General features: G+C 43.0%; 2 protein-coding genes across 2 annotated transcripts; both read right to left on the bottom strand.

The window, feature by feature from the left end:
• Positions 1-17,356: 17,356 nt before the first annotated feature.
• MAL2 (mal, T cell differentiation protein 2) lies at positions 17,357-29,428 on the bottom strand. Its single transcript, XM_068933162.1, has 4 exons — positions 29,156-29,428; positions 26,868-27,038; positions 21,737-21,895; positions 17,357-19,291 (listed from the first exon to the last, which is right to left on the bottom strand). The coding sequence occupies exons 1-4, from the start codon at positions 29,288-29,290 to the stop codon at positions 19,220-19,222; spliced, it is 537 nt and encodes a 178-aa protein (XP_068789263.1). The 5' UTR covers positions 29,291-29,428; the 3' UTR covers positions 17,357-19,219.
• Positions 29,429-45,744: 16,316 nt separating this feature from the next.
• Positions 45,745-69,494, bottom strand: COLEC10 (collectin subfamily member 10). The gene is made up of 6 exons (XM_009682928.2): positions 68,981-69,494; positions 56,504-56,575; positions 54,228-54,299; positions 52,177-52,230; positions 50,866-50,961; positions 45,745-49,394 (listed from the first exon to the last, which is right to left on the bottom strand). Exons 1-6 carry the CDS (start codon positions 69,126-69,128, stop codon positions 49,003-49,005), a joined length of 834 nt encoding a protein of 277 aa, XP_009681223.2. The 5' UTR covers positions 69,129-69,494; the 3' UTR covers positions 45,745-49,002.
• Between the last annotated feature and the right edge of the window lie 2,101 nt (positions 69,495-71,595).

Genomic DNA, 71,595 nt, shown 5'->3' with positions numbered 1-71,595 from the left:
AGCCAGATTCTGTCTTTGGGCATAGATCAGGCTAGGAGATGGTCTATAACTTCACATTCCCAAAGCATCACAAAACAGGAGCCATTTTCTCAAGCTCTTATCAGTAGGTAGAGAGCTTTTGCTGCTGGGGTGCCGACTTATCTCTATAGAGAAAGCCCTAGAAGCAGCGTTGAGACTGCATCTATTGCTACAGATCTTTGATCAGCAAACAAGGAGCTGAGAGGAAGGAAAGTACTGGTTATGTCTCCCCAGCTCTCTCCTCCTTCACTGCATGCTCTTGAGGTTTGGAGGTACAGTACAAGAAAGTATTTGTGTGGCTTATGCCCCTTTATGTCCATGCAGCCTCTCAAAAGGGGGAGCCACAATATAATTCCCAGTTAAAATGTCATCTTAGAGATATTTGAGATCAGAGAGAAATCTGTTTAGAGAAAGTTCTTGGGTGCTGCTGAGATGCTTGACTTACCTCTGCCACCAGTTGAAATAGAGTGTGGAGCTGATTTCCTGCCTCTATTTGGGTTTTAAATCCTTTCTGGATCCTGGTAAAATAATGTCTGCCAGAGACAACTTATCTCTAGGTATTACTGTAATACTCCCAAACAGCACATTTTTTTTCTTTCTTATTCTTGGCCTAGACCAGGTTGCAAAAAATGGGAGGAATTTTAAAGAAAATTCCCATAAGTGGATGCCAAGAATACTCTACTTTTTGCCCCAAAGCCTCTTCTTCCCCAGCTTCAGGGTGAACAAACCAAGCATAGTTTTGCTTCACCCATATCCTTGCTTTCTTGTTCAGGAACAAAACATGCAGTGATATGCTGCGTGTAGGTAAGTGCTTGGCAGGTAAGGCCACCTCCTTGGTTGCGCGCAGTAGTGAGACATTGTTTGGATGACATGGAAGGCTGAACAGATACCCAAGGTAAAACCAGGTGGCTTCTTACTGGCAATTCCCTTGTTTAAGATATCGGCAGTAGGATTCTGCAGTGTTTTTTAACAAATATATATATTTATATATATATATATATATATATATATATATAAGCTTTCTACCTGCTACATTTTTTAAAGACTTTCCTGTAACTCGTTCCACCTCCTCCACAGCAAGGCCATGGCCAGACAACCTACGTGAGACATGCATTTAAGTGGTTCTCCATAGATGCCTCTCCCAGTGGTCCTTGACAGCTCTGTCTGTCCATCAGAGCTATCCTCCCAGGGCCGAAGCCCAGGGACGCTTGGTGATGGCTCCACCACAGATTGAAATCAATTCTACCTCAGACTGAAATCCTTGCCATGGGACAGATGTCCCTGCATCCATGGGCAGGAGCAGTTCAGTTCCTCTTCCAGCCTTGTCAAGCACCTGGCTTGTTGCTTGGAATTTATGTACTGAGCACTTAAGCAGAAACCAGGACAAAGTATGAAATATTTGTGATGCACGGAGAATGAATAAAGTGACTGTTAAAGAAACCTTCCTCTGGACCACTGGAAAGAAAATGGCAAGAATGAGTGGAGGATTTTCCTACAGCCAGTACCAAAAAGTCAGCAAATGTTTGAAGAAATTAGTGATAAAGGGCTCATTATAGATATTGGAGGAGTTTTAAGAAAACGAACTTGGAAAATTCCAACTCTTTAATTTTTAGAGTTCACTCCTGCAGGAAGGAACTCCTTTTTATCTCCTTCAGTATTTCAGCAGGATATATTGTAGTTTGTGTTCCTTATAAAGTGAAAAGTGTTTAATTTGTTGAGAGAAATTGTTCTCAGTAAAATAACTATGTATGTGGGTTAAAAAAAAAAAGGATGATGTTTTTCTTTACACATAGTAAATCAGATTCATTAGGAAGAGCTAACATGTCCTCTTTTCCCAACATGTTTTTCAGTTCTCGAGGCTCCAGGTTTCGATGCTATGATGGAGGGGAAAAAACATGCCAGACTTACAATGCTTGAGATACCGGCTGATCTTTCTCTGTGCCTGGAGCCAAACTGCCAGCCTGGAGAAGCCGAGGATCCAGTCCCCAGGCTCGATCTTTGCAGAGAGGCTCCCAGGCCCGTCCAGAGCTCCCTGGAACGCAGTGGGACCCTCTGTGGTTGCAAGGTTTGTCATCAGCTCTGATTTGGATCTCAGACTAGCATTTCAGGCAGTTTAAAACTGCACAAGGCTGTTGTTTATGAGACCAGCACAGATCTACCCAAGCAACTGAAAGCAGTCCGTTCAAAGCAGCAGGGAAAGAAAAGGAGTCGCTAGCTATTTTTAAGAAATTTAACATGAAAAATATCACATCCGTGATTATTCGGTGGATTTTCTATTCTTCCCCAATAAATACGCTAAGGCTTAATCCACATAAAATGTATTTTACCAGAATGCGAGAATGCATGGGAAAATATAAAACATTTATTGAAGGAAACTTGAACTTCCTGTGAAATGGAAGCAATCTGAGAGTAGAACATTAAGATCTTTCATTGATTATATTCATTGGCCTTAAACTTCTTATTTATGGACAGTCAGAAAAGATGGGAGAGGTGCTAGACATAACCCAGCCACAGTATATAAATTTCCATTATTGATGCTAAACCCAAGTTATTTTAAAGAGGATTGGTGCCTTTAGCTCACCTTCTGCTTTTAATAAAAATGGAATTTTCTTAGAAAAAGTAATAATGACCTCCCTTCATTCCTCCAGATTTTAGATTTTGATGTACACTTCAGTATTGGAGTAGACACAAGATACAAGGTAAGACTTCCTGATGATTACTTTTATTCCTAGCCGTGGCAGTAAAATCATGCTCCTTTGACATACATGTGTGTGTATATACATATATACACACACACACACACACACACACATATATATATGTATATATGTATATATATGTGTGTGTGTGTGTGTGTGTGTGTGTATGTGTGTGTGTGTGTATAAAGTTTTCCATATACTCTTTAAAGTCTGGGAGAACATTCTGTGAGTTATTCATGTGCTGGAGATGCACTGCCTACCCTGTATATGTGACCCAGACATATGAAAGTCAGTGGAAAGACTATGCTGTTCCTCAGCAGGGAATGGATCAGGCTTCACATCAATAAAGAAGTAGGTTAAAAATTGCTGTTGCCTTAATTTATTGGATGTCAGGAATAAAGAAAATGTAGCCCACTGTTTTTCATCATTTAAGTTTCATCTCTTTATTGGACGCCTGACACAAAGGCTCTGAATACTTTGTAGTTACTGCAAGAGATTAAACACTTACACCTAAAGAAAAGCCATCTGATCAAATACAAGGGAAGGCAAATAATAGTATCAGCAGTCCAAACCCAACTCGACAAAAAAAGGAGGAAAAACCTTCCACAGTAGAGACCGGAAAAACAAAGAAATAGTCAAAGACAAATCGGTTGAAATGAAAAGTAGTCTGAGTGCAACAGTAGGAAATAAAGGTGGGAGTTCTCTGTGGGGAATTCAGCTCGCAGACCTAAAGCTGCCTCAAACAACTCCTGGGCCTTGCACAGAAGGATCTTGCTGCGGCGAGTGAGACAAGTCTCACTGCCCAGCAATGCGTATACAGTATATGATAAATGGCAGACTGGCTGCATGCGTGCCAAGAGGAGAGGTTTAAGGCTTCTTTAGTAGGTATGAAACTGCTGGACTGTAGCACCAAGTGGCTGCTCCCTCCAACTGCGCCTCCCTGGAGACAGTGCTATGTACTCTGCTGTTAAGGAGATCTTCTGCTGAAGACCATCTGCACTGACAAACGCTGTGCTCTGTGACCAATCTTATATCATGCTCCCGCTGCTTAACTGTGTGAATGCAATCCCTCTAGGTGTAGGTCAGGTCTCATTCAAACTTTTCCACTCATGAGGCTTACTTTGCCTGTGTTGCCAAAGTCCTAGAACCACTGAGGTGGGAAGGCACCTCTGGAGGTCTGTGGTCCATCCCCGCTGCTGAGAGCATGGTCAACTACAGCAGGTTGCTCAGGGTGGTGTCCTGTTGGGTTTGGAATATCTGCAAGGATTGAGAGCAGGCCCTGGGTGCTGTCAGAGGAACTCTTGAAGATGTTGCACTTTCAGGCCAGTAAAAATGTAGCTAGTATGTCAAAATCCAGTCACTGGGACACTGAAAGTAAAGGGAGGGAGAGAAGCAGGGGCACAGGCTTTTGAACCCAGAGCTTGCCAGAGGGTGTATTTTGGTGGGAGGTAGCCAGCTACTGCTGTTTATTTCAATTGCAAATTAGGTGCAAATAAACATTGCCTATTAATTGTTATAAATGCAGACATTTCTTTTTCTGAGCACATCCTTGACTCGCACTAATAGTTTCTCATTGTAAGGGAAATGACCCTTCACAGCTCAAACTATTGGCTAAGCACTCCAGGCCAAAAGGAGAAAAAAGTGGTTTAAACTGTTTAGGAAAATGAATAGGATGGAGGACGAAAACTTACTGAAAATGTAACTATTTGCAATAGCGTCTTGCCATAAACATACTTCACCAGATGATTTTCTTCACAGTATCCTACAAGGATACTAGCAAGTTCCAAGGACTTCATTGGTAATTACTAGCTAATGCGTCCCGCTACCCCATGTCTCCTGGGAGTCCTCTACCACCCTGTCCAGGTGGGAAGCAAGTTACCTGATGCTTTTCTCCAGGCCCCTTGGGAATAGTGTTGCTGCCAGAATAGCAGATCCTGACTTGCATTTCGCAGCAGCTGGGAGAGCTTTAGCTCTTTCAGTCCTGGTCTCAGAGCCACATGGCCCAAAGCGTAGCAAGGGAGGAACCATTTGTGCTTTAGTGATGTGATGGGCAGTCACCACTTCTCTTCAGTAATGGCTCAGTTCAAGTAACACTCTTCTGGTCGGTTAGCTTATGGCCTTTATAAATCTTAGGTCTTGTTAGCTGTGCTGAGTAACCACTGTGCTCAATAGTAAGGGACTGTAAAAAGCAAGGTGACTTTAAAACTTGCCATGCAGGAATAGAAAACCGTTGGAACATGGACTCTGTTTTGTTCTGATTTGTATGCATGTATGGAAATAAATACACTTTTCTATCCCTCTTTCCCTCTCATGGTTTCTGATTAACCTAGGTTGGAAGATGTTTTGGAAAAGTCAAAGCATATTAATGAATGAATGGATTTGCATGCCTACTTGCATGCCCTAATAATGTTTTATCTGTCCTCTGAGGAGCTCACCCTTCAGTAATGGGGTAAACTCATTTTACATCACATACATGCTTTTAAAAATACGCCCCTGAAATAACTAACATGGCATGCTGCTACCGCTGATGCACTAGATTTTCTTAGATATGCAATGTTTTCTGTTCCTCTGTGGGTAGAATTGTGAAGGACTAATTGGAGGATGAACTAGAGTCTGGGCTATTAGTAGTAATGTAGCTTTCCTACAGCACCCTAGAAAAAATGACAGTAAATCTCTGATCAAGTGTCATATAAGGCAAGAGAGTCTATCTGACATAACTTCTTTCTTAGAAACTATCAATGCCGAAATTCTTTAAACTTGGGCACTTTGCCAAAATCCACAATCCCCACCACAAAATTAGAAAACATCTAAAAAATAAGTCCCTTTCCAGGAATGACACAAACAGAAATGAACACCGTGAGAGGGAAAAATGTCCCAGGAGAAGTGTTCAAGATAGATTAGACAGAACATTTCCCTTTTAACTTTAAGGACACTGGATATTGGCCATACATCTCAGTGAGCCTGGGGATTTGGCCACGCATCTCAGTGAGCCTTAGAGAAATTATTATTTTCCAATTACAGTCCTCAGACCTGGATTCTGCTCTTTCCACAACTGCTTGTTTCCCAGAACTTATATTTTTCCTGTTTCAGTTCGGTTTCTTTGCTATTGAGTTAGCTGAAACTTCAAGTCTAAACAAAAAAACCCTAAGATACGTAGCTTTGGGAAAGTCTATTTCCCTATTATGCAGTTACCAAAATTTATTAATTGCCAGCACTTCTGGTAAATACAACTTTTCTACCTGGGCAGATCAAGGCAAATTCCAATGAGGTTGACCGTTATTCTATTTCACTGAATTTTACGGTATCATTTTAGGCCACTTAATATAAAAGAATCTGCTGCTGCTGCTGCAAAAAAAAAAAAAAAAAAAACACAGGAGAGTTTCAATTCATGTGTCCAGTACATTTGTTTGTTGCTCTCAAGGAGACGAGCTGTTTTTCTTTTCTTTGGTGAAGTTTATTGCACTGTGGGCAGAACATCACAGAAGACAGCTGGACTGAACTGCAGAGCGAGCCGCAAGGGGCACGCTCTTGCACTGGAACAGTCAATATTTTCAAATGCTAAAGATAGGAAATATTGAAATCCTTTTTTTTGCCCTTTTTGCTGGACGTGCTGCTGAGCATAGCCTGCCCGTGTCCGCCAAGAGAGCTGCCAGCTCGCTTGAGGAAGTGTGTGCTCCACAGGGCCGGTAGCCCGGGACAGGGCATGCCGTGGTGTCCTTGCCACAGGGGAGCAGCCAGTGTGGAGTGTGTGTGTGTGTGTGTGTGTGTGTTTGGGTGTGTGTGTGCGCGTGTGTGCGCGTGTGTGCGCGCGTGTGTGCGCGTGAGTCTTTGCAGCCTGGTGAGTGAGTGGTGTTTAAGGCTCTCTTTTGACAGTGGGAGAGGTGAGTTTAAACCCCTTAGGTGAAAGGAGGACTAAAACACAAGTCATTCACTTGGGTGAAAGCTAAAATTAACAAAGTCACAAGACTTATGAGAAGGTAAAAAGGAAAGGACTTCTCTGTAGACCCTATTTTTTGGTTAAATTCCTTGGCCTCTAGCTACAGCCTTTGTTTATGTGTGTTACCAGCACAATAGCTTGAGCTAGAAGGTCACTCATCTCCCTTTGGATTTACATGACATTACTGATAAAGCCAGCAGGCTGGAAAATGGAAAGCTTTCCAGGCCAGTCGTGTCTCCTATTAGAGACAATCCAGGAAGCTGGGCAGCCTCTTTACTGAGTCATTATACTGAATCCAGAGGCAGCTCGCTACCCTTTAATGCATATCTGAATAAAAGATACTCTCAGAGGAGTTGTGTTGTTGTGAGCCCCTCTGAAACCCTGGCACTGGAGGTGCCCCTCTACCTAACACAACTGGATAGGGTCCTGGGCAATGTGCTCTAGCTGACCCTGCTTGAGCAGGGAGGTTGGACTAGATGATCTCCAGAGGTGTCTGCCAACCTCAACCATTCTGTGATTCTGGGACTCTGTGAGAGCAGAGCAGGGCTTTGAGACCCCGGTAGCCTCTGAACTGTTTGTTCCCCACGCTGCTGCAGTGGTTATCCCCCCATCTTTGCCAGGATGGTGCTGCATGTAGCCCCCGCACTCGTGTCTCGCATGGAGAACCAGTGATGGCTGCCAATAGACGACATCAGAGATGTCACTTTTGTGCTGGCTGCTGCGTAAAGAAAAAGAGAGCATAAACTTTAAAAAGGCCTTCACTGAAAAAGATCCGATGTGATGTAGACTGGCATAGCACTACCAAAGTTAGGAGCTGCCTCGCATCAGCAGGAGGGACATCCTCAGCTTCAGACCTCAAAGCAAGCAGCATATAGTCTCCAGAGAAGGAACAGATTTTAAAACAGTGGCAAATACTTCTGTCACTCATTCTGAACAGCAAACCGCACTCTCATTTACTTCAGGAAAATGCCATTTAGACTATAATTGAGAAATTTTGGTCTTAACAAGCAAGCATTTTCAGGGATGATCATGCAGCTGAAATTTTGTCCAAAAAAGGCAGTATTCCTTTTGTGTCAAGGAGACGCGTTTAGGTTGAGGGATTAAAGAGGTGACAGCTGCAGCAGAAAGCACTGCCTGTAATTAAGGTAATGCAACATTTTGAAAGATTTTTTCAATTGCTTAAAATTTGCCAGTTTTTAAACCATTTAGGCTGAAGTTCCCCATGCTGGGTGCTTATTTTTGACTGAACTATCTGGGAAAGGTTTAATCAAAAGTGGTTCAATTATTTCTAAAAGAGTAATTAGGAAAAGCCGCATTCATTTGCCCAAGGTGAAAAAATAATCCAACTCTATTACTGAGCAGCTCTGAGGTTTGTAGGGGAAAGGAAGGGTCCTATCTGCCTCCTAGACTCCTAATTTAACACTAGCACTACTGGCATTCACAGAAGCAGGGTGACTCTGGTTGCCTGAATTCAGTCCTTCAAAAGCTGATGGTCACAGAATCGTTTAGGTTGGAAGGGACCTCTGGAGATCATCTAGTCCAACCTCCCTGCTCAGGCAGGGTCCTCTAGAGCATATTGCCCAGGATCACATCCAGACGGGTTTTGAATATCTCCAGCGAAGGAGACTCCACCACCTCTCTGGGCAACCTGGTCCAATGCTCTGTCACCCTCACAGTCAAGAAGTTTTTTTCTCAGGTTTAGGTGGAACTTCCTGTGGTTCAGTTTCTGCCCGTTGCCTCTTGTCCTGCTGCTGGGCACCACGGAGAAGAGACTGGCCTCATCCTCTTGACACTCCCCCTTCAGATACTTGTACACGTTGATGAGATCCCCTCTCAGTCTTCTCTTCTCCAGACTGAACAGGCCCAGCTCTTGCAATCTTTCTTCATAGGAGAGATGCTCCAGCCCTCTAATCATCTTGGTAGCCCTCCGCTGGACTCTCTCCAGGAGTGCCATGTCTCTCCTGTACTGGGGAGCCCAAAAGTGGGCACAGTACTCCAGGTGAGGCCTCCCCAGGGCTGAGTAGAGGGGCAGGATCACCTCCCTCCACCTGCTGGCAACACTCTGCCTAATGCAGCCCAGGAGACCATTGGCCTTCTTGGCCACAAGGGCACACTGCTGGCTCCTGTTTGACTTGTTGTCCACCAGCACTCCCAGGTCCTTCTCGGCAGTGCTACTTTCCAGCAGGTCAGCCCCCAGCCTGTCCTGGTGCATGGGGTTATTCCTCCCCAGGTGCAGGACCCTGCACTTGCCTTTGTTGAACTTCATGAGGTTCCTCTCCACCCAGCTCTCCAGCCTGTCCAGGTCCCTCTGAATGGCAGCACAGTCTTCTGGTGTGTCAGCCACTCCCCCCAGTTTAGTATCATCAGCAAACTTGCTGAGGGTGCACTCTGTCCCTTCCTCCAGGTCACTGATGAATACGTTGAACAAGACTGGACCCAGGACTGACCCCTGGGGGACACCGCTAGCCACAGGCCTCCAACTAGATTCTGAACCACTGACCACAACCCTCTGAGCTTGGCCATCCAGCCAGTTCTCAATCCACCAGTGGTCAGGTCACTCAGATGACATGTCTGCACGTGGGTACATGCACAAAGCACCGGCCTCAGTGCCCAGCTAGCTGCCAAACTCCTGTAGCTCTGAGTGGAGTCCCAGAATAGGTTTGGTGCTTATCTCCGCAACTTTGGAGCAAGTCTTACCCCCAGAATAAATTCTCAGCTCCCCAAGCTGGCTTACTGCATAGACGCCCAAGTGCAAGCACACAAAGGACAAGGACCATTGAAGAAGGGTTGAGGGGGCGGCAAGTTGGACTTAATTGGTGTGACATCTTGTGAAATTGGGGTGCAACTACCCTCACCTCTCGGTTGTGAAGTCCCACCACCATCCACATATATTACCCAAGTAATATTAATTATTCAATGCAAATGTGACAGCTAGCAGAGCAGAAAACACAGGTTCGCCTATGCAAGAGTATCTCTCTGTCTTATATATAAAAAAAGTGATGAGTTTGTCAGGGCTGACAAGAGGGAAGAACAAAGATGAGGTGAGGAAGAGGAGGAGAAGCAGGGATGAAACATCAGTGCAGCACACTGGGACTGAAAGCTCTACGCAGGGGAGTCTGGGACTGTACAAAAAACAAAAGTGCAGCAGAGGGAACGGCTGGATGACTTGAATTAGGATCCTATGGGAGACTAGGACTTAGCGAGTGGGACATGGACATGTGTATATTTGCATGTATAAGTATATGTGTATACAGGCAGCTGAGCCCTCACATAATTGCAGAAGAAAAGGTAATAAAGGGGGGGAAAAGACAGCGCAGGAAGTGCAGCAAGACAAGGAAATTCACAGATGGGTAAAAAACTTCCTATCTGTGAATTTTCTTTTTCAATAGCCTTGCATTTTTATTTAGTTTAGTGTTTGTCACTGCTGAAAAATTTGGTTTGGGAAAGTCTGAAGAGAATTCATTAAAGGAGAAGATAGAACTTTCTCAGCTGACTTGGGCAGTTTACATTGTATTCATTTACTGTTCCCAAAATTGTGTATAAGAACATGACCTGATTTTACCTTCTGTTCCTCCATTGCCATGTGAAGGACCAGGAGCCAGCGCTGTTATTCATATGTACCAAATCAAGAAGCTCTGTTTACGCGGGGACACACAAGTTGTACCTTTCCCTAAAAATACTAATTTGTCTGGCTGGATCTTAAACTATTGGTTGGCTTTAGGCCTCAGCCTATGGACTGCATGCAGCATGTTGGTAAAGTAGTGATGGAGCACATAGAGCAGGCTGTATGGTAGGTCAGTGCTGCAGGTCAGGATATATTCCACGGGGGAAGAAGTCATAAGGTGCTTTGCTCGATGTAAGAAATGCCTGGTGGCCCCTTGGGTGGGGTCATCCAGCTGACATGTGGCAAGAGGAGATGCTGTTTAGGAAGAACAGGTGAGGTTGGTTGATACCTGCAATCTTTTCCCCTGGCACTCAGCATACACAATGGTTGTATTAGAGATATTAGAGGATACATTCTCTCCTCATCCTTTTAGCATAAGGAGCCGTTAATTTGTCTAATCCCTTTCTGAACAGACTAATATTGTCTGCATCTACAACCTCCTATGGTGGCAAGGTCTAGAAATTCAATCCTTGCTGTGTAAGGAAGTACTTCCTTTTATCTGTTTTAAATTGATCATTCACCAGGTGCATCAAGTGCCTGCTTAATTTCACACCAGGCTCTGGTGAACAACAGTTATATTTTCAGTTTAACCAGCACATTTTTCATTTTAATATCTTCATTATATCCCTCCTCAGTCGGCTTCTCTCCAAAGTGGAGCCCCAGTATTTTCAGTCTCTCTGTGTTAGACAGCAGCTTCAAACCTTTGACCATTTTTGCTGCCTTTTAACTCTACTACAAGATCTGAATGCACCAGTTTTATAAGTAGCAAAAGCATTGCACCTTCTGTCTTCTTCTTAATAGCTCTTTCGCATGATGTCCAACATTTTATTGATTTTTGCTCACCACTGCACACAGAGCCGATGATTTCAAAGACCCATCAGCAACAGCTGCAAGATCTCTTTCCTGAGCTGTAACTGTCGGTTCTAAGTTTGACGGCAGCAAAAATGGTATAGATCATTTTTCCTAGATGCATTGACCTGTATTTATCTACACTAAAGATCATCCGCTACCTCTGTGCCAACTCGTTCTTGTGAAATCGTCAACACTTGCCCAGATTTTGACTATCTGAAAGACCTAAGTGTCATCTGCAAACTCGGAGATGTCTGTGCCTCCGTGGCATGAGCTGGTTTGGCTGCCATTTTAATAGCGTTGACTTGGTCAGCATTCATAACTGCTCAGGGAAATGAAAACCCGCCAAAAACCCCTTACTATGTAGCCTAGTTCACACTTGTCTAACTTAGTGTAGCTCCATGGATTTCAATGGTGTATGATTTACAGAGTGAGGAATATTGTCTGCAGTTCCCTCTTAGTTCCTTAGAACAGGAGCTTTGATTTATATCAGTGTACTGGGGTCATACCTGATAAATATGAAATGTTTAACATTATTAACATCCTAACACAAGTATGAAACAGTGTGTGAGACTAAGCTGTTGCTACGTCTGGTCATAGTAAAAAGATGAAGACATGGTCCCCATCCTTTCAAAGAAATCACATTGCTTATAATAAATGTTCCTAACTGGATCCCCGGGAGCTTTGCTTATTTAGAAATCAGGGTATGTAAAAGCCTTGAAGCATAACTGGGTAAGGATGTCCCTAAAGCTACGCTTTGCTGGTAGTGAAGTGCTTTCTGTGGTTGTAGCTCCATCTGCTGGTACTAACCGGCCCGTTCTCCACCTTTGAGCCTCTGGGTACAGAAACTGCAACTTGGGAGTTCTCTTTGGAGATCTTTTTAAATGAAAATTTACAAGAGTCAGGAAGAAGGTAAATTCACCAGTAATCCCTTCCTCGATATCCTTTCCCAGTAAGTACAACCCACTGAAAGACATTTGATATCCATATGAGTCAAAGAAATGTTCTTGGGGCCTGAACTATGCTTATATTTTTTCTCTGCAGAGTTTTGTTTTTTTTCTCCATTTCTCTTCCTAGTAAAAGACTCTGCGGAGGTTATCCACATGCATGATCTTTTCATGGTGCCTGCATGGGCTCAGAAAGTCCCAGAACTGAAGGAGACAAATGTGAGTGTCAGCCCTTCCTGTCTGGGTATGTGCACGGGGGCAGAAATGCTCAGTTCTCCGAAAGACTCCTGTAACTTAATTAAAGGCTGATAATCACAGTAGTTCTTGATCTCAGGAGGCGGATGTGACTTTGCACCTCATACACCTTGTCCAGCATTGCCAACCCTAAAATAAACAGAACTTATGAGTCACATCGCCCAGAACAGTGACACTCTACAAGTGCTGGATTTGCCTTCTTATCTTGGAGACTTCAACTTCCTAAGTTATGGCCACAAAAGTTATTTTTCCTTTAATAGAAGCAGCTAGTCCAGCAATAACTTAGCCTAGAAGTAGGATCCTTAAGAGAAGAAGCAAATGACACAAGGCCAAGGAATTTGCAATACCCTTTGTTTCAAAGGTCAGCTCTATTCAGTGCCGAGGAAAAATTCTGTTCTTGCTTCCATTAGTGAAATTCCTCACTGGCAACTAGACCTCAACAAAAGCTGCATTTATATAACTAAAAGCAAAATTTGGCCTCATGTTCGTAATGACATTTCTCTCTGAGGTACCTCTGTCTTTTTCAGAGAAACTTTTGCTCCAGCTTGTTGTTTGATAAACTCATTATTGGGTATGTTTACATTTTGTATTAGGTCAGGGACTGAACCTTGGGCTTTGGCCCAGGAACAGCTGTCACTGCTATGGCTCACGTCAGGCATCTTTCTCAGCACCCAGATGACACCTCTGACCAAGCCAGAGTCTTCTTCCCTTCTATCCTCCAGCTCCTCCTGGGCCCAGGCTAACAGGAGGAGTTGGGAAGGGGAGCTGGGAAACGGAGAGCATTTCTTCTTCCATTTTGCTTTGAGTTGAAGCATCTGGTGATGAATCACTTCTCTTATTCAAACAGCCTCCAAGCTGGCCCTACAGGCTCCCCAGGGCTTCAGATCCCAGGCCAAAGTATTTACAGTTTGCAAAACAGGTGTGTTAACGAGTCATGACTTGGGTTCAATGCCAGCTTTAATATAGGAGACAAATGTAGCCAAGTGGTAAGGCCTCAGTCCTCTCTTTCCAACCAGTCGGTCTCTCACGCCATTTCCCTGTGTGCCATAACTTTGTATGTTATCTTGGTGGAACCAGCTTAAGCACATCTGTGAATCACACCCAAATACATTACATTGGTTTGTGGGCTGTCCAGCCTGTCCAGATCATGCCGCAGCTCCCTGCTTTTCTGCATAAATCTGGCTTTCTTTCAAAAAACTGGGAAGTGGCAGGGAGGAAAGCAGAAGAGGAGATGCCTGTTCAGTTTTCATCATGGCATAGAGCTGTGACCTAGTGGGGGTCTTCACCTGGACAGGAAGATGGGAAATACTTCCAGGTCCTGCAGTTTAGAAATAGTCACGGAGACCTATGGTACCATTAACTATATTACTAGTTACACTATGCTACATTATGTTTTCTGCTCGAAAAGTAATTGCAGAGGCTACGGCCCTTGTGCTGACAAAAAAAAGTAGCAAAGGGTTTATGAAAACAAAACACTTTTTGCCTCATTAGTTTGACTCATAAAGCTTACTGAACCTAAAATAATGCCTGTAACAAAGTTATATTAAAATCTAATCATTTGTGGGCACTGTGAGCAGAACTCCCCAAGCATGTAATCAGATCACTATAAGGCCACAGCACCTTTATGCAGGAAAACAGGGCAGTGTGAGGTCCTGGTTCTGCAGTAAGAGGAGTGCAGAAGGATCCTTTTCTCTGCGAGGAACCCAGCTGGGCTTGTTTTGATCTGCTGGTTTATTGTTCAGTACTATTGTTTCAGTGACTAAGAACCATGCTTTGCTGAGACAACCAGGAAAAGGTGTCCGGATGAGATTAAAATCCCCAACGATTCTTTTAAGATTACTAGTAATGCTGCAATAATGTATGGATTCACAGGGCACCATCCCTGCACAAGAGCCTCTCTGGAGCCAGACACAACAGGTCTGACACTGGCTATGTTGGACGTATGCGTATGAATAGTCTGTCGACAGTCTCCAGAACCTATATGGACAATTGCAGTAATTCCATAGCAAGGAAAGCGTTAAAAACACACCTAGCTATAATCTGATTTATCATTGTACTTCCTTGGAAGGTAGCTTGACAAGTTAGTTGCCAGAACTTAGCTTGAGTTTTTGAACTGAAAGGTGCTGTGTCCTGGCAGGGTTGATGCAGGTACAGAGCTTTGCCAACACCAAGAACGTAGGACTGAGACATGTTGTATAGGAGGAAGCAGTGAAAATCTGCAGGTTCTTGAGGACCTGTTTCCTCTTTTAAAAGTAGAAGGCAGATCAGCTCCTCAGATAGGAACTGTATGTAGCCTATTTACAGTGGACTAATCAAAACTTAAGGTCAGAACACCCAGAAACTCCAATGTTTGATCTAGGAACATTAGCATGGCATGCTAACTTTCCATTGACTCATAATCCTGCATATACAGGTGTTCTACCTTCTAACCTCGTGTAGCTAATTGCCAGACTAACATCACCATGCCAGACACAGAAATGGGAAAGGTCACACGCACCCCACACTGTACTTCCTCCTCCTGTCCCACAGCAGGCAGCAGCATGAGCCACAGGGCAAGATATTTCCCTCAGGCTTGAGAAACCAGGTTGGTTTTCCTGATTCACCACAGCTCTCCTGCATGAGCTCTTCGGTGAGCAAGTTGCTTAGAGTCTCTGTACCCAAGTTTCCCATATGTGAAATCAGAACGGCACTTCTCTTCTTCCCAGCGGTACTTTGAGAATAAATAGAGTAAATTCTGAGCTAGTCAGGCTAGAAAGAGGTTTACAGAAGCACCATAATGGACAGAAAGAAATTTAACCCCATGGGGGAGAGGGGTAGGAACAGCCATGCTGAACTCAACTTAAAAAGAAAACCAAATACTTTGCATTGCTATTTACTGATTTTAATATATCAGTTCTTTTTTCTTGTGACGGTTTTCTTCCTCTACGTCTCATCAAAGATCCATGTGTCATGTCCAGTTGCACAAAATACAGATAAGAAACAAATACCACAAACTCACTTTGAAGTTCCCCTTTTTGTAAGAATAAAAAAGAGAAATGACCTATTTGCATCTCACTTTATTTAGAACACTCGATTCACCATTATCTTCAGATAAGACCCAGGAAGCCCTTCTGTACAACTCTGACAGCTTGACATTGGAGTGTGACAGCTTGGCGTACTAGTGCTCAGAGACCAATTTCACAGCATATAGATAGAAATGGAGCAAATGAGTTATAACCGAGTTTTAAGCTCACTTAAATACTCATTTTCAAATCTAGATAGGAAAATTATTTTAAAAAATTTAAAAAGCAAATAAAAAAGTATGATTAGAGGAAGTGGGAGTCAGTACTGTCACGTGGTTTTGGAAGCGAAAGAGAAAGACATTGGTCCACTGATTTTCCAGGGCTTTTTCTTTAACTTTTTTTTTAACTTTCTATGAAGGGCACAGCTTTGTATTATCAACGGTTCTTCCCCTCTCACCTTTTGCAGCTGCATTTTAAAGAAGCATTTTACAGCAGTATAACTTTACTGACTTTTGGAAAGTTATAACCAAGATACGCAGGAGTTAGAATTTCTAAGTCAGAGAAATCAAGGGAATCTGAATAGACTGAGCATGTATGTAACAATAATCACTATAGCAGCTGTGTTACCTTGGGCTACGTCCAGGCACTCAGCAAGACAGAAGCAGAGTCAAGACTTCCGTGAAGCACTTTCTGTGCCTTTTCTGAGCACGTTCTAACAATGTTTTAGTTTTCTAAAACGTGTCCTTTCATTTCTTTTAGCAACAACCAATAAACTTTTTCTTCTTTCTGTACCTTTAAAAAAAATTTCTCCTCAGAGTAAATACTTACCAGCAGTTACCAAATACTGGTGTCTAAAACACCCGAGAGTATTCTCTGATTCTAAAAGAGCCGATACTTGCAGGTACATCATAGATATTCCAGTACTGTAGCTCTGCATCAAATAGAGAGGTGTGATGAATACACTCTTTTGGCATCTGTGGTTTCATTCCTTGCACCTTAAATGAATTCAGATAAATCTGTTTCCCCATCTCCTCCCCTGTTCCTTCTATCCTTTGGAGAGGTCTAAGCTTGTATTCCCCACGTTGATCAGAGGGGATCACTTAGGGGAATTTTTGTACGTAGAATTTAAGAGGAAAGAGTGAGATTTATTAAAACTGGCTTTTGTGTTATTATCTATAAGGAGTATCACAAGGATTAAGTGTTATCAGTATTTGCATACAGACATCCTAGGATGCATGAACCATTTCTGAGTCACATCTGCTTTTTTAGCTTCCGGTATATTGTAATTAACTTGCCTTTTTTTTCCCCCGTTTTTCTTAAGAATGTGACTGCGTCCTTGCTCTGGTGTGTCCTTCATTAGATCTCCCTGAAAGTCCAGCAAAACACCTTGCAAGCTAACAGAAGTAACTTCCTTTCTTTCATTGCTTTTTAGCTATGAAAACCACATTTTCATTACTGTAGTTTCTATCTTTCTCTCTTCTCTGGCTTTTGTTTGTCTTTGATACTTTAAGAGGGGAAATTTAGCCTCTCCTCGCTATACAAACAAGGTTTTCATGCTACGCTCATTGCTTTGAGCTTCTTCTACAAGTAGCTACAAGTAGAAGAGACTTGAACAGCACCCATCAACCTTGCCTCTTTCCTTCCTGAAAGGGAGGGTTGGCTGCAGCTATGGCATGTCCACGCTGCGGTACGCAGAGTACACCAAGGCTCCAGGAGGAGGGAGAAACCACACCAAGGAGCAGCCCCCACTTGCAATACAGCTGTAGCTGGCCCCAATCTCCATTGTTTTCCTCACTACCATCCACACCATCATATGCAGCAAACCCACAGTACAAAATTAATATTACTGTAATTGTGCCTTCTCAAGAAGTTTTAGCCTTGATACATCCAGCATCAGGTCAGTCAAACCTGCAATGTGTTTCTTTGATTTGTTCCTTCATTTTACTTTCCAACCAAATAATTAATAATCAGACTGCTGCCATACATACATATAATATTAAGTAACTTTAATGCTGTTCAGCGTAGGTCCTCATTATACACGTTCATTCATATACTCCAGTGTAGATGTATTTTATACAACATGAAGTATTTTTTGAAGTATATGGCTCTAGATAAAACATTCACAACACAAGTTTTCAATGCAAATGCATGATTAGAAAAAAATCCAGGCAGAGTACAAAATCCCTGGAAGATAAAAAAAATTCCAGAAAACAAGGCATATGAAAACATCTCACTGCAATAATTCAGTAGGACTGAGTGGTTCCAGTAGTCAGAGGGGCTGACACTCACTGTTGTGCCATCGATAGGAACCTGTCCTGGGTCAGCCAGGACTGAAGGACGCTACCGAGGGTGGCTGGCTCTCAAAGATCCTTGTACATGACAAATTGGACAAAGTAACCTTCATAGCAGACACCCTTGTTGGTTCACTGTGAATGAGTAGGCCAGGGAATGAGGAAAGTCCTGTCTTTCCTTTCCCAACCACAACTGGTGTCTGCAGATTTTTCAAGTGCTCTGGCAGGATGTGGTGAGGAAGTTGTTCTACAAACGACAGGGAGTCTTTCTTTTCTCCAAGATTATCAATTTGGCACTTTTCACAAAAGCTAGAATTATTTACTAGCTTTTTTATTAAAAACTTTCATTATCTGCCAAAAGGGATGCATATTAGGGAATAGAATGTAATACCATGTTTTAGTTTTGTTAAGTTAATTTTGCATTCATAATATTGTATGTCATTATACATCTGGAATATTCAAAGCAGGCCCGATTAAAGTTCATCGCTGCCAAAAGCAACTCCACAGAGGGTGGACCATTCCATTGCTTTCAGCAAGATGTTGCATAGGCATAAGGACATGCCCAAATAAAAACACCTTTACAACACTGCAGATTTAGGATGCAACAAATAACACACTGCAAGAACTGAGGTCAGACATTATTCACCATTTGGTAATATTCCATTCAAATGATATTGACTCACATAATATAAGTAATAAATGCAGCACTTGAAATAACAAAAACAAAACCATACTCCAACAAAGGAAAACAGTGCAAATATTCCTGTTAAACAAAAATATACCACATATATACACACACAGCACAAATGCACTGTTCTGTTTTGCAGTATAAATAGATTTGATGAAGCTAAACCCATGAAACTAAGGAACTACTGACTGACAGTCCCAGACAGTCTCCATCTACTAAGGAACACAGTAAGCCTGAAGGACTAGATCACCAAAGCTGGATGTGGTTGTAAAAGAATATCAAAAGATTGCACCGGACGTATATTTTAAAATTTTCCTCATTACCTCAAATTTAAAAATAATATATACTGTGGTGATATCACAAAGTCAGCTTGGGCTCTGATCATGCAAGAAGCAGCATACCAAAGTCCCACAACTCTATAGGGAGCCTCAAGGCTATAGCTGTGTGGAACTCATTACAAGCCCGCTAAACACCTAAGGCCCAATCACAGGACTTAACAAGGGGAAGCTTTTTAGCTGCCTACACAGGTAACGTTTGTTTCATTTCCATTTTCTTCCTCTTCTGGTTTAGCACCAGAATTCAGTTATCTCCTGATGACACATCTATTTATCACTGAACTGTATACCACCGTACAATGAATACAGTAATGCTTCTGATTAGTATATAATAAAAATAAAAACTAGAAAAGGAAGAGATGGAAACTTGTTTTCAGTTAAGAAAATCCTGATAAGGGGTTATTTGCATTTCAGCACTTTAAAACAGATTTTAAGCAAAAAAGGTATATTTTACTGTAATGTAATTCCAAAAAGACAAGTGGCATTTAGTTTGATCTGAAGTGGAACACTCGAGCATTAACCTCTCTTCAACTGCTATAGCTTCCATCTCCTTAATGCCAGCGCCGTGCTGCAACCATAACAAACAGCTGTTGCAAAGGCAAAAATCTAAAGGAAGAGCAGGAAAAAAATTGTGTGAATCATACATTACATTGCAGTACACTCCTCCTATTCTAAATGAATACTGCAACACAGATTATTCAAAAGCTACGTCTCCCAGCCAAAATGCTCTTAAGATTAAAAATAGGGTGGATATCCTCCAAAATTTTCTCATGAAACTCTCTGTTATAACCCCATGCTTCTGCTTTTAAGTTAGTTGCTAGCTTCAGATGACGTTTTGGCGTAGAACATGAACCAGACCATCTGCGCAGGTCATGGCACAAACTAGTCAAGTATGTATTTACACCTGTATTTCAGTTTCCTCTTACCCAGACTGAGCAAACTCATTCTACTTTCGCTTTGATCAAATACTAATCTCCGATTTGTCTTCAAGTGAAGGCCTTTACCTGCAGCAAACAACTAAGGAGACATCTTTTAAACAGTACAACTATTCACTTGCAGAAATAGGGAAACAGATTCAAATCTGGCCTCCCTGACTTGATAACCAGCCATTAAAACACTTTCCTGAGAAATGCCAGAAAGTTTCTACTGCCTGGAGAATTAAACTCAATAGATTTGAACTGAAGGTCATGCCAGAGCAAACTAGAATACTTAATGTAATTCAGAAGGAAGAATTTAAAACTGTTGGAAAAGATGGTTTTTCATATGGTCCATCACTGATGATGGACACTTTCTCTTAGAACATATGGATTCAATCAGGTGATAACATCTAATCCCTTGTTATGCATACAAACTTCGACAATTAAAGTTTTGAATAGATGTTATGTCCCAGAAGTACCACTCATATAAAAGGAATATATACAAACATTTTCAATTCCATTATACACATTTTAAAAGACAAAATTTAGCAGGGCTTTACCTTTTAGTTTCTCCATGCAGAGCAGAGGACTGTGTTAATAACAGTAGAACTAAGGGTCTCAAGGGATTGAAACTTGCGTGAAGACACTAAGGATTACAGTATCTGATTTGCCATTTCCCAGTACTTCTTGAATTAAAGATAGCTGGAATTACTTACAAGAGAGCCTCCCCCTCTCCTAAGCTGACATGAATTTGAAGGGCTCAAGGACTTGAGTTCTCCTAAGCAAAAAGGAGGAGTAAAGGGCTTCTTGGAGTGTCTAGTGTTCTGTTACCAGACAGAACGACTGAAACGACTGTAGAAAAAGATTTTACTGTATGTGCAGTAGGATCTGAATACAGTGAAACAGGGCTTGTAGAGCTACAGTTAGAGCAGAATTTGCGATACCTGATTAGTATAAAGCCCTCAATCGGTTTGGGCACAACTACGAAATATCATTGTGCCATACGGCCAAACAGGGATCAGATGTGACAGAGCGCTGCCGGCAAGAGGGTCTCAGCGAGGCATTCTGGACTTAGAGAACTGACACGCTCACCTCACCCCTTCAGAGCCCAGCCTGTCAAAGTGACCCTTCCTTTTTATCCTACTTTTGTAGGGGGAATGCAAACCTTAAACCTTTGATTCATCCGTTTTTTGTCCTGAGATGAGTTGAAGGGAGGGAACAGGTATGGGGAAGGTGCTTACTTTGCAAAGATTCATAGTGTATTTATTTTTGAGGACAGCAGACACCTGCAGAGGGTTTTAGAAGCTTAATAATATATACACTTCCCTGAGGTATGCAAGACCCTCTGAGGGGTGCAAAAAACAAGAGTAGTACATGCAGTCCTTTGAGTTAAGCTTACTGGCGTACCTCTTACTGCCCTTTGGGAGTCCAGCCAGGGAGAGAGCTAAAGCCTGGTATATTTTCTTACTCTAAAGCCTGGCATATTTTCTTACTCTGCTCTCCACACCCACCTCACCAGATACAGTGATTCAGTGATGATGTAATCATAGTGCTAAAAAGGCAGTCCGAGTTTAGGCTATCTATAAAACCACTCCAACCCTTGCCATAAGGGACAGCAGGACCTTCAGCAGCCAACTGCTATGTCTGATACCAGTAAGTGTATATATGGAGCTTCACAAGAGGCTAGTCCAAGATTTTTCCCCACTGCAGGTTCAGGAGTATCTAAACAGCATAAAAAAAACAAAGCAACTGGATGTTTGGGCACAGGCTTGAATTTCAGACCTAATGCTTTGATGAAGGCTCAATTACTATCTTTGTCTTCTATTCCAATATCCAGTAGTGCTTTTACAAAGTGTCGCTGTCTAAAAATAATAAGCTGTATTGTTCATGTATTTAAAACACTATTGTGAAAAATAGCAATTAAGCATTGATCACACTAGCATGCAGTAAAAGCTTACTGTAATATTTTTGTATGGCACTGGGGGAATATTTGCTGCTCTCAAAGCGATTCCTCTCTCTCTCTCTCAATTTCTCTTTCCGTTCCAGTTTGCTGTTAAGTTCCAAAGTTGAATGACTAGCTACAAGAGTTTACAACAGACTTCTATCTCTTAATACACATTTATGAAATACATACCGAGGCTGCTATGCTTATGTTATATTCATGATCAGATAGAAGCTTCTCTTGTGTAGTGGAATTAAATTTACGAGGTAAATGATGCAGAGATGTAGTTGCTGCTTGCAGTAGAAAGGCTCCAAAATAAAAGATAAAAGTAGCCCCATGGAAAAGGAAATCCTGAAAAGCAAATAACAGAATCAGTCTGTGCTGCAATAGATACCTAATTCTTCCAGCCTCAGTACAAATGAAACCCAACACTAAAATACGAAATGTATGAGCACTGATAACAATACTTTCAGATAAACAGTATGAAATCCATCTGAAAGCTTAACTAGGATGATTTCATAGCTGCTTGCAATTATAACTATAACAGCAACACGGTAACAGATTTAGTGATAAACGGCAGCCCTCCCTCCTCATACATTCTTTCAAATTAAGAGGCACCTGCTCACCTATGTGCAAATAAATTGACCTTTTAGATCACTTTAAGGCTATTTACAGCTAAAAGAACTCTCTCCCTTTATAAGGCCTATATAATAACAATAATAAAAAAGGACATAAGGGCTGACTTTACCATAATTTAAGCAATACAATTCAAGCTTGCAGTCCCAAAAATCTCTTCTCAGCTATAACCTAAACTCCAAAAGCTTCCCCTCCCGCGCTTAAATTTTGCTTCTGCACCTCAATCTTGATGCAGCTAAAGCTTCCTCCCAGGTACAATCAGAATCCAAAAACTAAGGAATAAAATGTTTGACACTTGAGAGGATAGGAGTTGAGATTTACCTTAAACATAGTTCTGTCCTGACCTTCTCTAGGCAAGTCCCTGCTCTGTGGTGAATATTAGGAGAACACGAGGTTTACACACCTGACTCATGTTTCTGGACTGTATTACTCGGGCACTTAAAAACAGCAGCAAGATCCATGACCTGCTTCAGCACAGTTTTAAAATGTCTAAAATACTCTTCCCAGATCTTTCTCTGCTGATGAGTCCGCAAAGCAGCCATCTGCAGTCCACACAATTACTGAGTCCACACACAACATGCTTTGTGCACGTACTTATGCAGGTCTGTAAAAGCCACAGACACAATTCGGAATACTGTATGGGAGTACCTTATGCTTTGTGACGATACCTATGTTATATAGTCAGTTTACACCATTAATGAATTCATTTTGCACTTGTAACTTACTTAAGCGCAAGGGACTATCAGTATCCCAACAGTGAGAGCATAGGATACACCATCTGTGACTTGATCACAGCAGCATACAGCATTCGTGTGCTCTAGAAATGACTATGTTAATATCTTAAACTATTGACTGTCTGATATCAAAGTAAGAATGTGCCACATTTCCCAATTTAGAGAACTGTTTCTTTAGAGATGTCAAGTTTCCCTTTGTTGAAAAGTATTTGCTTTGCAAACCCATCAATTGTTCTGTATTTGACAGCAACTGAAACTACTTAAAATCACAACACAGTCAGTTTTGACAAGTTATGATACAAGCTGCTAGCACAGTTTCCCATTCCACTTAGACCAGGAAATGACTTTCTCTTTATTAAGGATCATTTGAGGTCAGATTATAGAGGGCTTTTCTTCATGTCACGCTTTTCTTCATGACTAGTAACTACTGGAAACCCAAGCTTTAGAACAACACCTGCAATATCCCTTATTTCTGGTTTTCTGTCCTAGCTGTTTCTAACAATTATTTCCTCTTGGACTGTTACCAGGAGGCCCCACTGGCATCAAAAGAACTAAGAAGACATGGGCCAAGGGGTGCCTTCATCATCTAGTTTCAAAGCCTTTATGTGCCAGCCCTCAAGCTTTGAGCATAAGCCGCATTTCTCCGGCCTGTAACCCTGCTGTAATGTCTGCACCTCACAGAAGAATAGTAGGGACGAGCATCAGACTCGCCAGTCAGCCACTGGCACACGAGAGTGCGAGTGGAGAACGTGCAGTGCTGCGCTGTGCTGCAGCCAGGGAAGCTACGATTAGTTGGCACTTTTCCCACCAGAAGTCTGTGCGTTCTCCCCCTTGTTCGACCTGACACAGACAGACACAGATCTGTTATGTGACCACCTGTGTGCACCAGGTGAGCCTGCATGCAGGTGTGTTCACTGCAGGACAGACACCATCTGCCTTGTGGCCTGACATTATCAGTTGTAGAGTGCAGGATTCCAGTAACTTGAAAGGTCGGTGTAAATCCATAGCAAGTCAAGGAGATCCGCTATTCTTCTTCTGGGCTGCTAAACACCTAGCACGCAACTGTTTCAGTGTTACGGGCTGTACTCCTTTGGCACCACAGCTCGCAAAGGAGCACAAATGGCTCTATGAGGAAAACAGTACTGGCTGCACACTGGAAAGGTATTTTCAGAAGGTAAACTCTCATTTCCTCCATTCACCTCCCAAACCCTCTGATTTTCTTCTCCTGGCAGCAGTTACAGTAAAGCTATGTAGCAGCAGTAGGGTTTCACACTTGTACGATTATGGTTTCGGTGACCAAAAAATCCAGGATGTTATTAGGGAGTGCTTTTTGTTTTTCAATAATTTGTTAGCATAGTGCCTAATTCTCCCTTGCTTTAAAACTTGTATAAACATTGAAACCTCACACAAAGTGTATGCAAAACACTGCCAAATCAGTGTAATACATTAGTTCACTTCTAATTTTGTAAACGCAGGCATTGTGAGTCAGACTGTAAAGAACAGTATTTGTCATACCATCTGGATGAATACAGAGGAATATACCTCCATAAGGTCCATATTTTCTCCTGACTTTTCCACTGCGTAGCATCTTAAGTATCACTCTCAGTGGAGTTACCCATGACATAAGCTATTACTAAACACAGGCCTATTAGAATCCCATGCTGCTTTTCACATTTACATTTAAGCTGCTGGAATCTTAAACCACATTTGTTCAGGAATCTTTAAATGAAGTGATAGTACTCTAACACAACCAAGCTGTGACTCTTGCCATTTTTGACCTAATAAAACAACCCGTAACTTCTGAGTTTTATTGCAAATTTAATTTCTGAAGTAGCAAAAACGTATTTACCTGAATACTTGCGAATTTAAAACAAGCAGGTACACCTTTTTATTTTGTAACAACCAAATAACAGGTTCAGTATTTCTAGTAATTACTAGAATTTGCAACAGAATGCCAAAATCTTTCTGAAGTGCTGCTAAAGAGACTAGTTCCAACAAGTTACAGAACACTCAGGTACCTGCAAATAGCAGACAAATTATTTTTCTAGGGTTATTTTTGTTGACTACTGGAGGGGACTGGATTTCAGCTACCACAATAGAGATAAAAGGATTGACATTGCATTTATTTAGGATGTTAACTTAGTTATGACAGCTTTTTAAATTAAATTACAAAGGAGTATCACAGATACAGCTTTTATACAAGTTGCGTAGTAACTTCCTGACATGGAAAGTTTCTCAGTAATTTACTCGCATGCCATTGGCCAAAATTAATGCTACAACCAATCAAATCCAGCATCAAACAGCCTATGTGCAAGACACACACGAGTGCTGTAAGATGAACATTTGTATAGCATTTTCAACGTACAAAAGGTTATGCCCTCACCCAGCAACTTTTTTAAATAGACGCACGATTGTCAATTGGCAAATAGTTTCAATGAAACCCAGGACACTATTAATTTACTTAAGTTATGCACATGCTCAAGGGCTCTGCTGCATCATAACTTGCGAGGATGTCATAGCATAAATCCCTGTAAAGCTCTTTGTAATTACCCTAACTCATTATTAGCTTAATTACTGTACATGCTGGAAAGCTGATGTTGTACGTATGCATTTGCTATCAAAGTGCTGAAGTCTGTTTTGAATAGAATCCAGTGTGTCAACCCCGATGAGCTTCAAGGTTATCTGTCAGAGACCCAAACCAGCAGGACTCTATTACTTTGCTTTCCAGAGATCTTACTTCAAGGGACTGTCTGTAAATAACTTCAGCGCTAACAGACAGACAACCATAGATGTTGATACTGCAGAATACAAACCCAGCTATGAACAAGAAAACTGTCCATAGAAAAAAAACAAGGCATACAAGAGGAAGGTGAAGGCAATCAGCAGCTACATACTGACACATTTAAATCTTTTAGAAGTTCTGATCTTTTTGGAGATTTTTTGGAAGCTCCAGTTCTTCTGACATTTTTGCCACCCTTATTATTCACTCGTAGTATTGTGAAACAGAATGATACCATACTGTGCTCAACTAATTGCAGCTGAAAACTCAAAGCAAAATATATTTAATGACAGCAAAGGAGAACACAAACTACCAGTCAATAACCTGAGATATCCATGAGGTTTGTAAAAACCGGAGCCAATGCTTGCCCTTTTTCAAGAGGAAGGTACAGTCTGTGAGAACTACTGGCACAAGCCATAATGCACGAAATCTTGTCTTCTTACTGAACAAAAGCTGAGCAGAGCATAGCAAGATCTGTAGTTTCCCCAGGCTTCCTCTAAGAAAGAGGAATTTAAATCTCCTAAAAAGATATTAAGCTATACTATACTGCAGGTCAGGCTGTCTTTGACTATCTAAAGTCTAACAGCTGTGCATCAGTGCTGTACTACCTAAGGAATTAACCCAAAAGACAGCTACAGGCTTTCATAGGAACACAGGACTGGAAGAGGCTTCCTGGGTCCTTGAGACTTGTACTCTCTCAGATAATCAGATAATACAATGTGTTGACAAATCTATCACTTCATCTACAATATTAGATGGAGCTTTCTACTTCCCATTATTCACGGGGTGTTACCGTGACTCCTCTAATAGTTAGAAAATATTTTATTGTTTCCAGTCTGCAATTATTTCTGGCCAATTTAAACCAACTTGTTGCCATGCCTTGTTAAACTAGTCCTCTCCCTGCTGCTCACGCCTTCTATGTGTTTATAGAGGACAAGCTTACACATTCATTCAAGTTCAAAAGTCAGGCTCTTTCAGTTTCCATAATAAAACAAGTTTTACATTTCCCCATCATCCCTGTTGCTCTACTCCGTCTTCTTCCAGTTTGAATTCCTCTGCTTTGAGCAATTTTGTTAAAACAGTACGTTTTAAGTAGTACGACTTAGGATAAGTACTTCTCATTAAGTGATCTCCAGTTTATAAAGGCAACAGAATCCTTAAAACAAAATCTTACTGTCTGGTTCCAGTTGATGGCAATCCTATTTGCGTAACTGAAGAGGAACACACAGAGGAACACAATGGACAGGAACCACGCGGTCACTGCTACAAACATCACCCATCCCTGCAGCAGTGGCAGTGGAACTTGAGTGGCAGCTACCAAAATCCAGACTATTGTTCCAAACAGCTGCAAGGAAAGCAATACAGGTGACGAGCTTAGAGATAAATTTTATTTGGTCCTTTCCGTCTAAGAACTTAGCCCTTAATATCACACATCAACAAGTCCTTAGGTTACTTTGAGGAACCCAGAGAAAACACTTCAAAAGTACTTGAGGAGTCTAAGTACCATCCTCAGAAGTGATAGGCACTAAGTGGAAGTTAAGATGAAGCTCCACTAAATTCTTAAAAGCTCTTAAAGCAGCCTTGAAAATGGGATTTACAAACTCCGGTTACTCATGCGCTGCTGCTGAAAATTTTACCCTTAGTCTCAATTTGAAGGGAATACAAGAAATGTGAAAACACTGTTGACACACACACACCACAACATATGTAGTATTGATCTATACTATCAATATATATTCTAAAATCAGTGCAACAAGGATGCACATGAGATTTGGATTCAATCTTACGATGTTTAGTTTTGCTAGTCCTAATCAAATGAGATACAGAAAAGAAACTAAATTGCATCTTATTTTTCAATGCATTTGTAATAAACCGCTGAAAGAGAACAGATCAAGTAATAAAGTGAAATGGAAGACCAGAATACAGAATAAAGCAAGTTGTGCATTATGTGGTAATAACTAGAAAAGTACACAGCTTTTTAGAGTTATTGTAACTAGGAGAAGAATTCAGCCCCACAAATTTTGTTTGTAATATATTGATCTCAGTGAATATGTAGTAGGGAGGCTGCACTATGATGGGCTGAAGGAGGATTTACATATTCTAAAGCCTGTCTGTTTAAATCAGTTGTTGGTCTAACAAAGGATATTATCTCTCCCTGCAAATCCTGCCTCTTTATAAAAAAATTATGCCTGAAAAAAATCGTAATTGCCATCTGAAATATGTTCATTTATTATAGAAAAGTTTAACTTCATAATCCAAGTTGCTGTGATATGATAGCTACAATTAATTTCAAAGTAAATTACTACTTTCCAGTTTAAATCCTCTAGATCTACAATTACAGAGTCAGAAGCTATATTTTCAGATTCAAAGAACTTTCTTTGGGATCACGGTTGGAAAAGAGGTATCTTTCAGAAGGCGCCTGCTATAAGACGAACCGGGTCCTCTCTAGCGTTACGTGGCAGCAGTGTATATGTAAAGACACGCTGCTAGTCTTAGTTCAAAATTCCCACGGGGTTAACGTATTAGCCTTCAGCTTATTCTCCAGGGTTGCTTTTTTAGCTGTTACGAAGAGCCAAAGTTTCTCTACTTTCACAGGCCTGCAGGTGCAGGTCTGCTACTCAGAGACCAGACAGCGACGGGCAGCGAGGAAGCAGTGGGCACCGCAGAAAGCATCTGTGCATCCCACTACAGACACTGACTAATTTCAGCACCTGCTGCAGCGCTATTTCCCCTAACATCGCACCCGTCTGCCACAGCTTGGCTGTCAGATGTACGGCAGATTTGCCAACCTAATTAACCTTTTGTCCCTACTGACTTGGGGCCTCGTTTAGCGCCTGGACATGCACGCTGAGCTCTTTGCTCCAGTGAGGCCTGTTGCTGCTTGCATGGTGGGATCTGTCCCACAGGCCGGGACCCACGTCAGTAGGCAGCTCTGACTCCAAGGAAGAAACAAAACAACAAAATCAAAAAAAAAAACCCCGATGAGTTCTGCCAAGGTTTTTCCCCCCTGCTAATTAGGGCTACATTTCCGCCTGGGCTCATCATACTCAGCCCCAGCTCAGGGGACCTCGGTCCCGTTGAAACGAGCAGGGTCTTACACGCGGAGTTAAAGCCACCCGCAGGAGTTTCCACAGGACGCAGGCGAAAACCAGCCCAGCTTTTTCACTGAGGATTTTTGGCTCGGGCGTTTCAGGGCTTCTTAGGGGATCAAAGTCCTCACCAGCTTCAACTACCCATATAAACTCTTATTTCAGACGGTCTCCCGGGCCGGGCCGCCGCCGGCCCCCCCACCCCCGCTCGCAGCCACCTGCGGCCGGGCCCGAGGCGAGCAAAGAGGCGGCGGCAGGACGGAGAGACGCGGGCCCGGCTCCAGCCGCCGCCCGCCGCGCCTCTCCCCTCCCGCTCACAAAATGGCAGGTGAGGCCGCGGGGGAGGGGGGGAGCGCGGCAGCCGCTCACTCACGATCTCCAGGAAGATGAAGGCCCCCGAGTAGGTGCGCAGGATGTCCAGGCCGGAGGGCAGCGTGACCCGGGGCGGCGGGAAGTAGGCAACGGGGTTGGGGGGCGGCGGCATGGACGAGCCCGCTCTCGGCAACATGTTGCTGTTGCCGCCGCCGCTGCTGCCGCCGCTGCCGCGCGCGGCCAGGTGGACGCGGAGGAGGCGGAGGAGGGAGCAGGTGCGGGGGAGCGGGCGGGAGCGAGCGCACCGCCCCGGCCACCTCCCCCCGGCCCGCCCCGCGCCGCCGCGCCCTGCCGAGGTGCCGGGGCAGGGCCGCCGCCGCCGCCGCCGCCGGCCCTGCGCGGGGGGCGAGTGCGGGGCGGGGCGGCCGTGCGGGGCAGGGCGCGCGAGGGCGAGGCGCTGCGCCCCGGCTCGCCTGCGGGCGGCCTGGGGGGCTCGCTGGCGGGCGGGCGGGCTGGCGGGCGGGCTGGAGGGGCTTCGCTGGCGGACCGACGGGCTGACGGGCGGATGGGCTGGCTGACTTCAAGGGCTCCCTGACAGAGTGACTGGGGGGTTCCCTGGAGGGCTGACGGACTGGCTGACGGGCGGGGGGTTCAGTGGCTGGTGGTGACACTGACGAACTGGGGATTTGGTGACTGGGGGTGTCGCTGACTGCCTGGCTGGCGGGCTGGGGGTTTGGTGACTGGGGGTGTCGCTGACTGCCTGGCTGGCGGGCTGGGGTTTGGTGACTGGGGGTGTCGCTGACTGCCTGGCTGGCGGGCTGGGGGTTTGGTGACTGGGGGTGTCGCTGACTGCCTGGCTGGCGGGCTGGTGTTTGGTGACTGGGGGTGTCGCTGACTGCCTGGCTGGCGGGCTGGGGGTTTGGTGACTGGGGGTGTCGCTGACAGACTGGCTGGCGGGCCGGGGGTTTGGTGGCTGGCGGCGTCACTGAAGAACTGGGGGTGTCGCTGACTGGGGGTGTCGCTGACAGACTGGCTGGCGGGCCGGGGGTTTGGTGACTGGGGGTGTCGCTGACGGACTGGCTGACGGGCTGGGGGTTCGGTGACTGGGGGTGTCGCTGACGAACTGGGGGTTCGCTGACTGGGGGTGTCGCTGACAGACTGGCTGGCGGGCCGGGGGTTTGGTGACTGGGGGTGTCGCTGACGGACTGGCTGACGGGCTGGGGGTTCGGTGACTGGGGGTGTCGCTGACGAACTGGGGGTTCGCTGACTGGGGGTGTCGCTGACAGACTGGCTGGCGGGCCGGGGGTTTGGTGACTGGGGGTGTCGCTGACTGCCTGGCTGGCGGGCTGGGGTTTGGTGACTGGGGGTGTCGCTGACTGCCTGGCTGGCGGGCCGGGGGTTTGGTGGCTGGCGGCGTCACTGAAGAACTGGGGGTGTCGCTGACTGGGGGTGTCGCTGACAGACTGGCGGGCCGGGGGTTTGGTGACTGGGGGTGTCGCTGACGAACTGGGGGTTCGCTGACTGGGGGTGTCGCTGACAGACTGGCTGGCGGGCCGGGGGTTTGGTGACTGGGGGTGTCGCTGACAGACTGGCTGACGGACTGGGGATTCGGTGACTGGCGGCGTCACTGACGAACTGGGGGTTCGCTGACTGGGGGTGTCGCTGACAGACTGGCTGGCGGGCTGGGGGTTTGGTGACTGGGGGTGTCGCTGACGGACTGGCTGACGGGCTGGGGGTTCGGTGGCTGGGGGTGTCGCTGATGGACTGGCTGACGGGTTCGGTGGCTGAGGGTGTCGCTGACAGACTGGCTGACGGGCTGGGGGTTCGGTGACTGGGGGTGTCACTGACGGACTGGCTGACGGGTTCGGTGGCTGAGGGTGTCGCTGACGGACTGACTGACAGGATGGGGGGGGTCTCACTGATTGACGGACTACCTGACAGACCTGACAGACTGCCTGACAGACCGCGTGCTGCTGTAGGTTTGCCCCCAGCGAGGTTGTTGCCTCGCGTGCCTTAGGACAGGGTGCAGCGACCTGCTGTACGCGCGTGTACCTACGTCCAGGGCGCGCACGGAGAGCTGTGGTGGACCGCTGCAACGCCGCCAGCGTTCGGGGTGTTGCGGGGCCGGCGCAGGGGCTGTCACCCGGCGCCGCGGCGCCCGGCGGTGTGTGGCGTCGGGCCTGCCCCGCTCCCCTTGGAAGGGGGTGTGTTACCAGCCGGTGGGTTTCGGTTTTGGTGGGGGGGTGGTCTCGTGGTGGAACTGGGTCGCGAAACTGCTCATTCGGAAGTCCGGAGTCGGATCCAGCCAGTTTGACGGAGTTATTTCCTAACGTCACTTTGCAAAGGGTTGTTGTTTACCTTCTGGTAAAAGATATTTGAGGCCTGAGAGTTAGGAGCGTTGTTTTTAGTTTTTTGGTTTTAGAAGCCTACTTCTAACAAACAAAACTGTGTCTTTCACGCTTACCGGGGGAGGAGTTGAGGTTTTCAGGAAAAAAAATAAAAAAAAAAAAATAGAATACCATAAACCGGTGGAAGTTGCCAAGACAGTGTAATTTTGGAAAAAGATAGCAATTTCCTTTGATTTCTTTATGCCCTACAGTAGGTTCCACGTTCAAAATACTGAACACGTTTCATGTGTATCCACTTTTTTTAATCAGCATTGAACAGTGCATAGCTACATAAATTTCAGTAGTGGAAAATGTTTATTTGAGGTAAACATTTTGGATACCTAGGGGTAAAGAAAGGTGTGTGTTCGTCAGACCACTTACAATGTATTCTGTCATCTTTCTTGGTATAAGTAACTTGCAGAGGAAAGATATAGCCATCATCAAGCGTTTTTGTTATTCCTCTCTGGTGGGTTAGGAGAGGTGCTTTGGGGACTGCAGGGAGTTGTCTCACTGGGATGCCCAAGTACTACTTCATCCAGTACTATCCCATATAATGTTTTGTAAAAGGGACTAAAATTCCTTCCAGGTGTTTCTCCTCGACATATTCAGCTGTGATTTTTAAGATCAGGTTTCTAAGAGGGTTTCATGCAACTGTAGTTACTCTGGAGGCTGAACCAGCTAGGCCGCTAACATTGTATTCTTTTATTTTTAGATACATGGCACAGTTTTGCTTCTGAGATGACTAGAAACACCTTGGTCTGAGATGCCTGTCTTCCCCGCCCCAGTTCAAAATCTAGTTGAAGCAGTCAGCTCCTCTCAGCTATGCTCAGAGCACACCTAGTACTGCAGTGGGATCGGGATACTTCTAAAATGCGGTAATAGCAACACAGTTTTTAAATCGTGACTGCCAGAAGAGGAAGAAGCAACAAGTCCTACTCATTCTTATGCCTTCTCTAGGCCCATTCCTTTTTTCATGTTGCACAACTTCAGGAATGGGAGAAGGGAATACCTTTCCTCTCCTCACCCCCATGCCCTTTGCAGCTGGATGCCTCCTGCACCCCTAAGAAGTGGGAGATGTGAGACTGAATCCATGAGGCTAAGGAAGACACTTGAGCCTAGCCTCTTCGCTTTTCTGAGTGCTTTAACCGGTTGGTTATCAGATAAGAAACGGATGCCTCTTATTCCTCCTCTAGACACATTTTAGGAGTGAGCACTGAGTTCCCGTCATTTATCTTCAGGGGAGGATTCCAGGCTCTGGAGGCACCTACAGCTCCTGACTGAGGTGTGTTTTGGAGGGGAATGAGATTCAGACTTGTGTCCAGTTGGTTAGCTGTAGGTTCTTGGGACTGCGTTCTAGAGGGCCTGATGTCCAATGAACTTTATGATCTGGCCCTGAATCTGTTGTGAATGCCCTGCACTGGGAGAAATCTGAGTGGGTGGAAAACTGGGTGGATCAGTTTATGGTTTGGAACGCAGAGCGTGATTATCCTTATCTTATTCGAGGGAAGTTCAAATAGCACTTGGTCATAAACATTTCCAGTTTTATTATCCAGCTACATAACTAATCTGCATGAACTCCATCAGCAGTGGATTTTCCTGGTGATTGCAGACCATGTGCAGTTTTTTTTCTTTTTGCTTGTAACTGCCATTCATTTTAACCTGCACAATCCTTTAACACTGATTTTTCTGGAATTTGAGTAGGTTTTCATAGCAAAGTCTAGATTTTACTGTTCAGGTGTATTTCTACACAAATGGCCCTAAAGCAGATTTATGGCAATACTGTTTCCTAAATCCTAGCCATTTCAATTAAAGTAGCTAAGTTATTTTTACTAGGTCTGGGCAGGAAGTGTTACAATACCATATGTGATTGTTTATCTACAGATTCTGATACAGTTTCAATCTTTAAAAACCTGAATTCTTTAAGAGGTTAGAATCAGGACTGCGTTTTTAAGTTGCCATGGCATGAGTGCGTGTTTGTGTTGGATAGCTTGGTTAATAGCATTTTTATGTAAATAATTGCGTCTTGGCATCTCACAGAATAAAATAATGATGCTGCTTCAGGTCTGCCTGCCTGTAGAGTCAAAAAGTAGACAGAAGTATATTTATTCATAGTACATAAGAAGGTCTATCTACACAACCAAAGGGCTAAAAACTTCTTTTAATTAAAATATTTTATAAATAAATTCTAAACTCTTCCCCTTGGTTTTCTTCAAGTGCATATTAAAGCCTAAACTAAAGTTGGGATTGTCACAGAACTGCAAAATCAGTTGCTGTCATTTTTAGATGATAAGAAGTGTCCGCAAGAAGAGGAGATACAAGTGGAATAAATTAAAATTCCAATATTTAAAAACTCCAAATATATGCAAGTATATATTGCATGTCAGTAGCTAGTACAGTGAAAACACTAGTAGAATGGGACTTTGTTTACAAGTCTTATAGATTGTTGATAGAGAGTGAGTAATTTTTTTCAAAATTTAGAGATAATCCTTGGGGGATATATGAGTGAGGAAGTTAAATGAATAATCTACAATACACAAAAGCATCATAGGTTGCTTTTAGGAACAGCAGTCCTAAGCAGCAAAATTCAGGCTGCCTTTGGTGATGTGTGACATTCCATTTCTGAAGGGGTTGAATATTTTTAAGGATACTTTTACTAGAGCAGTGAGTGAAAGTTATGCCCATATAAGAAGTCATGGTCTTCAACACCTTATCTGAATGTGCTTTTACAAGCACCTCTGGAAGTAGATGCATCTTTGCTAATCTCGCGTCTCAGGTTGCAGTAGGCACAAGGGTGGTCTACCAAAATGCTCAGTGTGGTGGAAAATTTAAAAACAATACATGACAGTAACCCTATTCGGTACCCACATGGCCCTGTTTACTCACAGCCAGATCTGCACAAACAAATCTCATTAATCCAGAGCACGTTTTTTCTGATAGCATCAGGATCTGTTTCTTCTGTTTACTTTCCTAATCTGTAAGAAGTTGCTCCACAAAGCCCTTTGAATTTGTTTTAGATTTGCAGGGCTGTGCTTTCTTAAGGAAAAATCTTGACTTTCTTAATCCAGTAGTTAAGTTATATAACAAAAATAGAAAGCCAGCAGTTGACTGTATAAAATGCAAGCTGTTTTGTTAAGTTTGAATTCGTTTAACATGCTCTTGGTTATTGCACACAGGATTCTGATCTCCAGCTGATACAAACTCAGCAGTCGTTCTACTTCAGCCAGGGAAATTAAATTGGCATACAACTGGTTTACGTAAGATAGAAGCAAACCCCGAAGTGTCTTTTGTATGGTTCGAGCTTTCTATTTACTCAGTGGTAACAGAACGTTAGTGTATCAGGTTTGGACCAGCACACGTTGTGAATTAGTGTGCAAATGTCACATCCTTGAGAGGCACTATGACAATTTTTATTTTAACAGGCAGGGCCAGGCCTTTGGTTACCTGTTGCCCCTTTTGCCCTGGCTATCTAAAGCAAAAATAAAACTGTGGAAGTCATTGGCCTGACTCAGTTAAACTGCGCTTAGGACACCTGCCGGGAAGAGGAGATGAAGGTAAATGTGCCACCTGTTTGGTACATGAGTCCCAGGGATGGCTGGTTACCAAATCAGTCCTAAGAGTAGGTTAAAGCGGTCTCAGAGATACTGCTAAGGAGTGATTTCTGTCTGGCTTGTGAGACTGCGGTGGTAGTCTGCTTATGGCCTCTCCCCACTGAAGCCTCTCTCTGCCCAAAGCTGTGAGAGGGAAGGTGCTGACCTGGCTACTCTGGCTCTCCACCATCCCATGGCTCCTCTTAAAGGAGGGAATCCTTAGCTGGCCCATTTAGGGGAGTTTGAGGGTCCTTTCCCACAGCCAGAAGGCTGCCAAGAGGCTGACGTGGAGCTAGAGACCCTCCTCAGTGGAGCACGCTGGTGTTTCCGAGAGCAGAGTTAGGTTTCTGACCTGTTCCACTAACGTCATTTCCATATCCCTAAGGATACCATCACTTAAATTTATATGATGTGGTGGCGTTGCAGGTCTCTACTAGTATAGCAGTCTGTATAACATGCACTCAAAGGGCCAATTCTCTTCCCGTTTGCGCTAAGAAATTCCTCTTGGATGCATGAAGGTGTAGCAAAAGTAAAAATGCAAAATCTCACCGCTAGTAGAGGGGAGGATCCTGCATCCACGTGGTGCATGTGGGTCGGGAGTGAGATGACTGAGCAGGGAAAAGTTACCAACTGGGAAAATGTTGCAAGAGGTGAATGTTTTCTGCTTTGGCATAGGTGAGCCAGCAGAGAAAATGGATTGCCTGCCGCAGGGCACGTGCAAGTCCCAGAGGTACAAACAGGAGCATGACGTTCTTGTAGCTGGAAAGATAAGTAGGTGACACTGGGTGTTTAAGACAGAGAGCTGCCCAGGGAAACCAGCAGATGTGCTGTAAAGCAGCAACACTTGCTGTTTGGTCTCTGCTTCCTGCTCCATGGTGCGAAAAGGGAGCAGTTGGAGTGGGTTGCAGAAGAGCTTGCCTTTGGCTGCACAGAGCCAAGGACATGCTGTCTAAGCACTGTGAAAGCAAGATGCAGCACCACGCTGTGCTGTTAGGGCTGCTGGTAGCATGGGGCTCTTCTCTCTTGTCATCAATCGGAGCTTGACGTACTAATCTTTAATCATGAGGTGCTGGCCTGTGATCTCACTGGGCAGGAGTATGTATCTAGTGTTTGGATGAACTCTCAGTGCTGACAGGGAGTCACTTTTTTCCCTCACTGCAGTTTGTTTGCTTTTTTTGCACTATTTGTTTTATTGAGCAAATCCCTGGCTAAAAATCCAATAGCAGGTGAAGGATAATTAGGCAACAGACAAAAGTGGCTCCATTTTATGATGAATGAATTCAGGAAGGAGAAGCCGGGATACCAATTAAAACATGCTGATATACAAATGCTTTTTAGTGGTTTGGAATAGCATAGAAAGTGCTTGCAAAAGAAGATAGCCTGTAGATTTCAAGGCACTGTGAGTTTATTCAGTTGTAGGTAAAAAGGATTAAGTTTAGTATAAGAACGTATATACATAATTATGCCTTATCTGATGACTGTAAGTAGGAAGGTAAACATAACTATTTGAATGTGATTACAGGCATCATTAAGTGAATCATAAGTCACTTCTGTATGTTCATAATTAGTTTCAGTTTGCTCAAAATGATAGGGTCAGAATCTATTGGCATCTGTTGCTACTTAGAGTAACTACTGGATTTATAACACTGAGAGCTCTTCGACCACTGAGTCACAGGCAAACCTGTAATCCTTTTTCTGGCTGTGCTTCATCTCAAAGCCGTCTTTGCCCCCAGAATCTCACTTCTCCAGTGTGTAGGAACTTTCTCATAAGCTTCAAGCTGCACCTAATCTGGTGTAACTGGGCTGCTGCCAAATGAAGTGAGCCTGTTCCCCCATCCATGGGTTCCCTCTGCCTCGTTTGCATCAGAGCTAGTGAAAATGAGGGTACAGAAAATGAGGGCCAGACCAAGGAAAAACTGTTCTTTTTTTCTCTTTGATAGGTTAGGCCTGTGTTGAAATAAATTAATTGTCAGTACAAACAGATCAGTTTAAAAATAAACACAAAGACGATGAGCCAGATATATTGCTATGTTTAGCCCTCTTTATAAAAATAGAGTGCATGGACTTTGTTTCTCTTTTAAGATGATAGATGGAAAACCACCACTATGATTGCTTTTTAGAGATTCTGAAAACCAGCAGATGAGAAGTGCTGATGCACAGAGCCTCTGGAACCCTTCACGTGATTTGAGCTGTGCTTCTGCACCTCTAGACTTTGTGTGCTGCTACACTCACATTAAAGAGAAAAATCACATCATCCCAGTGATCTGTTTATACTGAAAGAAGATGGATTTCAGTATGAAATTCAAATTGCTCATAAAGAGGTGTTTGAATATTCTTATGTGTATGTCATTTTAGTGAAATTAATAATGAATTTTTTTATTGAGCCAACTTTTACAGTGTTTTACATCCTGGCAAACCCCAGTGATCTCAGTAGAGTTCATACATAATACATCAGCATTTGTCTCATTGTTTGAGACTCAGGGTAAGCACAAATACATGCTCTGTAACCTTGAGCTTTAGATTGTAAGCTTGCCTGTTGTCTGAAATGATAAGCTCCCACAGGGTACTCAGGTGTTTGCAGGAGCTGGATGCCCCATACAGAGCACAAGCCCTGTTTCTAATGCACAATTTTCAGATATTGGATTGAGAACTGCTGCCCAGTAACGTGCTTATGTCCTCTGAAAACTGACCCTTACGTTCGTGGCAAGTTCCAGGTAGTAAATATTTTCTGATTCACCCAAGTGCTGGAGCAGCATCTGAAGTTACTATAGCACCTTAGAACAATATCTTTATTGTAAAAGCCCATCAAAACAGGCCATGAGTTTGGAAGAATCTGTGGTTACTCCCACGTGCATAAGGGATTCCATTCTGGGGAAGAAGCTTGAGGAATCTCAGCAGCGAATGCAATGAACTGACAAGTATTTATAAACAGGGAATTACTGTGAAAATATTTCTTCACAGCTATCTCAACTATTCAGTTCCTATTGAACTGAGCCTCAGGTTCTTACACAATGTTTTACTAAGTTTAAACATTTGATCAAGTACGTTTTGATTCACAGGAAAACAAAGAGGTTTGACTTTTTTCCTTTCTTTCTTAAACCTAAACCAGTTAGACTGCATTCTTGTTAGCCTGGCGTCCTTCATGAAGAAATAGGTATTACACAGAGTATGTATGCAATTTCTGGATAGAAAACAATCTGTAGCTCTACTAGCATCCTTTAATTTACAAATCGTAAAGGGAGGTGAAGTAGTTTGTGCTGTCCTCACGCTGAGATGCACTCTGCTAAGATGTGGTTCAGACTATGAAAAATAAGGACAGACTATCTCACTTTCCCTTTATGATTTTTTTAATGAGACAACCGCAGCAGTTACTTGCATTGGTAATGTTAATTAATATTTTAATTCATTCAGAGCTGTTTATATAATCTCCTGTGTTCTTCAGTCTCTGACTTTGTGTTTTTTTTTTTTTTTTTTACTGTCATCTTTCCCCTTCTTGTATGCGTCCCTCTTATGCAGTGAGTTTTTTCATCCTCTGTAGTAAATAGCTGCTCTCACGGTGAACTTACACATTGTTCTCAGAGACTCTGAAGGAGGGGAGGGGAAGGGAAGATGAATTAGCTACCAGGAAAATTCTGTAGATTATTTACAAGACAGTAATTAAACAAAACAAAACCCTAGCAGCCTCCCTGCTCATCTCTGATCCCAAGGAAAATTCTTCTGCTCTGAAGTCCGTGCTGAGGAAGCATTTGAGATGGGGCCTTATTTTCACTTATCCTTGTGAGTGTTTACAGGGTATAGCAGTGCATTTTAAATGCTTGCCTTTCCATTTTATGCCCGCAGTTAATTTGTGGAGCTACTCAAGTAGCTTAAATTTTAATCCACAGGTATTTGGAGGAAGGAAGAATCAGTGCTCAAAAACCACAGCTCATTAGTTTTACATAGTAGCAAAAGAATAAATAAGTCAGTATTCTGTGCGTTATTTTGCTGGTAGGATAGTCTAATTGCAGTGAAGTTAATGTTATGTGCTACTTTGAAGGTGTAGTGTGTTGAACAGGAATAATGTAATGTTCATGCACTTTTACATTTTAGGTATACTCTTTGCCTCGAAAGAAAATATTAACCTAGCATGAAGTCCTTTGGGGTTTCTGGTGTGTGGTGGAAGAAGCCAGGGTGGGGTTATGCTCTTTTTCTTTGCTCTCAATGTCTGCATTTTTCTTTCTGTCAAAGCCTAGCAGAATATGTTCCTAGAGCAAACCCCTTCCTGCTTGATGCTGTATCGTCCTGCCTCAGTTTCCTTCCAGAGATTTCTGTGCTCCTCAGACCCTTATGCAGGTCATTAAGGTGAGGTGGTAGCTCTGTAGTTGAATCCCAGGCTCTTGGATTCAGCGGTGTGGTAACTACAAAGTGAATACAAGACCTTCCTGCTTGGATCTATGCCAGACACAAAACTGTCTCCAGCCTTTTTCTTGCATGCACTCAATTGATTGTCTTCTGCCTGGATTCATTCTTTCACCACCACAGAGGCAGTCCAGCTGATGAGGGGAATCCCCACGTTTTGGGGGCCCGGTACTGATTGGGCACCCCTTACCTTAAAGCTAAACAACCTCTCTCCTCCCAGGATTTCTTCCTGTGGCACAGTCTGGCTCTCCTCTCGGAAATGCTTTCTCTCAGGTTTTTGTTAACCCTATTAGTACAAAATGAAAACTTCTCTCTCTGCGTAGGGTTGTGCCAGGCTCTCTCGAGCTCCTTCCCCCCCAAATTGTTCTTTCACATGGGAAAATGCCTACATTTCTGTACTGTGCTTCTGAGGGGCTATCTTCAACTTTTTTCCGGATATCTCCTGACTAAACTCTGCTTTCTGTTATTTTCTGAGCATAACAAGCAACTGGCCATCACTTCCAGCTTTTCTAGTAAGCCACACATCCATTGGAATAGGATCTGACTGATCCCCTTGTGTGTGCATGGAGAAAATTACCGGTCTGTAGTGACCAAAAGGGAATGAATGCAGGTACCTATAAGGAAATATGGAGGGTGACATCTCTAAGTCAAGAATCAGATCAGGAGGAATCAGGGTCTGAATTCTCAGTGGTTAATGAGTTGCATCTAATTAGAACATATGTGTATGGGAGGGAAAAGCAAAGGTATGTCTTATCCTATAACCTTTCTTCCATGTGGCTGCTCCGCTTTCCAAACTCCTATGGCTACTTGTACACCTTTGATGTAGAGTCACTCTACCAGTTACTCCATCCATGTCATCTAGCATCTAAGTTCCAAGCAGTACTGCTGGCACAGTGCAGAAAGGATAGATGGAAAAAGAGGCTGCTGGAAAGAAACTGAGTTTTGATGCTGGAGTCCAGAGAGAGGCCATGGTCAAATACACTGGTCAGTCCAATACCAAGCTGAACACTGGCAGGATGCTAAAGCACACTGTTCCAGCACTGAGGCACCAGAGATGGGGTCTAAGGGGAGGTTTCCATGGTGAAGCTGAAGGTCTGGTCATTTCTTTTGAGTTTAGCATCCTTTATAAGCATCATGTCCACCAGAGCATTTATACGTGTATATATGTGTGTATATATATGTGTGTGTGTGTGTGTATATATATATAAAATAGACTTCTTCTTGAAAACACCAATAAAAGATGTAACAACATAAGGTGTAGAGTTACACAGGGCTTTGGCCAGGGTATTTACTGCTCGCACTTTGTTGAGAAGTGAGTGTATAAGTTGATGTCCTGAACATAAACACTGAAACAGCAAAAGCAGAAAGGGGAATGTAACATGAAAGTCGTTGTTTCTAGTGTTTAGGTAAAATCAGATTATTTCATCCCACTCCAAGCTAGATGTTCCGGTATTCTGCGACGTAGTTTTTCAGCTCAGCTTTCTGGGGTATTATTTAATGAACAGGTGTTCTGATACATAAAATAAGATCCATTTTCAGCTCTTGCTAGCGTATCTCATCTGAACTTTTCTGCTCTGACTTTGATTACAAAAGCCTCAGTTTGCAAATAATGTCATTGGCTTCGTTATCTGGACCAAACTTAAGGACTTGACCATCGCAGCTCTTCATTGCTCCACCTCTTTATATAGCTCAGCGCTTTACCAAAGCTCCATCTCTGATTTAATTCTCTACTCTGTTCTCATCCTTTTCGTCTTTCTCCCATATTTTCTTCTATTCTCTGTAAATTTTTATACGGCTTGTATTTTCTCTTTTATGAGAGCCTTTTAGGGGAATGGCGTGGCGTGTACAGTCACCACCATCTGTAACACCAGGATCCCCCTATCCAGGGGGAAAGCCATGTACAGTGTCATCATATACATTGCTTGGATATGCTTGTGTTTTTAATGTGCCCACTAATATGTGTCTGTGCTGGAAACAGTTCAGATTTGAGGAAGTAAGGATGAAAAAGTGTAATTTTTATAAGGAAAGGCTTGTAGTTGTACTATGTTTCTACAGAAAATGTATTTCTGCTTTTTAAGGCTCTGAGAAACTCTATCTTGTGTAAGTGATCTTACAGAAAGCTCTGGGGTCCCAGAGTTACTGGATTCAAATTTCTTCTTGGATCCTCTGGAAGCCTTTTAGATTTCCTCAGACAAGCTTTTGAGCGTTTTCAAGACTTAGAAACTGGCTCCCAGTGGGAACAAATTCCTCAGTTCACGTGCTAAGCATCCGCCAACTCTGTATTCACTCAGTATTTTACTTGATCCTTTCCTAACTGACTGATCATTGTTGCTGCTTCCACCCTCCACGTGGTATACTGTCCCACATGCTCAGGGAATGTTGTGGCACAATTGATATAAAGACTTCTACTGTGTGAAGTTGGGGAAATTAGCATGTCTTGCTAGACATTTCACCACTGAGAGGTAAATAAGAAAGCACAGGCTTGAAACGTCTAGTAAAGGGAAAAAATGACCAGAGCATTCTTGGCTGAAACCTGTTTCTGGAAGGACATCGCTTATATTTTCTGAATGCCTAAGGATTAAGGTATGTCTGAAACAATAAGACCAAAGCCATAATTATGCCTACCTGCTTGGTAAACTGCATAAGCAAAGACAAAGCAATCCTCATCTGGATGGAGAGGAAGGGGGAGCAAAGAGAGGTAGAGAAATTGCATATGAGAAGGTCATAGCTCTGCAGATACATCCGTGCTGTACTGCCTCATACTAATGCAGAGCTACAGCCCCTTTACTGCCCCATCATCAGTAAATCTGTACCTGTTTAGGCACAGGCCTTCCATGGGATTTGAACAGAGGGGTAGCACTGAGCATGGTAAGGGTCATACGGATTCAGAGCTCAAAAATGCATGTGATGATGGTACAGCTCCCAGACACTTGAGATTTTTATGCAGTTTACTGTGCTTTGGTAGGCTGCTGCTGCATTCTGCAAAACAGGACCATGCAAGTTCCTCGTCCCACCCATCTAATGAAAATCAAGTGAAACTTTTGCTCCCTGTGTTGAAACATCAGCATGGAGAAACCTTTACAGGACTGGAGAGGGTGGGGCCTCAGGGCTGCAGGCAGGCATACTCTACGTGGCGAGTAGGCAGAGTTCACTAAATTCTTTTACAATTTGCTGTTCTTGCTTCCCACACAAATATAAAAACAATCTAGATTAATATACCCCTGTGATTGTGCTCATTCTTTCTTCCACAGGTTCAATATGTATGGCTAAGGTCAAGTGTGACTTTAATTTAAAAAAAAATGGATATGCACAAAAGCCATGAACTGGCATGATTTAAAGCAAGGCAAGCTAGAACAATGCCTTCCAAAGTAACCATAAGCTAATTCTTCTCACTGTGATACGTCCTGTTTTTATCATCATACACAGTGTTAAATCACCTCCCTTAATACCTGGTTCATGTGGTTTGAGTACAACTACGATGTACCACTTAAGACTGCATATAATATTAAATAGAAATGCCTGTTTAGATTCTTGTGGCTGTGGTCAAGAATATGGTGCTACATTGCTCTGGGTACTGCAGCATTTTCTAAACATTGATAAGAAAGTGACTGAACAGATGAAAGGCACTGAAAGATGTGGATCTCCTAATTGCCCATGTAAGATTGCTTGAAATGCTTCAGATAAATATATTCCTAGTGGGACATATTTGTAATGTGGTCTTTTATTTAGAATCTGTTGTTGAAAACATTAAATTTATCCTCAGTATGTGTGCCTTATGTGCATTCCAGACCTAGAAGTGGGAAGTTAATACTTGCAGTAAGTTGACAATGTTCAGAGTATAGGAGATGATAGAATCCTGGTTCTCTGAGACCGGGAAGAACATTTAAGTATTCCTGCTGTAATGGAGCAAGGTCGTTGCCAGGTGTCTTGCGTCCACGGTACACATGCAAGCAGGTGTATCAGGAGACTGGCTTGGCTAAACAAGGAGCTCATGATGGAGCTCCAATGCAAAAAGGCAGTACACAGGAGGTGGGAACAGGGACATGCCACAGTGGAAAGAATTTAGAAATATTGCCTGAGTGTGTGGGGCAGTGTTAGGAAAGCCAAAGCTCAACAGGATTTGAGGCTTGCAAAGGATATTAAGGACAGAAATAAGAGTTTTTACGGCTACATTAGTAGAAAAAGGCTGAACAAATAAAATGTGGGTCCATTGCTGAATGGAGCAGATGCTTTAACGACAGCAAACATAGATGAGGCTCAGGTACTCAATACCTTCTTTACCTCAGTCTTTACCAATAAGCTATCCCATTCTTCTGTGCCTAGGAAAAGGGTTCCATTGGAAAAGAGAACCATTGAGGGCTGACTCGGGAATCACTTGAGAGAGCTTGACCAGACAGCCTCACGATACCAGATGGGCTGCATCTAAGGTGCTGAAAAACCTGGCTGATGACCATACAAGGCCACTGCCTATCATCTTTGAAAGGTTGTGGAGCTCAGAGGAGGTTTCTAATGACTGGAAACAGGCAAATGTTACACTCTCCTTCAAAGAAGGCCACATAGACAATCTGGGGGAACTAGATGTAGGCTGGTCAACCTCACTTCACAGGAAGTATCCACTTCCTGTGTGGATACTACTGGAGTGAGTCTTCTTGGAACACATTTCTGGACACATGAAGGAGAAGAAGCTAACAGGAAACGATCAGCATGGATTTACTAAGGGTAAGTGCTAGCTGACCAGCCTGGTTGCTTTCTGTAATAAAATGACTGGATTTGTGGATGAAGAGAGAGCAATGGGTGTCACCTGGCTTGAGTTTAGCAAGGCTTTTGACATTGTCTCCCATAACATTGTTACGTCCAAGTTAGGATGTTGTGGTCTGTATAGGTGGGCAACCAGGTGGGTTGGATGCTTGGGCTCAGAGGACAATGGTTAATGGGTGGTACTCTGCCTGGCAGCCAGTAACAAGTGGAGTGCTGCAGGGGGTCTATACACTGGGGCTTTCCTGTTTAATATCTTTATCAGTTACCTGGAGGAGATGATGAAGTGCACTTTCATCACGTTTGCAGATGACAGCAAATTGTGGGGAACCATCAATACGCTTGTGGGCAGAGTTGCGACTCAGAGGGACCTATGCAGGCTGGAATGGGCTGACAAGAAATTCATAAAATTCAGCAAGGACAAATGCAAAGTCCTGCAGCTGGGAAGGCAGAAGCCCCTGCAGCGGCACAGGCTGAGTACTGACTGGCTTTGCCAAAAAGGCTTTGTGGTGTCTTGGCAGATAGCAAAGTGTCCATGAGTCATGAGTGTGTCCTGGCAGCAAAGAAGGCTAGTAGCGTCGGGCTGTGTTATCAGGAACACAGCCAGGAGACTGAAGAAAGGAATGGATTGTCTTCTACTCAGTGCTTTGTTCAACCACATCTAGGCACTGCATCCACTTTTGAGCCCTCCCAGTGCAGGAAAGACTGAAAAACTGGAGCAAGTTCAGCTGAGGGTTCCCAAAATGGACAAGATCTGGAGCACTTGCCCTTTGAGAAGGGGTTGAGGGAACCAGATTAGTTCAGCCTGGAGAAGAGACAGCTTCGGGTGGACCTGATAGTAGCCTGCCAGAACCTATGAGGTTGTCAAAGAGTTGGAACCAGGCTCTTGACAGTGGTGCCTGGTAGGAAGACAAGAAAGGATGGACATAAATTGAAACAAGAGAGGTTCAGACTGGCTGTAAGCTGAAACTTTTTCCCCATGAGAGCGATTAAGCATTGGAGCAGGTTGCCCAGAGAGGTAATCCTTGGAGGTTTTCAAGCCCCAACTGGATAATGCCCTGTGTAATCTGGTCTCACATCATAGCCCATCCCTCTTTGAGCAGTCTGTTGGACTTGAGACCTCCTGAAGTGCCTTCCAACCTGAACTTTTCCTATGATCTGGCATTTCTTACACTTTTTCAGTATGTATATAAAAATTATCATTTTTCTCTTCTTCAGAAATACGTGAGAGTCTATCACAGACATATAGGTGCACCTGGCAGGTGGAGCTCACACTTGAAAGCAGACAGACCCAGCTGCAGTGCCGTCTTTGTTTTCCATTTTCCCCAAAGTTTAGTGGTTATGGCATTCACTGACGTGTAGGAGAAACGGGGATCTGCCGCAGAACAAGGCCAGTGGGGTTTTGAAATCACATCGTCTGCTTTCCACCAAGCTACTGAGTACTTGGGGGTGTTTTTGGTTGATTTGGGTAATGCTAGGATTAGGTAGAATGGTTTTGGTGCCCAACTCCAACAGACCATAAATCCTGAATAGTCAGACACTGTTTTCTGTGGTCCTGGCTCCATCCAATTTATGTAGAAAACTAAGATACTTTACTCATCATAGTGAATTTCCATTGGCTAGCAGTGAAACCTGTGTTGTATCCCAAATTTTTAATCATAATAAGCATATTTCTTCTGCAAAACACAGCTAGAATCTTTGAGTAAGTGCTGACCCAAGCTTGTGTCTGCATGGCAAGGTACAGAGTTGTATGAACTTACCTGCCAGGCTTCCTGTGCAGTACGGCCTCTTTTATTTGGCTCGGTGTATGGGCTAGGCCTATTGGCAGAATTTGTTAAGTGGGAGTCAGGGCTGCAGGACTGGGGTTTCATGAGCACCTGATGTCATTTATGCCTTGCTGGCTTGAATATCTGTGCTGCTTTCATATGCTGTCCCTGTTCTGTAGTTAGCACAGGAACAGCCACCTCAGGTCTCCTTGTTCTAACTGATATAGCCTTATGAATGTTACATGAATGCACAGTGAGTGAAAGGGTTGCTTTTCCTAAATTTTTCTAATTAAGGAATAAGCTGGTATCTTAGTGGTGGTCTTAGGAGAGGAGAAGGATAGAAGAAGCGGACAGTTCGAACCTCTCTATCGTGGAAACCCAGCACAAGTTACTCACTCCCCTCAGCTGTGTAGCCAAAGGCTGAAACAGTGAATCCTTCCCATACACAGAGCTTGCTCCTGGGTGACGTTAACTCACGGTCTGCAAAAAGAGCAGATGGAGTTCACCTTTCCTCAATGTTGTGACCAGTTTCAATTTAGACATGTGTTGCCTGATTTTGTGTGTGAAGGAAAGTGCCTGGTCAAATCCCAGGCAGGGCTTGATCCTGCAGCAGAGCATTTCTTCTCTTTCACCTCCTCCCAGCTGTAAGCTTCCTCCTAAAGAACAGGAGAATGGCCTGTTAATGACTGTCAGCATAAGGGGCGCTTTTGGCTTCTCTCAGCCAGTGGCCCAGGAGGGCCAAACCGTTCCAGAAAGGCAAGTGTATTTTGGCAACTTACTCTGCCTAGTATCTCTGTGGAGAGACTGGCAGCCCTGAGCTTGACCTTAGAAAGGTATTACCTCTCCTCAAGAAACTTAGCCTTGAATGAATCATTAATTCTTTATCATTATCCATTAATGATTCTAAAACTGAATGAGTTTAGCTTATAGAGTTTATTACAATAGATCCTAAAAAGTGGGATTCTGCTTAATGTTGGGGAATGTCAGCTTCCCAGGAAGGCAATAGCAGAGGATGAGGTACCTTGTGCTAAGTGAACTTGTTTGCCCAAACAGTCTCATAGCATAGGAGGGAAAACATGAAAAGAAATGTGGTCCCACCCCTGCACTCATAGGTCTGAAAAGTCCCCTGGATGGTGTGTAGCAACAAGGGAAATTTAATGCCTGTAGCAGCGAACTGTTTTCCACATAAACAAGTAGCAGAAAAACTGGCTTAGAAGAGTGTTTCTGAGTCACAGAGTCTCGTGGGATGCTTCTGGGTTGGTCATTGCTCAGAGATGAGTTTGGAATCAAACTACCAACTAGCTAAATGGTTTGGAGGATTTTCCTGTTGAGGGCCAGGTTGAGTAAGCGTGGCTGTTGTCTGGTTGCTTTTGCACTGCTGTATAGAGCAGTAGAAGGGAAATCTGGAGCTGATCTTTTGCATCCCTAGCTGACAGAACTACCTGCATGTTCAGCTCTGAAGTGACCCTCCTTATATTCCCAGAGAAACACTATGTGCAACCGGTGTTTAGAGTGATCTGCAGGGTACGTTTACTGCATGTGACTAGTGCTTCACATTCTCCTCAGCCTCCAGATCTCTCTTTCCTCTTCTGTGTCAAGTAGGAAAGAAAATATGGAGGCCTCTTGCAGAGGTCCTGGAGTCTCTCCTAACATCATCTGCTGTGAGGAAAGGCAAAATTTTAAAGCAGCCTGAAGTAAGTCTAAGAAAAGGCTAGTTTTGAAGTCAAAATGGTTGTTGTATCTCAGGAGCACCCTGGACTTCAGAACGGTCTTGGAAGTGTTGTAGAAGATGCCATGTGAGTGTGGGCTCTTGCACCACATGAAGGAAAGTGCTCCTTCAGTATTAAAAATATATCAAAATCTGATCCATTATGGGCATACTGCCATGGAAAACTGAGTGGCCAGGCCCTGACAGCAAAGCCTTTTACTGCTGATCATTTGTGAAGAGTCCCACTGAGGTATGTGATTAAGCTGTTCAACCACATGCAGTTCTGGGCTCTTGGAGGGTAGAGCATGTTCTACAGCTGTTGGTGTTAAGCTGCTTATTATGTCACAAAGGCGTAGATGATTTTAGCATTAGACATCAAACATGACTGGCTACTGAGTTAGGGAGTTTACATGTTCCTAGAATCCCTTGTTAAACCAGCAATGCACACTGGTATAAATGAATCTGTATATGCTTGTTTACAGCCTACAGCAATGATGATTCATTTATACAGTTCCCTTTGTGCTATTTAGCAGCTTTTGGGGGACATCAGAAGCTAGAAGTGCTCCATTTACTCTCAAGTTGCATGAAAGCTGCTCAGACCTGCCTGCAGAGGAACATCAATGCTAAGTTAATTCCTCACACATTAGACCAGCCTGATGGGTTGATGGAGCGGGAAATAGAGATAACTGAGTCCCCCTCTGCATATCAGGCAATATAATTGCACAGTCAGAAGCAAGGAAGGGAATAACTTTTCATCTGACTTTGAAATTGGCCCTGCTTTGCACGGAAGATGGGATCAGATGACCTCCAGAGATCCCTTCTGACCCAAATCATTCTATGATTCTAACAAGGAACCATTTTTTTCAAGAGAAACTGGAAATGTGTCCCTACAGGTCTGAAGTCACCAGGGGAAGTACTGGGACTTCCTGTGCAGGTCAAAGATAAGTAAAAATAACACTTTCCAACTATGGACTTTGTGAAGCACATCAGTAATTAATCTACTAATGAGTTTACTGTTTCTGACATTAGTGAAGTCATGTTCACCTCCGCATACTCTAAATTTGCCCAACTATCCTAAATTACACATAAAAATGAAATATAAATTCACTATTATCTGGATGCCACCTGCAGGCCTGAACTGACTTTCGGGTCACTGTCAGCTAGCTCAGCAGTAATTACTCTTCCTTAACCCAGTGAAGTGCAAGCTGGACTGAGCCTTATTCCTTTTAGTCTGCTTTTCCTGCAAAGGGTGACTCATGCGGGGTCATTGTATGTACAGAAAGTGCCAGGCACATTCTGTGGCACTTTTATTTCCTCCTCTTGAGGAATTCACAGACAAAGTAGATGGTAACTTGGCACTCTGAATCATTCCACTCTCCTGTACTGAGCATTTCCACGCAATCCTCACGCCCAGTTGGGTCGTTTGGCTCCCCTTCCTTCCAATTACTGTAGTTCTGCAGTGAGGTGTTGTCTGCGTACACAAACTGTCCTTCTTTTTCTATGTCATTCATCCCAATGAATGCTCGGAAGAGGCCGCTCTTGGAGACGTAGTCAGCAATCAGGTCATTAGTTGCTTCATCTTTAGGCATTGCTAGTGTTCCTCCTCTATCCCTGCAGTGCATCAGGGCTTCTCTGTAGTTCTTCTCTTCTTTGACAATGTAATAGAATTTCTCATCTGTCTCTCTGATGCCTGCTATAACTTCAGAAGGGAAAAAAAATAAATTTCTCAATGGCATTTCAACATATATTGAAGATGCTTCTGTTCCAATATGACAAGGAGCATTGGAATTGATCAAAGCTGTTCATCACAGCTGAACTTGTGATGAACAGTGATGAGTGGTCAGAGAGTGATAGGAGCGACAAGCATCTTACACAGGTTAGGACAAGAGCTCTTCTGTCCTGATTGGCATGTGACCCTTGTCCTGAGACCCTTTAGTACTAGACATCACTGAAGTAAAAGTGATCAGATCAGGGCATGCTAAATGGACACTTAGCAGGGTCTAATTCTCAACCACCTCAGTTGCTTTGTTTTTTTTTTTTTTCCTGTGGAAACACAGGGTTATGAATAGCTTTCACGTCCTTTCCATGTAGAGGGAAATCAATATTTTTAAATGTGATTACTAAAATGAGAGATGAGAGCCTTGTTCTCAGAGCTGCTGTAGCCACTAAGTGTGGTTTAACTACAAAGGGAGCTGCAGATGCTCAGCAGCTTGAAAAGCCAGACTTCTCGAGCAACATCTATCCTAGTGAATTAAACAGTGCCAGGGAGCATTCCTGGGTACTGGAAGCTGATTGTCCCTGCTGCTAGATTGCTGGAATGGTCCCAGGTACAGATTTGGCCTGGGGCAACTAATGCTTTTCCAAACAATTTAGGACCTAACACTGTCACAGTTCAGGAACTAGCAGAGGCTTGTTGATTCCTGGTAATGTGGCCGTTCAGTTTTGTAGAATTTAATAATAAAAATGAGGGCTGTTCTATGGCTGTTGCCTACAGTGCTAGAGAATGGTCCTAGACACGTTTAGTTTACTGGTATAGACATAGTCCTAGAAGTGGTGCCCTTTCAAAGAGTGGTGTGATGTGGAACCCTTTCAAAAAGCTTTGCTGTGCCAGGACATTTCCTTCCTTCCTTTCAGTAGGGGCAGTTTACACTGTCCAGCTGACAGCACTGCCTACAAATATGACTCCTTATAACCCGTGTCTTTGAGGTGTTGGTTTCTCCCTTATTACAGGAAAAATTAATGCTTGCACTGAGGGGGACTCTAGGACTACCGTGCATGCAGCCCTACTGTGCAGTAGAGAGGTCAAGAAGAAATTCCTATCAAGTTTTCTGGCACTTTGAGCAGATTGGCACAACCTTTTTCCTTTTGTTGCCTAAGAGGCCACTGAGCCTGAGGGTGAATCATGCTGAGGCATTTAGCAGTCTGTGCCATGTGCTTTTCATGATTCTTTCTATCATATCATTGATCATTTCTGTATTGTTTTTGCTATATTCATCTGCTGCATATTTCCTTGTAGAGGCAAGACTGTCTGTTTGCTGTATGTTTTGAGAGTGCCTCATAGGATTGGGTCCTTTTCCTGAGTACTGCTGTAAAGTAGCAATGGTAGAAGAATAGCAATGACAAATGTGGTCGGAGCAAATAAAACGTGTCAAGAACATGATGATGCTTACCATTCTTTACAAACTTAATGGATGTGTTAAGTCGAGCAACATTGACGTTCAGTTGTCCAACGACTCTGCGGTATCTTCCACAGTCACAGACTGTGCCTGATGCAATACAAAGGACAGAGAATTCATCTATTTAGAAGCATATGTGCATATGTGTGTGTGGAGGGTCAGCTGTAATCCCCTTTCAAACCTTCTACAGACTTAGCCTCAACTTGTGAAGAGCTAGTCTCACCCTACCTTATTAGCCATACACCTGCAGACCAAAGCACTCCATAGTTTGCCTCTGTATGCTCCCTTGATAACTTGCTTAAAGATCCCTAAGTCTGAAAATGCGTATGGAAGAGTCATAGCTTGCCATCTTCTGTCCACCCTTTTCAGCGTAGGATTTACACATCCTCTGCCCCTCTCATTATTAATTCCATCGAGTTTACAGATGTGGCTTCTCATGGTGATCTGAATGCCAAAGGTCTACTTGCATAACCATAAACACCACTGATTCCTCAGCCTTCTGAAAGAAGCAGCAGCATTTGTGAAATGAGGAACTGCTGTTCGCTCAGGGAAAGGAGATTTGTGAGTGTGCACAGAGGTAGGAGTGGAAAACCTTTGGGAGAGGGACCATGTTAGTGAAGTGTGCTGCATGCACCACTTCAGTGGTACAGCAGAAATAATTTACACTAGCGCAGATATTCAGTAGCTGTCAAGCACGGAAGGCCAAGTTATATTTTTGTCAGTAAAGTGAAATGTGACTTAGTATAGATTTTGTTTGTTCCTCTGCTATTCTCAGGAAGCAAGGAAGTTGCTGATGGTTCCCCGTTCAGAACTAAACTGGCATTGCCTCTGAAATGTGTTAAAAATGGTTACTGCTGTACATTCAAGGTGGAAAAACATTTAAGGTTATTAGTAGGCAACAGATTATGCTCTGTATAAAAAGGCTTATTCTTTTGTCCCCCCCTCTCCTATTAGGAGACTTCATTCCTTTCATGTTCAGAACCTTTTTTCTAGTTTCCAATATAAATGTAATCCTGGTCTATTTATATATGTTAGTTTTTTATGTTATCAAACATTGTCCATTAATTTAGGTAACTTCTCCATCTTTTGTGTATGTTGGTGTATTCATAGCCATCAGTCATGTCCCTACCAAGCCTCCATTTTGCTAAAGAAAGCTTTTCCAGGGATCTCCTGTTTATTTCATCTATTCTGAAGTTTATCCACTGCATAGGCCTCAATTTTGTGAAACTCAGATTCAGAAAAACAACCCTGAAATCAAAGAACCATCAGACCCAACCATTCTGAAGAGAAAGATGCATGACATACCTGCTTTTCCCTTTTTTCCAGGCACCCCTGAGAAGCCCTTGGCTCCTTTGTCACCTGGATAAAAAGGAAAATGTATTTTCAGATCTCAGACAGTTCACATGTTAGGAGAACATATTTGAAAAACTCGTTTAATAATATACTAATGGTCTGCTTCTGGTAGAAAGCCTTGATGTACTGTTCTAGCGGGTGTGCCAAGTCAAACAACTCATGATTAATTCTAGTGAATGGAAATAAGGAGAACCCTTTAATAGCTAACCCACCGATAACGTAAGCATCTTGTGTGCTGCCGGTTCCTGGTACCACTCGCTTTAAATATAAGCTATACAACGATCTTGGGTGGCTGAAAGCACTCAAGAAGCCTGTGGGAGGGGAGACCTGGGTTCTCTCATTGCCTTGCCAGACAGCCCTTTCCTGGATGCAATAGCTCCATGTCAGGAAAAGGCACAAGATGAGGCTAATGTGCACTAAGCTACTGAATTTGTGCGTGCAGCAGAGTGAGCCCGCAGGCAGCACTTAGCACCTGCTTGAAATGGGGTCAGTAAGGGTCAGCATTTCATTTCAGATACAATTCGTGGAAATATGGTTTATTTTCATCCAGCTGCTTTCCCCTTGTTCTGTAAATCATCAGAATGACAGAAGTACTGCATCAGATGCTGTGCTAATATATAAAGGCAGACAACCTTTTTTTTGTAAATCAACTGTAATTTGGGTCAGAAAATTCCCTCATCTGAAATTAATGTCAGCTCTACTTTTATGAATTAAAAAGCTTCAGAAGCCAAACAATGTTACTTGCTCTCCTTGTTGATGGTAGTATTTTGACATGCTTTGTCCTTTATATGTGTTTTTTTTTAAAAGAAAGTAGGAGTTGCCTGGCATTTTAATTAGCATTTCTTGATACCTTGCATGCTGACAAGCTGAAATTTCAGGGTTGCTTCATTAAGAACTTGAATGCTTACTAGTGGTAGATCTAAACAGCGACTGAGTGACCTCTGCTTCTCCAAATAAAAAATAAAAAAAGGAAAAATATTCCAACTAGGAGGGGGTGATAAAGTGTACAGTCAGCTTGACAGAGTTTAATTTACTTAAAGACTCGGAGCTTTAGTTTACTTAAAGATAAGCAGCTTGTGGGACTTTTAAATTCTAGTCTCCTTTGGTGACTGAAGAAATCTTAGAAGATAACTATCTGTGTTTTCAGTTATCTAGGTACTTTTGAAAATTAGTCCCTTAGGCCAAATTCTTTTGTTCTTCTCTGATCCCGAGGCTGCTAGAGGCCATCAAAGGTTTATTAGAATAGATTGACTTGAGAAGCTCTCAAGAGAGGTTGTTCCACCCACTCACTGTATGTCTGGGTTGATGCACTGGTTAGAGACCACAGAGTTCCCCCTAGGTCAGTGGAATCCCTGCTGGGCTTTCAAGGCAGGTCTCCTGGCAGCAGGAAGGTTTCTTCCTATGTAGCTCTTCTGGAATCCCTAAAGGGAATACCTATGCCTCTTCTCAGGCTACTAGGGCAATAATTTCATGAAATTACTATCCAGGTAGAGCTGGAGTCTGCTTTGATTTGCAAGGAATAGTTGCCCCGATTAAGTAAGTGTTCTCTTGAAAATCTTAAAATCTACCTAGGTTTTCGTGTGTCTTGCTTGCTCACATCTCCCACACCAATGCAGCTGACAAAGTGCAGCATCCCAAACAACACCAGAATATTGATCTAAAGCCTTCAGTGTCTGAAGCAGAGACATAAGTTTGCCTGTCTCTTTTAGAGCTCTCAGAGGATTTATGCTACTTACTCCACAATGGCCAGATTTCTCCCCTTCTCTTTTATCATCTAAGAGGATTGTTTTATTAGGTCATGTAGCAAATTATTTTAGCCAAATAAGTCTGATATATGCCATGTGGGAAGTAAATAATAAACATTTCAATTAGCTCTTGTCACCAGTTTTTTGTGCAAAAGTTTATTTGGAGAGCCTTGATCACAGCCATTATTTGATATTACTCCATATTTAAAACATACTTAATTTGAGGGGGAAAAAAAACAATCCAAAACCAGAACTTACCCTTTCCACCAATTGGGCCAATTTTCCCAATCATTCCCTGATCACCAATATCCCCCACAGTTCCTTTGTTTCCTGAGAGAAGAAACACAGGGAAAAAGGTGTGAATGATTACCATCATTTCTTTCCCAAAACACTATTTAGCTCTCTACTGTTGATATTTTTCCTGAGCTTTGCTGGTCCAAATATAAGTCAATGACACAAGTATGCTCATGTGAGTGTACATGCTGCAAGGAATAGTTTGATATTAGGAGTAAGCCAGTCTCATGGGTAGCTGCTACCAAAAATGATGGTCCCATTTCTTTCCTTTAGCTCTGGTTTCATATTTCTTCCCTCTCTTTTGTACTGTAACCTGTTGGACCTTACAGGGAGCCAATTCAGGAGTAAACCTGCAAAGAATAAGTTACTTTTTTGGTGAAGTTAGCCATCTGCTGGGTCAGCAGCCTGAGCCAGACTGCTGTGGGGTCTTGGTGAAAACCCTTGCTGGTGCAAGGAAAGCAGCAGGAATTCATGGGTAGCAATTACATCCATTTTGGTGACAGCTTTCCCCTTTGCAATTTGCTGAGTTTCTTTCAGTGCTGAATGCACACCAGGAATGAGTTTGTTGCATCCCAAGTGTGGTGCCTAGGAATCAAGCTGTAACTGCTTTAAGTTTAGGAAGGTTTGCTAAGTGGAGCTCCTTTGCACCGACCAGACCTACTAAGGTGTTGCTATCAGTCACTGTGTTATAGGTAACCCAGTCTTTTAGCAGGCAACAGGAATGTGAAAGTGATGCCAGAAAATAAACAAGATTTGCAATGACTTTGTGCAGGCAGTTTTCTAGATCTCCTTCTCTCTCCCCCAGACACTCTCTTTTGCTCTGATATATAAGTGGTTGCTTGCCTGGTGCTGCGAAGTCTAAATAACTAGACTTCTACGGATGATTGGGGGAGGATAGTTCAGATCTGTGCTACTGTGAAATAAAACAGTAGGGCATTGCAAGGCACCTTCGTAAAACTGCATTTTTAGAAGCCCCAAAGCACCATATTTCTTACAAAGTAAAACTGCTAGTGAGTATTCAGATGCTGATTCTACCTCATAGCCAAGCTAGTCTTTCCTTTTTTTTTTTTTTCTTTTCTTTTTCTTTCCTCTTTCTCTGTACCATGGGCAAAAGTCCTTGCTTCTTTCTTGAGGGAGAGTCCTCATGGCTTTGCTGGGAGTCCTTCTCAAAGCAGGACTGCAAATAAAGAGGTGCTGGCTTTGCTCTATGTGCCTTCCCAGTCCTCCAAGCACCAAAATAGTGGATACCTTTTTAATTGATCAGTGGTTTATATTCTAAAGTAGCTGGCTAATTATTAGATTCCAATTTAGGGAGTTTCAGTTTGCACATCGACACTGAACGTCACTAAGATGCTTTGGAAATGGTTTGTTATCTGATACCCTTTTATCTTATCTGATCTTCTCTTTAAGATAGGAGGCAAAGTCACATGAATGCATATAGAAATGAAAAATGTTTTCAGTATAACAATAGTAAGAGGATGGTTTTAAAGATTCTATCCAAGTAAAAACTTTCCTGATTAGTCTTAAAATATTAGACCACTGTTGAGGAAGAAAGAACATAGATATGCGTTAACATTAAGCTCTGATAATAAATTAAACTCTTTAGTTATGGCGTGCAAGCAAGGTTGACACGATAATGTCTGGTGCATCAGAATGCTCTGCTCAGCTCACTACGTAGATGTGGGATATGTTTAATAGCATCAAGTCCTGAGAAATCTTAGACCCTTTGTTCCCAGCACAGGTGCTGTTTGATCAGAGGAACTTCCTTTTTCAGTGTATACCTTAGCTTGCTTAGCTGCAAAACAGGGGCAACTGAGACTGGATTTTGTTGAGCATCTTGATGTGCTGCTAAGAAGTAACTCTCAAAATTCAGTTTCACCTAAAGCGTCGTTTCACATATGGAACAGTAATTTTTCTGGTTATACATGTGATCCAGGCAGCTGATCAGTCTTCTGCATCTCAGTTATGTTAGCCGCTTGGGAGAGCAGCAGTAAATGTACTGGTTTATTACATGACTGTTTAAATTTATTGCCAGCTGTAGCTGTCTTCCGCACTGGAACGAATTGCACTAAATTCTCAGGAGTATTGTCAGGTTCACTGATTAATGTTTGACAAGCATTGTGAAATCCATTGGTGCAACAGGAATGAAAAGCATTAAACATCACTGTTTTCATGCACTGGTACAGTTGTGCATATTGGTATTCACATACCACTAACAGTCAACAGACTATCATAAATACCTTTTGGTCCTTTTGGTCCAACTTTTCCTTGTCTTCCCACTTCTCCTCTATCTCCTTTTTCACCTTCATCCCCTTCCAAAAAAAAAAAAAAAAAAACAAAGCATCATAGTACATTTCACTCAGTGCAGTAAAAACAACTATACATCCTCAGAAAGGAAAGTTCACAGGGTTTTTTTTTCCATTGATTTCTTTTTATTGTACATTGAAGGCACAGTAGCCATGGGATATATTTCCAGAGATGAGCTGGTGATTCTGCCCATCATTAGGAAATGTGGCACGCTTTCCCTTTTGGAGAGGCTGTTCCAGTCCAAGGACTGGACAACACTGACTTCTTTTCCTACCCTTTAAGCCCTATTAGCTGTATAGCAGATAAATAAGCAAATCTTTCTCTAGTTGGAAACTTGAACCGACAAGGGAGAAATACCAAGGAATGCAACAGCAGTTTATTAATTGCTCCTAGTGACTCTATGTTCAAGGTATGCAGAAGCTACAGTGATGGGAGGAGTATAAATATGTGGTAATAGATCTCAACATAGACCTTAGCACTTAGTATGGCAGAAGTCTTGCCTTCAGTTTTTGACAGGTGACATTCATATGTTAATATATTTATGTGTTAATATAGCAAACATGTTTTGCAATTATGCCAGTGCTTTATTTTGAAATTCGTTTGAACAGAATATCTGCAAGAGGTAAATTCATTACATTTATTACATTTATTACAGTAGTAGAGATTCCCCTCAATGAGGTCAAGGTTCTGTTACACAGGTTACTGTACATACCTGTCATAAGACAAAATATACCTGTAGTAAGAGAGCCTCTCACTGATGGTTTACAGTCTAAAGGAGCAAGACAGCAAATGGTAATTGGAAAGAAATGTTACCTCCTTTCTTAGATAGCATACAATTTTGCTTGAGGTTATGCAGGAAATCTGAGGCACAACTGGAATGGATTTTTTAATTTTCTGCTTCTTAGTCTTGAGGCATATCTCAGGAACATCTTTCCTCCTTTTTTTTTGACAAATGCAGGGGAGGAAAAGACCCTGCACCAAACAACCAGCTGTGATTACAGGCAGCCATTACAAGCCACTCCCTGTGTTCCCTACCATTCTCTGCAAAAAGACTTGCAGCTGGAGGGGAAGCAGTGCCACGGTCTCTTTCCCAGTCCAGGATGTCACTTATGAGTGGCAGCCAGTTGTCTCTAACGCCGGCAGCCCAGAAGGGGGGAAGAGGTTGCAATTCAGGGCATGGAGACCCAAGGGAGAGGAGTCTGTCTGAATGTCCCTAAGAGGAGAAGTTAGGACAGCAGAACAACATTACGTGACAAGGCTGGTAACCTGTCCCACTGAGTGCCTGGTAGAGGGTCTCCAGCCCTGGCGGAGGGTGTTCAGAGAGCTGACTGTGCTGAGGGTGACTGTCGCGCAGGCAGCCACTTACAGCCACTTACAGCCACCCAGGAGCAGTGGTGTAAGGGCTACCTGAGCCAAGGGCAGCATCAAGGACTGCTAACAAAGAGTCACTAGCAATTCTGCCCTGCACAGATTAATCTCGTGCCTTTCAAGCCCATTTATATATTTCCCCCTATAATATCTTATGGCAAAGAGTTCACTGATTAAACTATGTGCTGGGAGAGAAAGTCACTTTCCTTGCTTACTTTCAGACTGCTTGTTTCATTGGGCATCCTCTCACTCTCGTTTTGTGAAACATACAGCTCACTCGTTCCTGATTTACTTTCTTAGCCAACAGGTAGCATATTGTGGGCTGTTTTATGGGGTGATGAGAGCTGAGAAGTGGTGCATGTTAATTACAATATACAAATAATAGTAATAGCTCTTTAGCTCCTCTGTACTCATGAACTCATGAAGACTAGGCTGAGTCTGTCCCTGTGTGTCAAAACAGACACTAGCTTCAGGACTCCCCTGTGGAGGGCAGACTCACTACACCAGTCAGGATGCTCTCAGGGGGTGGTAAGTAGTCCTAACTGAGGAAGATAAAGGACTGAACTTCACTCTGGGTTAGAGGGAGGAAGCATTTGCTAGAGGAAACATGACACCTGCTGTTTGTGCTTGTTCACTCAGGCACTTTATTTATTTTCAACACCAGCTGGTACAGGACAAAGTAGGAAGAGAAAAGACTATAAGCAGCCAGCAATAGAACATGTAAACATCTTTTTATTTTCATTGATTCTTCAAAGATACTTGATAAAGTCAGTAAATAGTTGCAAAAGCCAAGCCCCTTAAAAATCCAGGTGGAGCTGTGGGTCTGAACTCCAAGCTGATGAAAAGATGCCTACTTGTACTGGCGTTATTGTCTAGAGGTCATCAAATAGCAGGGAGACAGAGAATTTACAGGTTAGTTTTGCAATTTTGCTGTTGACTTCAGTGCTAACATTTATGACTGAGAAACCAAGCTATTGTCCTTTCCAAGCCCATCTGTGAAACCTTTGAGAAAACTATAAGAATCATTTATCAGTAGTTTGGAAATTCAGAAAAGATTCCCAGAGGCTGACAAAGAGCTCATGAAACTAAACTCCAAAGGAAGGTTAAGGGCTGATGTGATCATGATCTGCAAGGCTGTGCAGGGGAAAGAAATGTGTCATAATAGAAAGAAAGCATGAATGTGAATCAAAGGCTGGAAAATGAACCTGGATGAGTTCTGACTAGAAAAGTAGTACTGGGTTATTTAAAAAGTGGAACATGCTCTGCAGCAGGAGAGGGAGATGTAGGAGGTTCTTCTTCACTTCCAACCTTTACCGGTGAGATGAACTCCTTTGTATAGGATATGCTATAATTCTGGCTTTGGTGTAGGAACTACTGAGGAAGTTTCTTTGGCCTGTGTCATGTAGGAGAGCAAACCAGATTCCTGCAAATATCCAAACCATGGAGGGGCCTGTCACCCTGGCAAAATCCACATCACCTCTGCTAGGCCGGCGAGACGTATCCCCGTGGCTTTCAGACTACTCTACAGGGTTAAGGGCTCTAGAGAGACTGCAGTTTTCTGCAGAACGAGGCCTCTGTGCAAGAAAGATGCCTTGTTTATAAGAGACATTGCGTAGACAATTAGTTTTAGAAGTAGAGCCCTGGAAAGAATTATCAATATATCACTAGATGAAGCTGTGATTACTTACTAGAGATTTTTTTCTTTTCCCCCCAATCTTAGATACAACATTTAGAGTCATTAAAAGCTGCAGTGCTTTTTTTCTGGGAGTCTTTAGAGCGAGCTTTTCACACATAGGGCTGCCAGAGGTTTAATTGTTTCTTATGTACGGACCGTTAGACTGAGAGCTGATTAATGAAAGGAGGTTAAAGATGTGGGAAAAGATGCTTATCTGGAGCCTTTGAGATATTAGGGGTATATCAACTTTTGTTGATAATACATCATGCATAGTCCCAATTTTTGTTCAGGCCCTCTAAAAGCCTGTAGGAGAAGGAAGTAAGTTCTATCACCCATTCCTTCTTGGTGTAAAGCAGCCTACGAACCCTATGCCTTCGTTCCCCTACCTGGGAAAAGGCAATAATAATAACAATAATTTGCCTGTCTGTAAGGGGAGAAAGAAGATCCTGTTTTTTTCCCATTTTGCATCTCGGAATGGGTAGATCATTACAAAGCAGGGGTAGAAGCAAACAGCACTATTTAGTGGTACCATTTCATTGTTAATTTAAGACTGAGTTAACCCTAACGTTTGATAATACGGTGTTATAATTGTATGATGTCCATTGTGTCCTCCATTGGCTGTGTCCAGTAATCTCAAATTTTGCCAAGAAATGTGAACTGTTGGGTTATGCTCCCCCCTTGTGGTTGCGCATTAATTTGCAACGAGGCAGGAAGGATTGTAGGAGGTTGGCTAAGTTTTTTTGGGGCAGGGGTTGAGTTGGCTTTGTCTCTAATTTATAATAAGCATCTCTCCCTTCCTCTTAGGACTTCATGTGGACAGGCCATCCCACTGTATTAGCCACTTCTGTGTAATCTGCCAAAAAAATTGAATCTAAATCCTGGCAGTACTCTGGACTGGGCTTGGGAATTTTGTACCACTGTGCTTTGTACAACATGATTTGTTTTACAGAATAGAAAGCTCAGATCCCTGACCTAATGAGCTTAGAGTCTATACCCAGAGTTTAAACTCTCCTTTGTGCTGCTGACCATTTGGGGAAGTGATGGGTTCAGTTTTATCCTAGTTAGCTGATTGTCACCTAAAAACTACGGTTGCAGGGGAGTCAGATAATGCACTGCGCTGGCACTTGAAGCACAGATGAAGCACTTGGAGCTGGTAGCTGAAGAATGACCATGTCTTCTCTTGTTAGTATTCCCTCAAGTTGATTCATGTCTTCTGTGTTGCAGATTTAAAATATTAGAATATTAAAGTGGAAACACAGAACAATAAATTACTAGACTCTCTGAGCTTGGAACTATACAAGACAGAAGGAAAGCAAAAGCCATGAGTAGTAAATGACTTTCACTGTCTTTTGAACACTTTAATTATAAGTGAGAGGGAACAAACCCATTCTTTTTTTCCTCCTGTAAAAAAGCTTAGGAAAATGGTGAAGATTTAATAATCAATAGGATTTTTAAGCCATTTCGGAGTTAGGCTGCTTTCGGGGTTTCACTAAACAGCACAACCTTGAAAAGTTACATTTAGTAAGAATGTAATTAGTAAGAATTTGCTAAACTTCTAGTGGCCTGTATTTCCCTGGTGAATCTTTTGTTGGCAGTTTATCTGGCTTGTATTCATGAATGGAGGAAGTTATCTAGTTCAATTGTTCACATATGTTTAGTGACTCCCAAGTCTTCTGATTAAGGACTAACCTCAGCTCTTGGAGAATCAACATGTGGAGTTTACACTTATCTGTAGAAGCAGGCCTGCATGTGGATGAGAGCAAGTCTGCAAGCTGTATAAAGGCTAAAGCCAGGAGGAGACTACTAACCAGATTTATGCATTCATTTTCCTCTTGGAGCATGAAAAATGCCCAGCCTTTACATTCAGAGCTGTGCTGAGAGACTCCCTGGTTCCACCCTTGGTTTTACTGATACAGTTTTCCAGGTGAACTGCCAAAGTCATGTCCTCAGGTTAGCTTCCAATCCTGTCTCCTGATCAAAAATACTATGTAAAGATTAGCGCTCTTTAGAGCCCTCTTTCACAGCGAATCAGTTAAATTGTTTCCTCTGAAACAAAAGACGGACAAAGACTGTCCCTGTAGACACCCTTCCCACTATGCAGTATGGGTTGGACTGTCTCAAGTTTAGCTCCCTGCACAGTGTTCTACCTCTATCCCAGCAGACTCTGCACATACCACAGTTTTATATGCCTTCTTCCATGCTCCAGGGCATACTCACCCTTTCTAATGATAAAAACGTCACTTTTGGTGGGCTACAGCCCAGTCTTCCTCCTACATCAGATACCTGACATGAAAAAACCCACCACCAGGTAATGATAAAAATGCCTTGAGAAGACTTGGGGCCAAGTACAGTGTGGGCATGACCAATATGCTTTAAGGGGGGAGGGAAGACTAACCTTGGTCAGTATGTGCATGTCATTTTGCACTAAATGCCTTGGAGGCTGAGGATCACACCCTGGAGCAGATGCATTTAGCATTCCAGGTGTAGCCCATCTCCCACTACAAAGTCATTATACTGAATCTGTTATGCGGTGTTACCCTATGATCATGTATTAGGCTGTTCTGTTCAGCTTCATGCAGCTTTCCCTTTCTTTCTCAGAGGGAGTAATGCCCTTCTATACATTAAGGATTTGGGAAGTTCAGGGGAAAAGTCCTCGGTTTTGCATCGTGACATTCCCTTCTTTCTCTCTCGTGTCTTTCTCTCAAAATGGCTGTCACCTCAGGGCATCTTCCAAGGAGAGTAATCGACATGAAGAACTGTCCCATTCTGACCACTTGCTACATAGAGGCCCCTGGTTGCTTTAGTTTAAAGTGTGTAGCCAGGTTTCATGGTTTTCTAAAAGGCACTGGTGTCCCTATTGCAGGAATGTTCTCTGCTGAAGCAGTTGGAGAGTTGAGGTCTTGCTAAGCTGCCTGGATGAAGCTCCCCTTCCCAGAAGATAACGCGTAAAAGGACTGAGCAGAAGGACGGGTGCTCTCCAGGGAAGGATGTGCGTAATAGAGGTTGGTCAAATATGCCAGGCGTTTGTGACGGTGCGCTCCAAAACATCCCCGTGCTTAGCTACGTGAATCAGAACAAACAAAAGAGTGACACACACATGCAAGTTATTACAAAGCCTTCGTGTGCCTCAGGTAGTTGATCTGCACTGTATTTTCCCGATGTTTCTCAGACTGAGATGGCATTACTGTTTGGGACTGAGAGAGTTGTGATTATATAATAAGCACCACAGATCCTTCAAACTAGAATTTCTAATCTGAGCCTTTAGCTGTTCCATGGCAGCTGCCTACACGGTGAATGGGCTGACAAGGGCTACATTTCTTGCTCATAGTACTGCTTAGGTGATATATGGACCCTCCCCATCTCCACAGACAGAACGTGAAGAGTTCAGGTGATGCAGCCTTTCCTGAGTGTTAAAATAAAGGGAGAAGGACGTGTGCATAATTCTGAAGATGTAAGACTCATCCAGCAGCAACTGAACACCTTGTGCTCCTGGAGAAGTCCTGCAGATAGCCACAGGATTAGCTCGCAGCTACCGGGCTTTATACACATCTTGCATCTTCAGTATGCAACCTGCAGGCACTAAGTAACCCTGAGCACACTGTGAAACTTTGCAGCACTTAGGCACCTACAGTCTCTCTTGGGAGATTTAGTCACTAGAGGGAGTTGCTGATTCCAAGAAATAAACAAATATAGCCTAGTTTGTCTTTCCAATGTACAAGCATGTCACAGCTACGTCAAGAAAGCCTCAAGACTTTGTCTAATTTCACTTTCAGTGTTTTTCAGAATTTCCAGTGAAGGCTGTTATTTTCAAGCTATGTATATCTAGAGTGGACAGGATTTCTTGTCCCGTCTTGGAGTGAAGTGACATCTTCTGCCTAGAGCTGATCTGACACAGTGTCCTCTTCCCCATCCTTATTCCTCCCAGCAGCCCCTAGCACCAGTCTGCACACTTTCCTGCCACTGTACAGAGTTTTGAACATTCTTCTGACCCTGTGCTGAATAAATTTAACTCACTAAAGATAGGAATATTAATAAAGTAGGTATATATTTCTAGGTGAGCTGAACTGGCTCAGTGAAAGATCTACTAAATATCAGAGGTTGCACAAGGGTGGGAATGGGACCATATGGTCAGAAAGGGGGAAAATAAAGGAGAAACTGGACCTCCACTTTTGGCAAAAGCTGACAGACCAGTTCAGCTGTAGTGTATACGTTCACTCATAGCTACTCTTCCCAGATGCCTTGCAGGGGACATGTAGCACTCTGCAAATTGCACTATGAGGAATAGAAGCATTTTCTTTGTAAGTTCTTGGACACATTGTCTTTCTTCACCAAGCTCCAAGGCAGTGTCACCTCCATCATGAAAGAGAACGAATCATCAAGAGTAAATTGGATTTGCTGCTCACTTTTCACTTATAAATCTCCATTGACTTTGGTAGAAATGCCCTCGTCTTCTGTTGCGTTCCGTTAGCCAGACCCTAGCACGCAGTGTGTTCAGTGAAGCTCTGCTGACTTGTGCTATTTGAGAATGTGGGCCTTTGTGGATGAATGGGACATATATTATTTCCTTAATAACACAGAAATAATTTAAATATTGGCCCTGATGCTCCTTTCACTTGAGCGGCCCCAATTTAAGTTTCTCAGCCTCGTTCCCCTGCCATTATGACATGATCTCAAAGACCCATGGATTACTGTGGCTTGAGCAAGGAATCAAACCGACAATGATATGAAATGCAGGCCCACTGTATTTTGAATTTATGTTTTTAAGTGCCCACATGTATGCCTTATAGCTCAGGCTGATTGATAAACTTCAAAAACTAAACATATGCTAAAATATATGAAATCTAAAATACACGAGAAAAACAGAATTGTGTTGAAAATAAAGGGCTCTTCAGATCAGACATGAGGCGCTAAGCGGGAAGCTTAGTTATAGGTTTGAATAGCCTATAGGATGTGGTAAGGCATTTTATATTTTCAGAAGGAAATGCGGATAGCGGCATATCTGGTTTCTGAGAGAGTTTGAGATTTTCCAGGAGTGGAATTGCGTAAGCGCAATTAAAGCTGAGAGATGGACAGCTATACTGGAGACCACAGTAAATGCTATTTTGAGGCGCCAGCCAATGTCATAGAGTTTATAAGCATCATTTGTCAGAAATAATAATAAGGAAACGCTTTACGACTGAATTGCTATGGGGAAATTCCCAGTATTCTTCAGATTTCATTTCATTCCAGTTTCTCATCCTGGCTCTGATTCAAGGCCTTTCAAGTTCCTGTGTCTGGATTTCAAAGGAAATTAATTGGGACCTGGGACAGCTAACAAGATCTAGAGCCAGTCTTCTGAAACCCTGAGCTCCCACAAATCCACAGGAAACCAGCCATAGTCTTGTTCTGCATGTCTGCAGACTCATCCCCTGCCTCTTCCCATTGCTCCCTTCCCCCATCTTCTAATAGGAGTTGAGAAGTCAAAGTTTTGGGCTCTCTGCTTATTTCTGCCCTCACATTGCGGCTTAGTGATTTACTCCAGCCAGGTCCGATCTCAGTCTCATTTATGTCAGCTTCACAGCAGGTTAGGCAAAGCTGAGCTCGCTGCCTCAAGCCTGGGGCCGGGTCATTCCCCGCCGCAGTGGAGGAGGAAGTGAAGAAAGGGCAGAGCTGGGATGGAGCCAAAGGGAAAGCCCTGGAGAGCAAGGCCAGCTGTTTCCGCTGCTGCCAGAGGACGGACCCACAAGTGGTGCTTTTGGTCTCGCAGCTTCAGCTGCCTCCCCAGTCCTTCTCTCAGCAACAACCAGCCTATCTCCAGACTGGGGAGGGTGGAGAGTAAGCGGTGGGGCCATGACTAATTTTGCTAGCCCAAGCTCTTGGCTGCCCTAGGAAATTCGTTGTTTTGTTTATGCTCAAGCTGGTTCTGTTTGTACTGAAGGAGTTGGCCAAGTACAGAATTTGGCCTTTATTGTCCTAGTTACTCAGCCATGGATAAGCATTACTTAACATCAGTTTTCAGACGTCCTGTGCCAAAGTGCTCTAGCTAAATCCAACCTGTTCATAAATGTCTCAGGTCAGACACCAAAAATCACTAGTTACAAATACTGAAAAGCTGTTTTGGTCCAAAGAACTGACTTTTTATAGAGCTATGAATGTCCTTTAGTCCGTAGAGGAGGCATGTTTCCTAGAGAATTTCTGTAAGGGTTCTAGAAGATGTCTCACAGATTTCTATATTTAACTTTTCTATAATCATGTTTGCTATGTAACTCAAAAGCTTTCTCAAGAAGACCAGATGAGGCAGCCATTGCACTAGGCCAATATTCATTAAAAGATTGCCCTCGTTTTGAAAAGTTATGAGCATGACTGCGAAAATAAAGCTGGGAGGGGAGTGTCAGATTTTGTTTTTTTTCTAATTCTTTCTTTTTTCTTTTTCTGGAGCATATGCTTACAAATTTTTGTTGCATGATTCTTTAAAAATAGACTTCAACTTGTGTTTATTTGTGCTAGCGACTGAAAAAGCAGCAGATAGGGAACTGCCAAGTGCTTGGTTTGTATCACTCATAACCACCAGAGGTCAGACTTTAACTCCTATTAATTTGTAATAATGAAGAACTTTAATTCAGACTGGCTTTTATCATAGAAATTGGAAGTGCAAAAGACTTTTCTAGCTCTTTGTTAGACATAAAGGCCCCTGGTTTTGTCTCACATGATTTGAGAGCTGCTAGGTCTGTCACAACTGATATGGAGGCTATCCTGATATTTGGCCTAGAACCACCCCTTCTTCTCATCCTATCGCTCCTATTATACTTCCATTGTGAAGTCTTAGGTATGAGTATAAAAAAGAGTATGGTTTTGAAAGGAAAAAGTTTGGCTTATGCTAATTAATGAAGACAACTTACACATGGCTTGTGCAAGAAATGACCATTTTTCAGCATGCTAATGGCCCTTTTTGAACAGGTGATTTTCACAGTGGCCATCCAGAAAAGTCATGTTCTTGTTCTTATAGATCAGAAAAGCGTAGATGATGGAGCAATTAGCTTCCAGTAGTGCAAGAAATACAGGCTTATAAGGTCTGAGTCCCTCTGAACACCCTCACTTCTCCCCATTGCAAAGCTTTCCTTCCCCATTGCGCTGTACGATGGGAACAACAGTATAGCTGCTACATTGTACTGGGACTGATCCCACTGGTAGCCCACAGAGTGGATCTAGCCCACAGGACAGTTTGCTTGTCCCACCACAGTCTTACACTGGGACAGTAGGTAAGAAGGGAAAGCAGTTATAGATAGGGAAGGAAGTTTTACAGCTATTAAATACGTTTTAATCCCTTGCACTCCTAGCTGCTTAGTCCCATTAGACACTGCAACGTTCTTGCAGATGGAGGAAGTTGCCATGACAGGAGTCTGGCCTGTGGTGATGGAAAAAGCTGATCAACCTAAAGTGAGAGCCCAGATCTTCCATCTTGTAAGATGACCACTGTGTTTTGCCATAGCTGAAGATGCTGAGCAGATGGGAGTGATGAAACTTGTGCAGAGAGGGTAAAAACCTATTTTCTTAAGAGTGGTGGGTGAAGAGGCACCACAGATGCAGCACAGAAAATAAAACTTACAGCAGTAGAAGTCACAAAATTGTTCACTGTCTGGGTTAAATTCTAAGCCGTGAAGTTTGCCTGTGGCTGTGACGTGGTTGTATCATGTGTCTTGAGTCCCTAGACACAAGATAGATAGAGGAAGACCAGCAGCAGGAGACTTTCTTCTGTCATATTAGGTCAACATCCCTGACTACAAGGGATGCCTGAGGAATAGCAGGGTAGTTCACACACCCAGCTTGCTCAGTCTTTAGTTGCTCAGTTGATTGGCAGTCAAAACCACCAGTGCCACTGAGAACCACTTGCAAATTCTCCTGGATGAGCTCAGATCAGATAGGAACTGATGCTATGGATTCCTGTCACTTAGACTTCAAAATGTACTTGATGACCTGAGATAGATTTGAGCTAGTAATTTAGAGATGTTTTGCTCAATACTTCTTTTACCAATCATGGATCTTGGGCATGGTAATATAACTTTAAAGTAGTAGTGGGGACCCTGCCAATACACTATTTGGTTGTCCTTATCTTTTGGTGTCAGCCAGGAGACAATAGGGCTGGTAATGGCTAAATTCAGACTTTCTCAATGGGATGCTTGCAAAGAGCAATAATGTCTAACCTTTAAATGCTCCCTATCCCAGCTAGACCACAGAAAGCAGATGGAGTCCTAACTACTCTTGTGTTGTTACATTAGCTCTGTGATTTGTTAAACACAATTCTGTCAAACTTTCATGTCCAGCCTTCCATTATTCAGATATTAACTAAACAAACTCCCACTAGATCCCTTGGGGATCATTACATCTCTCTGCATTTATGCTGCAGCAGCAAAAGTTTAAGCTTGGATTGTAATCATAAAGAAATTAACTTGCTGATTAAAAATGGTCCTTTAAGCAACATGCATTTGAATAATCCATCATAAAAACAAATGAGTCTGTAGCAATGCTTTGACTTGATAATCTCTTTTCTGTTTAAAATTTAAATCAGTTGCATTTTTTCACTCAGTTTGTAGCCTGTAGAAAAATAAAATGAATTACTAAAAAGAAAGCTACATTTTGAAGTACAGTAGCCATGGTCGGGAATATATGTTTTATATCTGTCACTGCAAGAAAGATTTGCATGGACCTAGTTCTTGGCTGATGTGCCCTCCAGGCAATTACACTGATGTTAGTTGCATTACACAGAAAGTAAGTTAATGCGGAAAATGGTTTCAGATATTTGGAAAGTGTTTTGAAGATAAAAGAATTGCACGTGCAAGAACTGATCTAATTCTTGTTGAGGTCTGTAGTGAAGATCCTGTTTAGTTCACTGGGAGCTGCTGGATCAGGTTTGATAAATGCAGCAGAGCTCTGTTTACAAGTAATCATTTGGAAATAATGATAGTGCAGTCATTTTAAATATTACATACCTCTCTCTAGCTATAGATCCAAAAAGTGAATCATTAACAATCCACAATGGGTGCTTACTTTTAGACAAATCCACTCAATTTACGGCTGCTGACTGTACTCGTTGTGTGATAACTACAACAAGTAGGAGAAGCGTTATGTGGCTGGAGAAAGATGCAGAAGGATACCTCTAACTTACATGAGACTATATGAGACTGTTCCTGAAACTAAAGAAAACAAATTCAAGTCTCTTTGCTGCATCACTTTTCTCCCATTACAGTTTCACTTTTCTAGATGTTTGTACAGACAGCAGTAATTTAGATTTTTCATCCCCAGCCAGTGCCACAAACCCTCCATGCCTCTACGTTAAAAAATCAGCCTTCATTAGTACTGGTCTCATCATTAACAACCTGATATTCCTCACCTTTTGGTCCAGGTAAAATTGTGTGTGTCGAGCAGACATCTGTGGTAGGTCGATTGTCAACATCAAAACCAAAAATCTGAACCTGGAAGATAAAAAGCACTACTAGGGTCCCGTATTTCCTTAGCTGTTGTTCTTTCTTGCTGCTCATCCTTGCAGCTTCTCAGGAAATGCCTTTCGTTGTTACAGTCTTAACAAATGCAGCTGATACAAAAATAAATGCTCCACTAACAGAAGTAGCGCAAAAAATTGGGAGTTACATGCAAGAACAGCTAAATAAAGTGAAGAAGAGAGTTTGACAATGCTCTAGTTATTTCTGTTCTGCACATTATCCAGGATATTTATTTAACAGTGACAGCTGTTTATTCCAGTTTATCTCTTATCTGTGAGATGTTTAGCTGCTTTTGCCATGGAAAATTTCTTCAATATATGGGGATATCTCTTTTGTTATTTTTTTTCCCTTCAGCATAGACTCTTCATACAGAGCTTTACACTTACTCAAGAGACAAAAGACTTCAGTATTGTAATCATGTGACTACTAATTAGTTACAGGATACTTGGGGCTGGTTCTGTGCTAAAAGAGTAACATAGATTCCTTATAAAGTATAACGAGACATTTCTGTGAAAAATTTCCTGCAAGGAGATCTTTAGTGACATTGGAATCGGTGTCGATCTGCCGTGAGTAGAAGTCACATGGGCTATTTTACACCTTCTGGCCCCCATGTACTGTGTAGCAGGGCCTGAAAGTGGGGGCTGAAAAGCTGATGCTACCGGTGGGTCTCTGAGCCAGAAACCCACGAATGAGGGGTTTATGGATATAGCTTTCTCCACAATGGTTGTTGCAAGCCCAGATTATGTTAGACATGGTCCACAAGGACAGACATTAGATTTGAAGCGACAGAACAGGATGAGCTCGAATGCCTGCAGTACCTTCCTCCCTTACCACCTTGTGCCTCTACCTGCTATTGCTGACTGGGAGAGACCATACATCAGGATAGTAGTGTAGCAAAGGTCCCAAGGCCACGTTGTTTCTGCTCTTTTTCCTGGGTTGTCCAGGAGGTTGTTCCTTGTTCAAAACTGCGTGGGGTAGGCTATCAGTTTTTCAGCTGGGTGCTAGGACTTTGCAGCCTGGTAGGAGCCCTCCTGGATGATGGAACAGGTAGCATGCAACACTGCTATATGTGTATGCATACATACATACATACATACATACATATGTGTGTGTGTGTGTGTGTGTGTCTCCTCTTGGAAGGTACTGTGACAGATATCCATCCCTGTGCAATCTCCTCCTAGAAAAGACTCTAGCTTTTGATAAGGGAGAACACAGTAACCAGGAACAGCAGACTATTCTAGGTAGCCTGGTAGCAAAGAAAAGGAAACGAGCATTCATAATCTTTCCTGGAACTTTATTAACTTTTGCTTTGTTACACAAGGAAGGACAGGGCTACTTTCAACTCTATTTAAATGCCTGGTGTATGAGGGCATGTTTGCTTTCCATTGTAGGCAAAAATCATATTTCCTATAATAATAGCTTTTCAAATACTTTCTTCATTATTTAAGAGAGCTTTAATTCTTTAGCCCCTACAGCGTTTCAGCCTGTTGACAGACAGAAAAAGTAGCAGCACGGATGTAAAAGTGGATACCTTTTCTTTATAGGCTGAAGAAGGGCTTTGATCTCAAGCTTTCATGTGGGATGAAACGTTGGCCAAACTCCCAAGACGGGCCGAGAGACTCCTCTCCCTCTCTCTTTCTAGCCTGGTCACAGGCTGTCCCACTTTTCAAAACACTTCACGCTTTTTTCTCTCTTTTGTTAAACTCTATATGGTGTTTTTCAGAAACAAATAGTAGTCTCCATCCTAACGAATGTCATCTAACACCCTCAGATGTGGCCTTGATAACAGGTACAGCGTGGCTAGAGGGGGAGAAAAGTGAAGGCTGGGATTATAGATGGACAGAGTTGTACCAGGAATAAACTTGTTCCTCTGTGATTTGACTTGGGCACTGTGCCTCGGACTTGTAAGCTGTAAATCTGTTTTATTTATCTTTTCCTTCTCTCCACTTTCCATTTTGTGAGCATAAGGTCAATGTAAGAGCAAGAATAGATAGCGTAGGAGTGGGAAGCGAGTGTACTTAGCTTTGGAGGAGGCATTTTGGGAAATGTTGCCAAAGTGATGTGAATGATGCTATCTGTTCCACAATACTGAGAGACTTTCAGTGCATTCTTTGTTATTCATCAGTGATAAAGAGGAGTAAGTGTAAGTGAGACAGGAAGCCATTTGTTTAACCAGTTCAGTTACTGACTATGACTAAGAGGGGAACATTTTTCTGATACTGCTGTTGCTACGGTAGTTTTCAAATTCTCTCATTCTATATTAGAAAAGAAATCAAGACCCTACATATTTTTTACTCTATGAAAGGCACAGAAACCCTAAACACAGAGTGAGAAATGAGGCTTAATATATCCAAGATCTTGGTAATTAAGGCACTTGCCTAAAATCTAGGAGATCCAGATTCAAATTCTGATTAATTCAGATCAGTGTTTGCAGTGGAACCTTAAGATTGTATCACCTTATTACAGGGCTGTTTGCTAATCGATTATCTCTTCCTATATGTGGGAC

This window comes from Struthio camelus, chromosome 2, assembly GCF_040807025.1.
Source record: "Struthio camelus isolate bStrCam1 chromosome 2, bStrCam1.hap1, whole genome shotgun sequence".
NCBI classification, from domain to species: Eukaryota; Metazoa; Chordata; class Aves; order Struthioniformes; family Struthionidae; genus Struthio; species Struthio camelus.
Note: the sequence above shows the minus strand (reverse complement) of the source record. Positions and strands in the feature narration are given on the sequence as shown.

Coding starts and splice junctions, on each gene's coding strand:
- MAL2 (XM_068933162.1), bottom strand. CDS start 29,290: ATGTTGCCGAGAGCGGGCTCGTCCATGCCGCCGCCCCCCAACCCCGTT. Junction 27,039..29,155: donor CCTTCATCTTCCTGGAGATC/GTGAGTGAGCGG, acceptor CTTTCCTTGCAG/CTGTTTGGAACAATAGTCTG. Junction 19,292..21,736: donor ACATAAGCATAGCAGCCTCG/GTATGTATTTCA, acceptor CTCTTCCTTTAG/ATTTTTGCCTTTGCAACAGC.
- COLEC10 (XM_009682928.2), bottom strand. CDS start 69,128: ATGAGCAGCAAGAAAGAACAACAGCTAAGGAAATACGGGACCCTAGTA. Junction 54,300..56,503: donor TGGACCAAAAGGACCAAAAG/GTATTTATGATA, acceptor TTCTTCTCTCAG/GAAACAAAGGAACTGTGGGG. Junction 50,962..52,176: donor TGGAAAAAAGGGAAAAGCAG/GTATGTCATGCA, acceptor GTATTGCATCAG/GCACAGTCTGTGACTGTGGA.